This window comes from Oreochromis niloticus, linkage group LG10 (assembly GCF_001858045.2).
Source record: "Oreochromis niloticus isolate F11D_XX linkage group LG10, O_niloticus_UMD_NMBU, whole genome shotgun sequence".
Taxonomy (NCBI): Eukaryota; Metazoa; Chordata; class Actinopteri; order Cichliformes; family Cichlidae; genus Oreochromis; species Oreochromis niloticus.
In genome coordinates, this window is record NC_031975.2 from 6,519,579 (window position 1) to 6,583,258 (window position 63,680).

Genomic DNA, 63,680 nt, shown 5'->3' on the forward strand with positions numbered 1-63,680 from the left:
CTGAGTCTGTGAGCGGAGATGACGAGCAGCAGTGTATTTTATAAGAAGCTTGGATAAATAATCTGGGGCCTGGCCATTTAGTGCTCTGTATGTTAAAACAAGAATTTTAAAGTGAATTCTAAACTCTATTGGGAACCAATGTAAAGAATATAAGATGGGAGTGATGTGAACACGCTTGGTAGAACGAGTTAGTAGTCTGGCTGCTGCGTTTTGTATTGCCTGGAGGCGGGAGAGAGATGATTTATCCAAACTAGTAAACAGGGAATTACAGTAATCTAAGCGTGATGACACAAATGAATGAATGAGTTTTTCCAGTTCAGCTGAAGAGACCATATGTCGCAGTTTAGATATGTTTCTTAAATGATAGAAACAGGAACGAGACAAAGATTTTACATGAGAGTCAAGGCCCAGAGAAGAGTCAAATATTACTCCAAGATTCCGAATATTTGACTTGATAGATGGACAGAAGGAGGCAAGAACCTGACTAATTTTAGAATGTAGCTCAGGAGGAGCTATGATCATGGTCTCGGTCTTGTTAGTGTTTAGAACGAGGTAGTGGCTTGAAAGCCAATCAGAAACCTGGGTTAAGCACTGGACTAGGGTGGACAGCCTATCCAGCTGATGAGGCTTAAAGGACATATGGAGCTGAATGTCATCAGCATAAAAATGATAAGACAGGTCGCTAAAAGATTGAATGATACCAGCTAAAGGAAGCATATAAAAAGAAAATAGTAATGGACCTAAAACTGAACCCTGTGGGACCCCACAGGTCAGGGCAGCAATGTCAGAGGTGAACCTGTCAGTCCTAACAGAAAAGGTCCTGTCTGATAAGTAGGAAGAAAACCAGTCTAGGTCAGAGCCAGATACACCAGCTAAAACCTTGAGCCTGTTAAGTAGGATTTTGTGGTCGATGGTGTCAAAGGCTGCACTAAGATCAAGCAAAATGATCACAGAACAATTCCCTGCGTCAGAAGCCATTAACAGATCATTATAGACTCTTAAGAGAGCGGTCTCAGTAGAGTGCTGCTTTTGAAAGCCAGACTGAAAAGGGTCAAGAATGTGTAATTTACATAATAGAGACCTGAACTGATTTTGAACAATTTTTTCAAGTAATTTACTTAAAAATGGCAATTTTGAAATAGGTCGGTAATTACTAGCAGAGCTAGGATCAAGATTCTGTTTTTTTAAGAGAGGAGTTACCTCAGCATGTTTAAAATAAGACGGAACACAGCCTTGCCTCAGTGAACTATTAATGATGGATAGTAATGTGGGACCAATGCTGGTGATAGACCCAGACAGGACAGAGTGAGGTAATATATCTACAGAGCATGATGAGGATTTCATTTTACCTAAAACTATAATTAAGTCATTTAGTGTGATTGGAGAAAAGGAGGTAAATGATCCAAGACAGCATCATAAGGGGAGGCACTTGGGGAAATTTTGGATTTCAAGTCCATTACCTTATTTACAAAGTAATTAAGGAAAGTATTACAATCTTCATCAGAAAGTAACAGAGCATGCTGGGTTGGAGGAGAAACAATACTGTTGATAGTATCAAATAGAATTCTTGAATTATTTTTTATGACGATTTATAAGATTATTGAAGTAAGATGATCTGGCCTCTTTGACTGACTCATTAGATAGGTAAAGTAGTTCTTTAAAGTGCTCACGATGGACAGTCAGACCAGTGGACTTCCACAGACGCTCTGCTTTTCGATAGGAGCGTCGAAGACCACGAGTCTGATTATTTAACCATGGTGTGGGGGAACTAACAGAGCAATAACTGGTTTTGAAAGGAGCAACCTGATTTAGAATGGCAAGACAGTGTTCATTGAAAGAATTAGTTAAAAGCTCAAACTTGTTAGAGGAACTTTTAAAATTAAAAAGAGAGGAAAACTCAGAAATTATAGAGTCGTCAATAAAGCGCCTGCGCCTAGTAGAACCTTGAGGATGGGACTCTGAATTAACAGATACAGTAAAAGAGACTGACTTATGGTCACTAAAAACAACTTCATTTAAATTCATGTGGTCAAGGGAAACACCACAGGTGAAGACCAAGTCCAGAGTGTGCCCAGCCCTATGAGTCAGCCCTGCTATATGGCCTGCATTTGTATAGCGCTTTTCTAGTCCATAGGACCCCAAAGCGCTTTACATAGTCACACAGTCATTCACCCAGTCACACACACATTCACACACTGGCGATAGCAAGCTACATTGTAGCCACAGCTGCCCTGGGGCGCACTGACAGAGGCGAGGCTGCCGGACACAGGCGCCACCGGGCCCTCTGACCACCACCAGTAGGCAAACATGGGGTTAGTATCTTGCCCAAGGATATTTGGCATGCAGCCAGGATGCAGCCTGGGATCGAACCACCGACCTTCTGATTAGTGGCTGACCTGCTCTGCCACCTGAGCTACAGCCACCCATATGCTGAACAAAGTTGAAAGAGTCCATAATGCTCAGGAACTCCTTAGTGGTACTGTTTGTAGAGTCATCCACATGAATGTTGAAATCTCCAACAATGATGACCTTGCCCATTTTAATAGTGGAAGTTAAAAAGTCTTGTAGGTCTGACCAGTGGTGTGTCCAGCGGGGTGGCCTGGGGGGGCACAGGCCACCCCCCCAACCAGACTGGCCACCCCGAAGCTAAAACAATAAAATTCAATGAAATATCAAATGTACGATTATGTTTTCACAGTGAAGCTCAGATATCCGAGTGTAAGTGCACTATGAGCATCATGTTAGCAAAGGTAGGAGAGCTAAGCACGAAAGACGGCACCGCAGAAAACATTTTTTGACTTCTTTATTTATTTTGTAAGGGCATGAACAATGAGAGGTGGTGGATTGGCCAGATGCTGGCCGATGTGTAAAAATAACTCAGTTGTTTGGTGGTCGCTATGTCGGAGCTTCCACAGAGGCCAGCAGGTGGATGAGGGAAGGGGAGGCAGGAGGAGGAGAGACCCGAGGCGGCCGCCAGTCCGATTGTCAGGTGAACTGAACTTCAGGTAAGAAGTTATGACCTGCAGTCTATCTGGGTCAGATATAAACCAAGTTTAGGTGGAGTTTATTTTCGTTGTGCTGACTTTTTACAGTCAGTTACAATAACTCGTACTGCGTGCTAGCTAGCATGACGGAGTTTCTGTACAGCTGGGTGGGTGCTGTGATGTTACTGATGTTGAACTTTATTTTATTCTTAAGGTTAGTTAGTAGAGTTGCCAACCGTCCCATAAAAAACAGAATCGTCCCGCATTCAGAGAAAATATTACACGTTTCGTATTGAGCTGAGAAGGGACGCAGTTTGTCCCGTACTTTAAGTATAATGAAAAAAAGACACAGCTGGAGTTATTCTGTCTTTATGCTGCACAGCTGCCTCTTCTCCTCTCATTCTCTCCCCCTCCCTCTCCTGTTCCTACTTCAATCATGAAACTGATCAATGATCAGCTGATCGGCTTTTCTCTCTTTTTTTTTTTATCGCCCACTTTGCGCCAGAAAGAGGAAACCGGCGGATGTCGCGCTAAACAACAGCAGCACATTTAAGCTTGGTCAGGTGTTAGAATTTATTTAATAATAATTTCTAGTATCAGCTGATGTTTGCTGGAGCCACAGCTGTAAAAGCTGCTGGTCATGATATCGGTTTGGATATGTGGTGAGAGGGAAACATGAAGATGAAACCAGGAGATGTCCTTACTGAATCATCAGAGCTGAACAGGTGATGGAGAAACAGGTTTACCTTTTAGGTGACATGAATGAGTTGAAGGGAAGTTATGAACTGTTTCTGAGAGACAAATAACACCAGGATCCTTTTCTACGTAGCTGACAGCTGGTAACTGTGCAGGGGCGGGTCTAGCAAAGTTATGCCAGGGGGCCAGGTAGGGCATTAACAGGGAAAGGGGGGCACAAAGATATACTTTTCTTTCTTATTCTCATTTAAAATATCTAGCTTTTATTAAATAATTATCTGAATCTTGTGAACAAAGTTTTTATTTGACGTAAATTGTATAGAGATCATACATATACCAACAAGACAGTGTACATCACTGTCACAACAGCGTTTGTCTTCATTCAAAGGCTTTATGGCTTTAATACCTGGTGGGCCGGTCTCTGGTCAAAATGCCCGATTTTTTGTCCCAGTCCAGCCCTGCAGGTTAATACTGGCAGTGTCACCATGCCAGCTGACTGTATTTCATCATCAGCCAGTGTTGTTCTTTATACATCAGTATTACCAAAGTTTATCATAAGGCAGCATAGAAAGTATTTACTTGCTTTCAGGTTTCATTCAAAAGTTAGTCTTTTCATTTGTTTCCCCACTTTTTTCCTGTTTCAAAATCAAACACCAGTTTGTAAGAAGATTATCTTCTTTTTTTAATAGGCAGATAAAGTTTTGCATTGGCTAATTTGCCAATTGTATGTTAAAAATGTTCGTATTTTAATATTCAAAAATGTTTTTGCCCAAAACATATGTGCACTATATTTCCTTAAAAATACTATGCAAATATTGCTGTCCTTGAATGCTGAATAAACACTGACAAAGCACTGATTGTATCTCTTGTACATTATCAGCGCAGTATCTAAAAACTTTGCACCGTAGTGGTTAAAATCTCATTCTAATAAGAGTTAAAAGCGCATTCGGTTATTAGGTTTATAGGGTTATTGAATTATGGTTAACGGTTGGTGGAATCTTTTTTTTAACATTATCTGCCAATTACATCTGCCACCCTTCTCCAAATCTGTGCCCCTACCTGGCCCCCCCAACAAAAATTTTCTAGACATGCCACTGGGTCTGACAAAAAAGATGCAGCAGACCCAGGTGGACGATAAATTAAGATGCCGTATATGGGCTGTTCTCTTCCAATTTTTATCATAAGCATCTCAAAAGAGTTGTAGCAGCTTGAAGAAATCATCTGGCACAAAAAAGTCTTTTTAAAAATTACCGCTGTTCCACCTCCTCGTCCAGATATCCGAGCAGCACAGAGAAATGAGCAGTCAGCGAGACAAAGCTCTAAAAGATGTGAGACTTCATGCTCACGTTGCCACGTCTCAGAGATAAACATGAAGTCAAGCTTCTCAGAGCAAAACAAGTCATTTAAAATATAAGACTTATTGGCGATTGAGCGGGCATTAATTAACATCCATTTAAGGCTGCGACTCACCAGGACAGGGGTAGAGTTTCCAAGGACAGAGTCCGCGCTATGCGGTAAGCCGTGCAGCAAAACAGGGTTCCTGCCGCGATGAGGCTTGGCTTTCCATGCTTTCAGATGACAGCCTGGGTGGTAAACATAGTGGGTTGTGGGGATTAATCCAGTTCCGACAAGTTTCAGCCGAATCTTTTTGATATCGCTCTCTCTCTTAACCGATCAAATCTCGCTGTGGTAGCAGCTTTAAACTCGGTATGACCCAGGTTGATAGAGGGTGCCCAATCTGGATCACATTCCAGCATTTTGTAGGCTGGTTTTCCTACAAAACACAAGTATTAGCCCGCAAAGCCACAGTGAACAAAGCAGCATAGCGCAACGAATTCAATTCAAATCAATATAAGACTTATTTGTAACCTACATCAACAATTATGTTATGATAAATTACGTAATAACTACAACAGAAGACTTACCTTTGTGGAAATCCTTGGAGCAGACTAACATGTGAGCTGGTTATATTTGGTCTTCGAATGGCTGCAATCCAGGTCATCCGTCGGCTCTTTGTTACTTTGGAAACATGGCTTAAACAATTTCTCTTCCTTTACCTGTCGGCTTCCCGTGGCTGTCATGCGACCGGCTATTGCAGTTAATAATACAACAGCTTCTTGCCATTCTTTGCGTTTCTTTTTATTGCTGTGTGACTGTTTTCATGTTAAAGCCTGCGTGCGCTAGTACCGCTTGCCACTCATACCCCAAATCCTTTGCGCTTTTACCCCGGAATGACGTCACATTTCAATCTCTACAGAGAGCGTTTTAGCACCAGTCTCCTGATGGCATCTTCAACCACCATAACCAGCTGCTTCTTATACACGCATAGAAGTTTCTGTTAACCACGCTTCTAACATCTAGTTATCGTTTGTACACAGATGTTTGTACACAAAAGGAGTATGCGCTGTCCTAACTCCTCTACGCACCAGTCAGCAGGCGCTAGCTTCTTAACGTTTAATGGGCAAAACTGTTTCTCTGTGGGAAAAATATAAGTACATAAGTGTCGTTTTATGGTTAAAACTACCTAAAATAAAGAGGAACGCTGTAGCTTTTGTCTAAAAGCATGTGTAAACAATTATTTTATCAGTTTAGCTCACCTGACATCGATTTCATCAAATACTCTCTCGCTAGCGCCCTCTGCTGTGCTCCAGGGTTGAAGAAACAAGTAGACAATTTCATTGATAGGAAGTGGAATGGCTCTGCCTTGAGATGAGCGAGTCGTGTCTGCCTTTTATTATGGGTTTTTTTTTTGTTTCTGTTTCAATTTGTATGTTCCGCTCTCAAGTGACTGTTCGAGGACTATATATGAAAACTTTCGAATCTACTTGATTTTACGATTAAAAAAAAAAGTATGTATTGTTATTAACGCGCCGACATTAAAAGGCAGCTTAAGCGGGACATTATTATACAATAAGGTACCCTAAATTGGGCACCATTTTGAAATATGGGAGCCTAAGTAGAGCATGGGGATTCCTGTTTTACGGGCAATGCGCTGTATGTATTTCTAAAACAAATCTGCACAAAACACAACAAATACCGGTCTCCCCAGTACTCTTACATGTATTATTGTTAGAATAAAGTGCGGCACGTGGCCTGAATATCGTTTATTTGCTTGCTTCTTCTCTCCCAGAAATCCGCGCTCAGCATTTTCTGGGACGTTTTCCTCCTCGGCCCAGCGTCCCGCCCTGACGGTGTGGCACGTCGTGACGCTTTTCCACGTCGCAGTAGAGTCTCACAGGCGAGCTGGCTGCGTGTGAATGCGTGTCTCCAGCTAGGCCAGAGAGTGATGGCGGCGCCCGTCCTGAGAGTGTCCACCCCTCGGTGGGAAAGAATAGCCAGGCTTCTTGTTTGCCTGCTGGGCATACTGTTGTCTTTATATGCTTTTCACGTCGAGAGGGAAAAGGCGCGGGATGCGAGTTATAAGGCTCTGTGCGACGTCAGCAGCTCCATCAGCTGTTCAAAAGTGTTCAGCTCAAGGTAATTTGAATTCAGCAAAGAGCGCCGACAGTGGCGCTCAATGAAGCTGTCTGCTATTGTGACAATCTGGGAAGGGCTGCGCGGTTTAAACTGTCAAATGCACTCTGCTAACAGTTGACTACTAATCCCAGCCGTAAACGCTAATTACGACCCATGGCTGGTAGCTTTCTGTTATGCATGCATTAGTTAGAAAAAGTAACTTTACCATTGGAGGTGTTGGTTCTAAAGCGCCACATTAGCTTTGTAGCACCAAGAAGCTAATTTTGCTAACCGTTAGCAAACGAAACCCGTTGGTTAACATTTAAGCCAGTTTCACTTCTGAACCGACTGACAGCAGAATCATGAACGCTGTCAGAGTTTCAATGGGATCCTGTTCAGACTGACTGTCTTTTGCACGTCTTAAAGCTAAAACATATGTTAAAACCAACTATATAGCACTAAAGTTGCCGATAGCTTGTACGCAGCGCGGCTATTGTGAATGTGTGAGTGCTGCTGCTATGTGAAGTCAGTTACTCCGATGGCCAACTCTGGGACATTTGTTTGCTGGGTTAATGTTGGTGAATTTAGTCAGTTAACTTAAATGACCAACCTCCTACTTTGGCTGTCACACAGCTGTCGTTAGCTCTTGTGCTAACGTCACCAGTTATAAGTCCAGGGAGCTAAAACCCTACAGCCTGGTTACCTAAAGGAACACAGAGCTGGTCAGTGGTCAGTGGAGAGGACTGTAGCATCACGCATCTTTGCTAGACAGGAAGGTGCATCTCCACAGATTATTACTTTGATTATTTTTTCATGATTATTATACACTTTTTGTATGCACACTGTTAAGTTGCTTAACAGCTTTTGATGGCCATTCACTTGTAATAAACTACACTAACCCCATCTACTGGGTCTTTTTGAATGAGAGGCACTGCTGGCCCTGATTACACCTGGAATGCAACCTGTCTAGGACTTACTGCATATCTGTTGAATGAGTCGGTGACTTTTCTGTTTGAGAGTCTGTCTCAACTAACGTAAGCCTGCCCAAGTATAACATTTCTTTTAAAGAAGAGATCGAGCGGCTTACATTGGTCTGATCAGTGTTTGTTTCCAGCAGTGTAATCTGTGTCTGTTTTTCTCTGCTTATCAGTTAAAGAACTAGGCACAATGGTGCTCTCGTGAAATGAATGGAAAGAAGTACATTTTGTAATGTGGAAAACACAATTTATTATATACAGGGTGCACACACAATATACATTATACAAAAGGAAAATAAGCTTTCACAAAGTGAAATGTGATTGCAAAAACCAAGTCCAATCTAGGACATAACCTTTGTCTGGGTTAGGTTAGGTTAGGTTAGGGTGAGACACGGTGGATTGTGTTGTTACGTCAGACGATGTCAAACATGGAGAGTTATTGGAATGACATTTGCACATGCTTCTATCAAATTATATGCTTTACAATGATAAATAAGCAAGTGCATAGATCAATGTGGATTGGGGCTTTAAAAAATGAAGTTCTTCAGGGCCTCTCTCTCTCTCTCTCTCTCTCTCTCTCTATATATATATATATATATATATATATATATATATATATATATATATATATATATATATATATATATACAGTTAAGCCCAAAATTATTCATACCCCTGGCAAATTTTGACTTAAAGTTACTTTTATTCAACTAGCAAGTTATTTTTTGACTGGAAATGACACAGGCGTCTCACAAAAGATAATAAGATGCTGTACAAGACGCATCATTGTGGAAAAAAAATATTTCTCAGCTTTTATTTACATTTGAGCAAAAAGTATCATGTCCAGAATTATTCATACCCTTTACAAACTGTCACAGTCTCTGGGAAAATCCAAAGTTCCATACCATTCCAAATAGTCAAAGCTGTTCTAAAGCATCCCAATTACCCTGATTAATTGGAAATAGCTGTTTTGATCAACTCAACAGGTGAAAAACAGCAGCTCTCTGCAGGTGGTCTGTGGACAGTCATGGCTAAGACAAAGGAACTCAGTGAGGACCTGCAGCTGTGCATTGTGGCTGCTCACAAGTGAGGAATGGGCTACAAGGCCATATCCAAATGTTTTCAAGTTCCAGTGGCCACAGTGCAAAGTATTATTAAAAAATACAAGATGTTCCGCACTGTGGAAAATCTCAGAGGACGTTGTCGGAAGCCAAAAGTGACACCTGTGCTGGCCAGGAGAATAGTGAGAGAGGTGAAAAAGAATCCAAGGATCACCACCAAGGCCATTCTGGTGAATCTGGGCTCTGCTGGTGGCAATGTCTCAAGCCAGACAGTCCAACGGACACTGTTGGGTTCCACGGATGCAGACCAAGGAAAACACCACTTCTCCAGGCACTTCTAAGGCATGCCAAAGCTCATTTGGCCTTTGCAAATGCTCATCTGGACAAAGAAGAAGGTTTCTGGTCTTTAGTGTTATGGTCAGATGAAACAAAAATTGAATTATTTGGTCACAATGATGTTGGCATCATTGTGATCATTTGGCATAAAAATGGAGAAGCCTTCAACCCAAAGAACACCATCCCCACTGTCAAACATGGTGGTGGGAACCTAATGCTTTGGGGGTGTTTTTTAGCCAATGGACCAGGGAACCTAATCACAGTAAACAGCACCATGAAAAAAGAGCAATACATGAAGATTCTCAACAACAACATCAGGCAGTCTGCAGAAAAACTTGGCCTTGGGAACCAGTGGACATTTTAGCACGACAATGACCCAAAACATACAGCAAACGTGGTGAAGAAATGGTTAGCAGACAACACCAGTAACGTTTTGCAGTGGCCTAGCCAGAGTCCTGACTTGAATCCAATTGAGAATCTGTGGAGGGAGCTAAAGATCAGGGTGATGGCAAGAAGACCCTCCAACCTGAAAGATTTGGAGCTCATTGCTAAAGATGAATGGGCAAAAATGCCTGTGGAGACATGCAAAAAGCTGGTCTGCAATTATAGGAAGCGTTTGATTGCTGTAATAGCCAATAAAGGCTTTTTTCTATTGATTATTGAGAAGGGTATGAATAATTCTGGACATGATACTTTTTGCTAAAATATAAATAAAACCTGAGAAATATTTTTTTCCACAATGATGCCTCTTGTACATCGTCTTATTATCTTTAGGGAGACACCTGTGTCATTTCTGCTCAAAAAAGAACTTTCATATTGAACAAAAGTAACTTTAAGTCAATATTTGGCAGGGGTATGAATAATTATGGGCTTAACTGTATATGTGTGTGTGTATATATATATATATATATATATATATATATATATATATAATATATATATATATATATATATATATATATATATATATATATATATATATGTATATGTATATATATGTATATGTATATATATGTATATATATATATATATGTATGTGTATATATGTGTATGTGTATATATGTGTATGTGTATATATGTGTGTATGTATATATATATATATGTGTGTATGTATATATATATATATGTGTGTATATGTATATATGTGTGTATATGTATATATATATATATATATATATGTATATGTGTGTGTGTGTGTGTGTGTGTGTGTGTGTGTGTGTGTAGAGAGAGAGAGATTTCCCCCAAAGTAGTGCATATTTTCAAGATTTCATTCACTGCTTTGGATGTACGACTCGTGCATGCAATGAAAGGAGGAAACAAATTGCATAGCAGGAAGACAGTTTTGAGATTATGTTAACCAAATAGAGCAGAATGTTCACGCTTGAATGTCTTTTAACTCTCTGACCATGCTGGATGTTTGGAGGTGGGTGGGGCATCGAAAGTGCCTTTATACTTGAATGGGAGGAAGATGGCAGGGAATGACAGGAATCTCAAACTCGAAAGAAACTGAGTAAATGCTTTGGGTGTTTGAGAGCCTGAATGGGGGTCATGTCATTACAAAAAAGTGAAACTAAGTTTCACCGGATTAACCTTTGGCTTAGAAGTTGCCTCTTTCAGATCTGTCTCGTGGACTGAAGAATTTGGTTTATTTAATTTGTCATGTGTTTTGGTTTTGCAACAAAATTCTATTGAAAAAATGTAAAAAGAAACGGTGTGGTTCTAAGAGAGCACTTTTCTACCCTGCTAGGAGCACTCAGAGCACTTTATACTACAAGCCTCATTCACTCATTCACACACACATTAGGGCTGCCACAAACGATTATTTTGATAGTCGACTAGTCACCGATTATTTTTGCGTTTAGTCGACTAATCAGATCATGCATCCATTGGATGTAAAACGTACAGCTTATTTCACCAGCATGCATCTGCTCTTAAATAACTATCATTAGCTTACAGCTTTAAGTGTTTAAGGTATGTGCTAACTAAAATTAAAGACAAGATGATAGTTTATTAAATTTTAATGACATTTGTAGTTTGTTTGGTGGAGTTTAAAAAACTCAGCCGTCTGCTCCTTGCTATCTAAAATATAACAGGACACCGGAGTATATTCTCGAGCATCTCACACTTCTGATAATCAGTTGTCTGCTTGACGTTTATTCAGCTGTGTAAAAACTATAACTTTAATCTCAGCCAACCCGATTTACTCAGGAACAAATAAAATACTAAAAAAAGCCAAACAATATCATTTTTAAGTTATCTAAGTGACTAATATATCATGTTTAACTTGAGTAGCGAAAGACGGCGGTGGGTTTGAAAACGATTTGCTGGGAGTCCGGTGTTCTCACCGGCTCTAGTGAGCCGTCAACCCCAGCTAGCTATCGAGCTGGTGGGTAACAGACGTCTCCGAAAACGTCGGAGCACTTTTGAAAATATGTGATGTCTTGATAAACTGAGCAGATATTTGAGGTTTACACAGCTATATTCTCGCCTGAAAATATGTTAAACGTTTATTTTGTGACCCAGAAAGAATAATAAGAGTGATATTAAAACTAACTAGCTACCGCCATTGTTGAAAACTGAGCAGGGCCGCGCTATGAATTCTGGGACACAGCTTCTTCTTCTTCGGGGTTTAACGGCAGCTGGCATCCTTGTACATGCAGTGCTGCCATCTTCTGTTTCAGTCCGTCATTACACTCTTAAATCCTACTACTTACTCCTGCGTCTTTTGGGATCTTACAAAGTTTCAAACGACGCGTCGACTATTAAATTAGTCGTCGACAATTTTAATAGTCGACATAATCGTGACTAGTCGGCTAATCGTGGCAGCCACACACATTCATACCAGCACTTCTTTCTGTGCCTAAGTGCTGCCTATCGAGCATTCACACTCTGATGAACACATTCTGCATCCTGCATACTTTGGCATCCAGAAAATATAAACAATGATTCTGTATACAAAGAAACTCAGAAACTCAAGGAAGAAAGAAATTCCTCCTGTTTGAACTGCTTCATGTCAGGCGACGCATAAGTCAAGAGGTAGTGATTTGTCTTTGTGACATGCTGCCTTTCTACATGTTTTGGAATTGTTTTTTTGGATTTCAGGCCAACACTAAATGTTTTTTGTTACTGAAACAGACTTTTTTTTCCTTTTAAAAAAAAAAATGTTTAGTTTATTAAACAGTAAAATGCTCTTCTGAGAATAATAATTTGCCGTTATTTTACTCAAATGAACACCTCACTGCAGCATTTTAGGAAGCAAACACGTGGAAGTGTTGTTTGTTTTTTGTTTTTTTAATATTATCTTTTGACTTCAGTCTGCCTCGTTGCATGTTGTGCATGTTGATTTCTGTGAATAAACTCTATTTTATTCTATTGTGGTTTAGGTGGGGTCGAGGATTCGGACTCCTGGGCTCAATTTTTGGAAATGACAGTGCACTGAACCAACCCAACAGTGTCTATGGGATTGTCTTTTATGCCTTTCAGCTGCTTCTAGGTAAGCCTATACTCTGTTCCCAGTTGTGGGTTACTTTGTCATTACATTTTGGATTATATATGACAAATCTCTCTTTGCCTTTGGTCTAGAGGCAAGTGCTGACTCAAATTGTTGCTTTCCTGTAACACAGCTATTTTTGCCTAAACCTGACTCACATGACACTGACATCACATGGAGTGGCTGTTTATAAATGATAATATGCAGTTAAATGCGAAGTTTGTGTTGTAGGAAGCATTTCCTACTGACCTGTATTGAAATGTTTTTGGACCTCCCGTAGGACTGCAGAGATGCGTCTTTAGAAAACTTCTTATCCTTCTTCTGTTTGGTTTGATGCCTGATATTATTTTGTTTGTCACACTCTAATCTTGACACCGACAGATAACTCTGATTGTGAATATTTCTCTCTGTGTGTGTGTGACTTGTTTTAACTTTAACTTTTTTCCTCCCTCTGGTGTATGTGACTCATTCATGCTGGTTCGACATGTTAGCCTGCCGGAGGCCTATAGGGTTGCCCGGCCACCTGGCCCTGGCACTAAACAAGAGGTCCTTTTAGCTGCTGCAGTTAACACTCATTTGACTAGGACAATAGTATCCCAGTTTATCCAAACTGCTGCAGTGGGTAAAGATTTCCATATTAAAGACTGGTTGCATAGCCTTGGATTGGAAAATATTTGCACGTAGGCATTGCTCCAAAATTTGAACAACCAGGGCCATAATCTCTGGTCACTGCCAGTGAGCATGTTAGAACTGCCGTTGCTAAACACTGAATTATTGCTATAGTTGTGACATTTGGCGATGTCCCTGCAGAGGATCTTTAGCCTCTTTATTCTTCAACTGTAATGAAGAAACTATTGATTAGTTACGTGTTGCAAGGATGAAATAAATATACAGTAATATTTGTGTCGAGGTAATCAAGCAAAGGTTGAGATTCTGATTAATTTTTATCCATTTCAGCTCTATAAGTGAACACTTACTAAATCAAGCACATCTGTTAACACCCATCTGAGGTTCTTACTGCGTGTTGATCATAACAGTCCTCAGATGCAGGCTATTCACACATGAAGTCACCTATATGTGTGCAGATGTATCACAGTTAACTTTCACTGGTTCATCTGTTCTCACTCAGTCAGCGAGGGTTTAGTGTCTTTGAAGCATGAAGTTCACATCCACAGTCAGTGTTGTAGTTACAATAGATGGCAATGGGCACACCCAAAAGTACACACAATCTACATCTGTGTGTGTCTGTGGATACAGCCAGGAGCAACACACACTATAGCTGCTTGAAAGAGCGTGCTCAGGGAATTTTTGCTGCCTTTCCTGCCATCATTCAGCCCTTACACTCTTTTGACAAACGCGGTAACTTTACCAGTACATTTGTAAAAATCCTTGTTTTTATCACCACAGGCTGATGGAATTGAAAACAGCTTTTTTAACATGTTGTTTCCGGTTGTTAGTGATTGTTGGACCAAAGCTGCGTCCCCTCATTTGATCTAAATGATGATGATGATGTCTAAAACGATAACGGTAGCAAAACAGAATACCTGTGTGTTTAGTAGTGACTCCTATGAGTACAAACCAGGTGTAAAAGAAGTGCAGACACTGACGAAACAAGGACAGTGCACCTCAAGTGACAGCACGATGATACGAGCAGTGGCTGGCTCAGCGTGCGGGCTGAATGTCGTCACGAGGACTCGCAATATAAATGCAGAAGTGTCTGAGGCTGAAAGCTCTGTGACAGGAGCTCTCTCAGGAGATTGTGTGTGAAGGTGTAGTGTTTTTTTTCTTTAATGCTTACCTGCTTAAGCCTCAATTTGTGTCTCTTGCCTTAGGAATGACTGTCAGTGCAATGGCCGCCCTCATTCTCATGACGACATCCATTTTGTCGGTGGTTGGTTCCCTCTACCTGGGTTACATCCTCTACTTTGTCCTAAAGGACTTCTGCATCATCTGCATCACCACATACGCGCTGAACTTCATTCTCTTTATTCTCAACTACAAGCGATTGGTTTACTTGAACGAGGCCTGGAAGCAGCAGCTACAGGCCAAGCAGGACTGAGCTGCCAAGAACGGCAAGAAAAATCTGAGAAACAAACAGAGAAAAAAAAGAAATGTGACCTCTGAACATTTGACTTGCCACCAGGAGACCTTGCTTCCAAACAATGTTTATTCTGCTGTGTGTTCAAAAAAGAAAAAAAAAATGAAGAAATTTAACTTAAATGTTGGGCCTGACAACTCATTGTTTGCAAACACAGAAGGATTTGTAAGTGAAAGATGATTTTTCTTTTCTTTTTTCTCCTTTAATTTCTTTCTCCTTGTTTTAACATTTTAAACTCACTTAAGGAAGGGGCTGGCTCTGTGTGTGTGTGTGTGTGTGTGTGTGTGTGTGTGTGTGTGAGTGAGTGAGTGAGAGTGTGCGTACGTGTGTGTGTGTGCGCGCTCGGATTTGGGGGAGGTGAGGACACAACAACACAAACAACCAGAGGCAGAGGACGGCTCTCATTTGAACAACAATTGGAAAGTGGAAGAAAAACACAGGACTTTTTTTAGGGTGCTTGATTTGAAATGGTTGGAAAGCTCCTATTGCTGCACAGCTCATCTGCACTAAAACTCGGAGCCGAATATTGGGTTCCAAAATTAGAAGAAACACTTACTAGGTTATCATATAGTTGCAGATCAGGTTTTATGAGAAGGGGGCAACAGTTTATTATTATTTTTTTATGTTTACACTTTTTAGTACATTTCTTTTTGAAGAGGACCACTAAAAGTAAACACGGCACAGTGTGAGATATATTGTGTGTGTGTGTGCGCGTGTGTGTGTGTGTGTGTGTGTGGATCAGTCAGAATGTTTGTTTTGCAATTCTGTACATAGCTGCTGAGCAATATTCCAGACTAGATTGTGATTTAGTTGAATCACAAACCTTTAAGGAAAAATGGAAAAACTACCAACAAAGCAACAGAAAATCTGGATTAAAAAAAAATTACAAATAAGTGATCAGGATCTCAGTTTGGTGGGTCAGACTTCAGATGCGTTCGGGATGTCTTCTGTCCCGTCGTCCCGGTTGGGTGTGCAGTTCAGCTGTGTGTGAATTTCTTTGTTGTACGTGGTCGTTTCATCTGAAGCCACAGACATAAGTCTTTCAAAATGGAACTGCAGGTTCTTTTCGCCAGGTTTGAGTAAAGGCACCCTCACTTTTTTGTTGTTGTTGTTGTTGTTGTGTATAAAGCATTCCTGACCACCACACGAGTGGAAACCCATAAAGAATTATGTGCCTAAAGGAGTGTTACGGTAAATTACCTTTCCTTTTTGGGGGGGATGGGTGGGAGTGTGGGTGATGTCATGTTATTGCATCAATTTTTTTCCTCATTGTTTTATTGTTACAGGTCCAAGGCTTTATTTTTATGATCATAATTTTATAAATTAAGATACCAGTAAAGTGTTTCTCTCTCTCCCTAATATGCTCATAAAGGTAGCAAAGCCTGCTACACTGTGATTGTTCAAGGGCAGGAGCGGCCTAGTGGCAGAAGCAACTCTTTATTTTTCTGTCCCTGCTTCATTAATGTTCATTGGGCTTTTATATACATGTGATATCACTTGAACAGTGACAGTGATCTTGCCAAGCTGAGTTACAGTTCATTTGCAGGATGTGAACAAAACTTGGAAAATGTACTATTTTGTGATCGGAGGGAGATCTGTAAGAAAACCAAGCAGCATGTTAACCACACGGGTGGTTATTTGGGTTTTGTTCCAGTAGAGAAAGATAACCTGATCATTGTTGTTTGTTCTAACCCACCATTTGAAGGTCTAAGCAGACATGGAGAAAGCAAACGCAGCATGTAGTGAAACGAGGGAGTAGAACCATCATCTCCCTTCCATCCAGACTCCACTGATAAAAGTATCCTGTTTGTCACGTGCACGGTACACCATCTCCTGGCTTTTAGCATATGTTGGCCATCAGACAATCTTGCACCCACTGTCAAAGATCAGTAAGAGTCATAAAAAGTGTAATAATGTGATTCATCTGTGGTCATAAAGCAGCCTGTTGATAGTTTCATCCTTGATCCTCTCCATTCCTCTGTAGTAGAATTCAGGGTCTCGTACAAAGCTGTTCCATCGTTCTGAGGGTTTTCAAGTGTTGATAGCAACTGTCATAGAAGTCATTTTAGTGATTTACTACTCGTGATGTGATAAATCACAAAGTCATTGGTTGTGTATGAAAATGCAAATTCAGGTGATCCTTTTTTTTTTTTCTCGTGAAATTATTTCTGTTCTTGCATGTTGGGACTCATTTACTACGCCTCTGTTTTCCAAGGTACACTTTATAATAATTTCTTATAGTTTTTCCTGCATTCCAGGCAGACATTTGTTTCTTTGTGAGACGATGATCATTTAATCCTTTACAGTCATGTTAAGATTTGGTCTTTGGGTATGTCCAGTGTGGGCCTACTGGCTTAAAATGGACCTGTGATGCTAACACTGTTACAGTGGTGGATGCTTGTATTAAACGTGGCCAAAGTTTTAAATAATGAGGTCAATGTACAAGTAATCTCTGTGAGACAAAAGCTCAGTTTCAGGCTGCTCTAAAGAGCCGGTGTTGGGTCATTTTCCCCACTCTTGGCTCTTTATGGTATGAATGAGAGTGGATATCTCTAATGTGGCCGTCTCAGTCTAATGGTCCAGACGGTGAGTGCAGAAGATCCACACATTTGCTGGTCAAACCTTCTGTTCATGAGGGCAGAGGGATCTTGAACATATGGATGAACTAAGGGGCTAAGATAAATGAGGATTATTTTGAACTATAAGTCATACAAAGCTACTCTGATGGAGTCCAAGAGAAGAGCATATGGGCCCACTTTAATTAGACTTCACTTTGATTCTGATGGTATCTGATGATACTCTTAAAAGGTTTTTAAAGCAAGATTCAAAATGGATCAATTACCCAGAACCCAAATCACCTCTAGCCACTTGGGTCATGCTAATAATGGCATTTTAGGTTTCCCTTATGCCAGTATGAAAACTGGTGAAAATTGAATTTCCATGCTGCATAAAACAGAATGGAGATGAGTGGCTGCCTGGAATAGGAGACCTCATTCAAATATTGGTTTGCTTTGAAAAATGGTTGCCAGTTATGTAAATGTGATTGGTGGTAAAGTAGCAAAAAAAAAAAGCGAATACTATTCAAGTCCTTTAAATGTTAGTGTCTCATCATAGTACATCTTCGGTAAGAACTTCCTTATCTACAGTATTTCCTGGCTTATGCCACGTTGTTTTTCATCTCAGCACTGGACAAGGTTACCAACCACACTCTTTCATCCTTTTTCTGCACTCTCATAAGTCTTGTGCAAGTGAATCCACTGAAGTCTTTTTTTTTTCCAAATTTAAATAACTGACAGATTGCTAGTTAAAAAGTATGGTTACCTGTGAGTACTGATATAGAACTGACAAGCGTACAATAGGTAAGATTCCAGTCATGAAAGCCCATTACACTATTTGTGTAAAGTTACTTTAAAAATACAAGAAAGAAATTTGATGGATGTTTATTCAAAAGGTTGGGAAATCTTCGCCAGGTAAAAGGATCGCCATTTCCTTGATGATGTAACTCTAAAATCAAGGTCAAGGCATAATCTTTGCTACATTCTCACGAATCTTCATTTAGGCCCTGAGGTAAAACTGCCATGTTAGTTGCATCACCAATGCCAACGAAAGTGCCTTCTGTTTGATCACTAGGCCTTGAGCCAAAGACGAGCAACAGTAAATAGCCTTGTAAAATGAAGAACTGCAACAGGCACTTGTGCTTGCCTGCCTTAGGATGTAATTCGTTTAATTGGTGATTCCTAAAGATTTCATACCTGGTATCAGTACCAAACTCTATTCAGAAATTGCCAGAAATGGCCGTTCCTTTTTTCCTTACTCCACTATATAATTATCTTTATCTTGCTTAGTTAGATGTTTGTTAGCTGAAAACACACTCTGTTCCAATGATAAGATTGTAACGTTTTTTTCAGAATTAATTATGCCCTTTAGCTGTATAGACTGTTAACATTCTGGGTTGTTTTAGTAAAAAAAAAAAAAAAATGTTGGGGGGTTGGAGGGCTAGGATATCCACGTGTCAGCATAAAAAGTTTATTAAATTTCTTTGTGGAGGAAATCTTACTGGGTTTGCTTCTGTATTGCCAAATATGTTTTAAAATGCTGTATTTTCTTACATGGAAAAGTGTTACATGAATGGTAGGAAGGTGCAAAAAATAACCTGTTTAAATCCAGCTTACCTTAAGGGAAAACTGTGGAAAAAGGTTGACGTGAGAACATTTTTAATTGTGTCATTGTCATGTGGAAATGATCTACCATTAAAACATTCCCTCTGAAGCTGTTAGTTTAAGTTATTTGAATGAAATAATGTGTTTAATATACAGAAAGACAAAGACTTGCTTTTAAGTCTTTTAGGTTTTATTAGCTTAAATGTTTAGAATATTTGGACTAATAAAACCTAAAAGGCAATCTTATTACTTTGGCAACATTTTTGAGTCTTTAAACAATATTCAGTGGCTTTTATCTGAAAGAGAAATGAGTATGAAGTTGTATCACAGCTCAGCTGATAGTGGTAAGTTGCCAAAGCCATCATTGTGTTCACTTTTAAAGATAACTGACATTCTCTATAAAATATTATCCGTTCTGTATCTTCCTGGATCTTAAAAAAAAAAAAAGAAAAAAGAGAGAGATTTCATCAACCATCATTTCTTTCTTCCACTCATCCATCCATTCTCTCCTTGTCAGGGTCGCAGGGGGGCTGGAGCCTATCACAGCTACCACGGTAGAGGCAGGGTACACCCTGGACAGGTCACCAGTCTATTGCAGAGCTAACACATAGAGACAGACAACTATTCGCACTCACATTTACACCTATGGGCAATTTGGAGTCACCAATTAACCTAACCCCACTAACTGCATGTCTTTGGACTGTGGGAGGAAGCCGGAGTACCAGAGTTCTTTAATGTAGGATCCAGTGTGAATGTTTGCAGCAAGCAAACCTGTTTCAGTGTTTACATAAACACCTCAAGCTGGATTTATAGTTCTGTTTTACCATAGCACCCACGCTATGTGGGCCATGTCACCCACATGGCATTTACATTTCTACTTGTGTGCTGATGTGTCTGCCATCACGAGTACAACTGAGTAGATAAGTCTTGAAAAGTTACTTTTACTGAAGTGTACATAGTTGTCAGGGCAATGGAAAAGATAGGGGAAAAAAAACTAATTTCACTGTCTTTTAATTCTAAGGTTTTCCACATAGTGATGTAATAAATAATCACCTGGTCTTTATCAGGTCTTAAAAATGCAGAAGGACCATGTGACAAACTACACCTTTACTAGTTTCAAAGGAAGAAAAAGGCAAAATAGCAACCAGATTCTTCAAATAAAATTTCTTTATTTGAAACTTTTGCTCATGCACTTGATTACAAAGCACTGATCATCAGACAGTGTGAGCATCTCTGTAAAAGCAGAAGTTTGGGCACTTTTGCTGGTCTGGAGCATCTGTGGGTGTGTTTACAGAATGCCAAGGGGGAACGACATCAGCTGTGGTCTCAGATAAAAAATTGTTACTGCCCATCAGTCTGGTTAAGGTTATAAGGCTATTTCCAAAATGTTTCAAGTTCATCACTCTACAGTGGAAGATATTATTCACAGGTGGAAAACATCCAAGACAGTTGCCAGTCTTCCCAGGAGTGGACATGCCAGCAAATTCACCCCAAGGTCAGACTGCAACGCTTGGTAACTACAAAGCCCGCCAAGAGCTACACCTCAGGCTCAGTTAGCTTGCTTAAAGATAAAGTTGATGACAGAACACTTTGACAAAGATTGAACAAGTAAGACTTGTTTTAAGTCTTTTTTTCAGGTGAAAATTTTTACATTTCATTTGCAAATCAGGGTCCTCGAGTCTGGAGGAGAGGTGTAGTAACTCAGAATCTAAGGTATTTGTGAAGTTTCTGGTAAGTGAGTGGAGAAATCAGAGTCTGATGTGGAGCTGCTGCAGAGTCTGGAGTGTACTCTGATTACTTCAGAGCACAGTGGGAGAGAGGTGGTGCTCTAGGGACTGGGATTGTTTGACTCCTTGTGTCATTCACCACACTCACCGTGGAGTATTTGATTGCTGTTGATGTAAATGACCCAGATTATTTGTTCTATTTAAATTTTTTTTAGATACTTAAACCTCTGAACGAATTATATCTTATAATGTTTGTTAGACTCTTATTTTGAAATTCGGAACGGGCAACTTCCAGGAAAGAAGATTGCTTCTGTTTGCTCACCAGAAAAGGTGAATGAGAAAGTTATCGTTTTCCATCCATCTTTAAATTAGCATCTAGCTGGAAGGCGAACAGGTATGTTTGTGTATTGTACTTGTTGTTTACATTTCGGACAATTTGTAAATTTATTACTTGATTGTTAACAAGTTTCTGAGTGATCTAGCAGGCTGGTGCTAGCACCTCATGTGCCTTTTCTGTGAATTATTTAGCATAAGGGAAATGTAGTTATATCAAGTGAATGTTTATTTTGTTTTATGTTATGATTACAGCTCTTACGATGTGTCTATGGTAATTTGTGAATAAATAGGTTGGAATACCCCACCATGGTCCATCAGTTAAGATCATTGAGTGCATCGTCTGAATAAAGTCCGGCTGGAATGCTACAGTTGATGACCTATGAGATTTGAGTACCTATCCTACCCAAACCTGTTTATAGGCAGAACGTGAATGGAGACACTGAAGATTTAGAGAGATTTAGAGTGGAGTTTTCATGTTTGGTTGAGGTTGTTCAATGTCTGTAAGTGGCAAAAGAGGGTGGGTGGTGGAGACTGGACATGAGTCTAATGTCACAGTCAGGAATTCCTTATTCTAAACTTACCCTTGAGAATTAAACACAAGAGACACATTCAACGTTTTATTTATTTTTAATTTAGAATATTCTTTTGATGATCACAATGACTGAAAAAACAGCAGGTTTATGGGAAATGACTGATTACTTTAGATAAACAAGATTTCCAATACTGAGATTTCATGTAGAGAAAAGTTTATGAGTAAACTTTCAACTTTGTGTCTTCAGTAGCCTACATAGAACACAAAGGGTCACACAACAGCTCCTGGATGATGAACTAGTTCTGCCTCTAGAACGACATCTAGGACATGATATGCAAATTGTAATAAGGGAGTAAGAGGAGTAAAAATACACTGTAGCAAGATGCAGTAACATGTAAGGCTAGGATGTACATGATCTAAAAGAAACAGCTTATAAAACACAGATATTTCTTTGTAAACTACTACATGCCTGACCACTACTATTTTTTTCTTGTGTGGTTAGTGAATAGTGAATCGTTAATGCAGATGAAATAGACCTGCACAGAACATGACAGCATTAGTAACAGTATGTGAGAATCGAGTATCTCCAGTGTGTCTCAGTCACGCCAGCTGAATTTCATTAATAGCAGTGTTATCACCGATGCAGATTAGTGTTTAATGACATGTATCTAACCTGATAAGTAAACATCTCTTATAGTTGGACCAATTGAAAAAAAAAAAAGCCTTAAATGTTTGGAAATAAGGGCCTGAAATAAGTGAAAAGCAATCAAAACAGTTCTGTTTTATGAAAAGTACATTTTAATGGAAAATGTCTGCAGCACCAGACATTAACTCTGACAGGTAGGCTAGTGTAATGAGTTTAAATGTTTAATATTTGTCCTGCTGGAACTCAAAGGTCAACCACGTGATGAGGGTACACCCTGAGTCACTGATAGTGAACAGTCTGATTGCTGTCACGCCACCATCCATGATCGATACGTCACTTAACCTTTTAGGTGTATGTGGTCTTTTTTGAAAATGGTGACGGCAGCACCGTCCACTGCTGAACTGCACTGCATATGATCAGATACTGTTTGCATGTTGAGCAGATTGTCTTTAATAAATTCATTACAAAAGTGTCAAGTGTTTATTTTCATTTACACATACACATACACACTATTTCATCAACTAAATCACGCTTTTGAGTGCCTAAACGTGCTCAAACTCTTAACATTTTGTAACACAGAGTTTGAGTTATGCGTATGAAAATTAATCCCTGAACAGATCCATATGTACACATTAAATCACAACCATAGCGCCACCTAGTGGCAACAGAGAATGTCATGTTTTACACTTTGGCGGACGGGGTGGTTGACTTGAGCTATCTAAAATTTGGTTAGAAAAGCCTCAAGGAGTTGGTATTGCTTTATTTTGAAAAACCAGGGTGTGACCCTGGTGCAAATTTTGATATTTCGAATGAAACACAACGTTGCTTTAACTCAAAGACACATTGTCCAGTCCTGACCTGAACACATCAATAGCAAGCAATAGTGAGAGCGCCGCCTAGTGCCAACACAAAATGTCATGTTTTATACTCTGATGTACTGCTACACTCAGACTGACCACATCCACCTCAAAAGCAGTCTGAATAAACTTCAGACCTTCATGATGCTTTATCATGAACAGTGTGATTTCTCATTCAACAGTGAATCCTGATAACATGGGAATTCAGCATAAAGAAACAAGTTGCTGTTGAGGGGCTTGGAAAACTTAAAAAGTCATGAAAACTGGTACACACCTCCAAACTGATAAAGGCTTTCATGTTTTATGGGCCATAGTGCCACCTACAAAATAAAAATTGTAAAAAAAAAAAAAGTAGTGTTATGTGTAGTTAAATGTTACAAGCGTTTATACTGTAACATTTCATCTATGTGTCTGAAATTTAGCAGCCTCGTGGAATGTCCTGACAACTTCAAAAAACTCTCTTGGAACCATATCTTAAACCCAACAGGAAGTCAGCCACTTTAAATGTCAGGTGTAATTGTGGCATTTTCACAATTTTCAGGCTTTGTACTTTAACTCCTCCTGGATTGGATCAACATTATCTTTGGTGAGTTGAATCTAAGCCTTGGTGATGTTAAACTCTGAAGCTTTTGAGTTTTTGTGAAAGGGCTTGTTTGTAGCTGTGTGCCAGAATTTTGATCATTCCCCACTGGACATGAAATCTCAAATAAATCTTAAGTATCTTTTGTCCCATCTCACCCACACTTCACATGATTGATTAGAGTCCATGTCTGGAGACATCTATGTGCCAATATCAGGTCACCCTTATGGCACCTCCTATTGGCAATAGGTGATAATCATCCCATTTCTTTCCCCAGGACACTGACAAAGAACTGAAGCCTGCTATGTAAAAGAGTTTTGCTCTCTCTTTTCTTCCCATTCGGTTGAACAATTTTCTTGCATGTATGCTATAATTTACAAGCATCCATGCACCCGCTACACTACACTTGTTCTAAATCAGTCAGTTTAATTAAATATATTTTGGTCCTATAAACTCTGTGGTCTTTTTGGTCTCTCCTTTTGTCTGAATTCTAGGTTTGGCTCCTGACAAAATGAGGTCTTGTCCTGGTTAAAAACATACTGGTTTAGTGGGTTTTAGCCTGCTTTCCAGTGGCATTAATTTCTGACAGTGTAATTTATTTAGAGAGATTCATTGGTATCTTTGGGGGGGAGAGCTAAGTCACTTTAAACAGTAAATATGTTTTCTTTGTTCTTTTATGAATAAAATGCAGGCTTATGAGATTTGCAAATTATTGCAGTTAAAAAAAAAATCTGTTTTATGATATTATATTTTATAATTTGCGTCAGACTTTTTAAAATTGAGGCTTTAATTAGAAAAGGTGAACTTCACAATAGATAAGGCACAAGAGTCTATTTTCAATCATTGTAGACCTATAAAATGTTCCCTACAGCTGGAATAAATTATTATACAGTTCATTAGTTAAGATCAATATGTACACACACACACACACACACACACACACACACACAGATGTTGTTCAGACACAATATCACAGTATTGGTTTAGCATACTGCAACTACCATCACAGTTTCAGAGTGATCAGAGTTATTTAATCAGTCAGGAAGCAGTCTGCCCGTCTCATTAGCCAGCCTCCAGTACCTCTTCCTCAAGAGGAACGCTGCTGCCTTGGGCTGCCTTTGCCTGGTGAAAATACCCTTCTTGTTCCCCACCACACGATAGATTCCTGCAGACACAACACAGTTTGACAGGAACACTGTCACAGTGCAGAATATAATAAGCTGAATAAATAAAGGTCTGGTTTTTAACCTAATGGCTGCTTCCCCAGAGCTTCAGCTATTGTTGTCCCTCAGCGTGACTGGGTCAGAATCATAGATTGTATGTGATGTCTGGGGAGCACTAGCTCTTATTCGTTTCTGCTACACAGTGCAGATATCTTTGACCCTTTGTCATATCTGTTAAAGCTTCCCCCATTTTTTTTTAAAATATAGTCAACAGTTTCAAAATGTGCATCTTGCACCTTTTATTTTTAAGATGTGAAACAATGTATACATCAAGCATGGTGCAAGTAGTCAAACAGCCAAGAAGACTCTAAAACCAGTTTTCTGCTCTCAGGTAAACCTGGCCACAGCACACTGAAAGTCATGTTTTTTTGGCATACACAAATGTAAACCACAGTTTGCTGTCTTCCTGCAACCTTGTCATCTTTGCAATTTTGACACAGTTTAAGAGAGCCCGTCATAGGTGCAATCACTATACTACAAGCTAGGCTGGTGCTGAGGGTTAGTGTTAGGAATTGATAACCACAGCAACCTTCATGACAAGAGTTTACTAATCAAGGTGATTTTTTTAATCCAATTTACCCGCTGATGCAATGAATTGATATAAAATTAAATGAATATTAACTCTAAAAGGGTGGATAGCGTTTGTGGCAAAAGTATCAAACACAGATTAAATTGTGTTAGCTGGTAAACCAGGGCCCCATTGTAGGAAGCAGGTTAGACAACACACTACCACTACTAAGAGTGTGTTAGAGGCAATTTGACTAATATTCAGGTGAGTTTCCTGGTCCTCTGCTGATGTGGATCATCATTCAGAAAGAGATCTATTCTTCTGACAAGGAAATAAGCAGACTATCCTACCTCGGGGGGGGGGGGGGGTATGACAGCAGTTCTAGTTCTACAGATTGCTTTATTTTGAAGCTGCAGTACCTTGTGCAGTCATGAAGTCTGCAAAGTTCCAGATGAGTTCACCGATGAAATACTGATTCCTCTTCTGGTCGAACACATCATGGTAGCTCTGCAGGAGAGCATTCTGGTACTCCTCAGTGAACATCATGGGTGGATCCTAAAGAGTGACAGTAAGACTTGTTAAAGATGCGGAACTGACTTGTGAGTGAGTGGAGGGTTAGGGTTAGGGTCACTCAAAAGTTTGAGTGAGTGAGTGAGTGAGTGAGTGTATTCTCACCATGTGAAGCCCTGGAACTGCATCTGCTCCATATTCACTCTGGATGATGGGTCTCTGGTACTTTCTGTACCAGTTTTCAAAATGAGTGCTGAGCTGAAGAGGAACGATATCCAGTCGGCCTTGATCAAAATACCAGGCAAAGTAACTGTTTACACACACTACATCTACATAGGGACCCTACAGAAAAAAAATAACCCAGAAAAGGATTCAGAAGTATTCTTCAACATGGTTATGACATACAGTTATTTATTAAACATTTATCACACAATTTTCTTGCAATCATTCTTTAAATAATAAAATCTGTAAGATGCTTTTTATCAACCAGTTTCAAGTTGGGTAAATGAATGAATGCATCGTTTGTTTTAAAAATGGTAAATGGCCTGTATTTATATAGCGCTTTACTAGTCCCTAAGGACCCCAAAGCGCTTTACACATCCAGTCATCCACCCATTCACACACTGGTGATGGCAAGCTACGTTGTAGCCACAGAGGCGAGGCTGCCGGACACTGGCGCCACCGGGCCCTCTGACCACCACCAGTAGGCAACGGGTGAAGTGTCTTGCACAAGGACACAACGACCGAGACTGTCCCAGCCGGGGCTCGATCAATACAGACAAAACTGAGGAAACTGATGTAAACAATAATATTCCAAAGAGGGTGAAACATACTCATTTGACAAAATTTACTTACTATGACTTATTAGGACTTAAAAAGAAAAATTAACATGGGTTTTGTGAGCTGCTCATCTAGTGTTAATTAACTAACTTAGTTAAATTGCTATCTTGAGCAGGGCTCAGACCTGAAGCACTCAATGTGATTCATTCCACTTAGTACAAACTTCATCTTTTAACATGATTATAACAGAGGTGCTACTTAGCAAATTCTGTTACAATATTATCATTAACGATGTGTCAAATAAAAAGTCTGTAAACTGAAAAAAAAAGGGATGTGCAGACTTTGTTTAATATATGATGTTGACATTAGTGTGAAGGATGCAGAAACTCACCCCTTTGTCCATGTCAGCTTCAGCGATTGTGACGTAAGTGACAGGTCGGGTTTGGTCCAGAGCTTTGGTGTGCTCAATCAAAGTCCTGTAAGGGGGTAGAAAAAAAGGAAGTGATTTGATGTTGGGTTCAAATCAGCAAAAGATGTGTCTTGAAATCCAGCTGTAATAAATACAGGAAATGCTGTCTGGGACATACCAAGTGTTGCTACATTATGGGGAATTGGCTGGAATTATTTACTTTAAATGTTAAATTCCCTTCCTTAGTTGGACATTTAGCTGTCTCATTACTGTTTGGTTAAAATAAATGTTTGTTTCTTAATAATTACATTAGTGTTTGTCTCTAAGTTCCTCTTTGCTTGTTTTTTTTAGCTCAGTTGTTGGTTGTTTTATGCTCAATTTAGTTTGGTTTTAAATGTTAGTTTGTTATATTTTGTTGCCATTACAAATAGGGCCAGTAGGATACAGAATATTTAAGCTCAGCATGATATTTAGTAAATTAAAAAGTCGATATTCCAAAATATCAGCCAATTTTTATTTATTTGATCATTTTTTCCTCTCTCAGACATGACTTGTTTACACTACATTCTGCTTGGATCAGCTGGTTTTTGTGTTTGTGGGGTTCCAAACAGCAGGGACGTTGCAGAGTTGCACCTTCTGATGGCTAAACTATGCAAAATCAGCACTCTACTTTTTAAAAAAATTTATTCATCAGTTCAGCTCTTATTAGTTCTGTTCACTTAATTTCTTAAGGCTCCAGGATCACCTTTTGGGTTTTTTGTTTTTTGCTTTTTTTGTAAAACAAAATCCACTTTTTTAAAAACTACATTATGTTACTCATGCCTAACTAGCTTTGTCCCTCATACCAGTTATCAGATGGATATCAGATGCTACAGAAAAACTGATATTTTCTACCAGGATTTTAAGAGTTATTACTGTTACACCTTCAGTGTGATAAAGCACATATTTGAGAAGTAGAATAAACATCAGAATTCACATTTTCAAACAAACGGAATAATCCAACATCATGTTGCTTATCTGTGCAGTGATGACTATTTGAAGGGTGGCAATAATTGGAGCTTTACACCTCAAAAGAAAAATAATCTGTACTCACTTGAAATAAAATTCAGCAGGAGGCATCTCTGAGGCGGGCTCATTGGCTACCGACCACATGACCACAGAGGGATGGTTCTTGTCCCGGCGCACAAGCTCGTCCATGACAACCAAGTGGTGAGACAGAGAGGCGTTTCCAAAACTGCGACTATCAGTAAGGCACAAAAGATACATCTCAGCCTGAGCTGAAAGACTAACGACTCAGATCCATCCACACTGCAAGATGTGAAGACCTAACTCACAACTGTTCTGCTTTCCAGTAAAGTTCAGCTATTGTGAGTTAGTCTTTTACTCTAAAATGTAATATTATGAGTACTGTACACATTCAGGTCTGAAACATGTGGACAAACGTCAATAAAAAAAAATACGAAAAAAACACTCCAATTTAAACGTGTGTATGGCAGACAGTCATCTTATTGTCTGATACACTGTGTGACATAGCTGTAATTAACTTAGGAATGAAGTCAAGTTTGATATGCAGACTGAATCCTAATAGCCTATGACAATCACATGTCATTTCATGCAGTATTCCTATTGGTCACAATAGTGTGTAACATTTTTTGGCAATTCTAACTTGGACAGCATGAAGTTCATAAGTTCATAAAGAGTTTCAGCAGGGGTGGTGTTGGACAGCATGTGCAGTTTTCTCTATGTCTTCATATGCTGTGGCAAACAGAATTTTTCACTTTTGACCTTACTGAACCCTCAAACATATCCAAAGGTCACACAGATATGTGTGGTAACACTTACATGTCTTTGATGCCCACACCCGGGCACTCATCTATCAAGACAATCCCATGACGGTCACACATCTGCAGGATCTCCTCAGCATAGGGGTAGTGGCTGGTACGGAACGAGTTGACCCCTAACCACTTCATTAAATTAAAGTCCTTTACAATTAGGGGCCAGTCAAAGCCTCTACCACGAATCTACAACACATTAAAACCAGAAAAGTAAACATACGGAGCCTATTTTCTGCAAAATTTAAAGGAGTTTCATCCCTCTAGTGGTACTTACGTCAGCGTCCTCATGCTTATTGACCCCATGGAAATAAAATGGCTTGTTGTTAATGAGGAACTGGGTGTTGGTAACGTTTACTGTGCGGATGCCAAGTGGCAGAGTATACTCATCCTCATATGTTGATGTCTCACTGACTGCAATTAGGTGGACCTAGATGTTGAAGAGAAAATGTTAGAATAATAGAAACAACACAACCTCACAAATCGAGTGGCAATGCTCAGTCAAACCACATCACACTGCAGAAATACACGTACATGCCTGTGAGCATGTTGCCTTACCTTCATAGAATAAAGGTAACCTGGATTCTCGTGCATCAAGTACGGCCACCACAGCTTCACATCTACCACTCTAAGCACTCCAGATGATCCATTGGAGGAGGCCACAAAGTGGCCATCTTTGTCCATTAGAGTAATGTTCAGAGTGTTGCTGAAGCCACCTTGAACAGATACTTTGTATCTGATAAGACCTACAATCCAGAGGAAACAATATCCAGAGAAGCAATATCTAATGAATAGACAGAAACTGCACATTTAAAGTCTGATGTATATGATGCGGATGCTAATCTTTCACTCTGAGTTTTTGTACATCAGTTTACCTGCTTACAAATTATTTTGTGCTAGTAAGGATTTTAAATCACTGTGCATCACTGTATTAATTAATTTAATTTACCAGTGTTATCCATGAAGTTGGTCTCCACTGTGATGTCATCCACATACACCTTAGGAGTAGTATACAACAGTACAGGACGATGAATCCCAGCATAGTTGAAGAAATCAAAGTCCATGTTTTGCACAAAAAACCCATCAGGATACCTGCAGACCAAACACAGTTTCTCATCATTTACATTATACTGATGCATCAGCTTAAAGTTTTGAAGTGTGGCAAGGAAGTCAAAAAGAACCCAGTATCACAGCAAAATGAGTAATAGACGCTAGTAGTTGCATTACTAGCAGGGGAAGATAATATATGTAAAAGCAAGCAAAAAACATATGACGTACATTCCAGGTTCCTTACTACAACTTACTGTAACTTCTGTTTGCGTGTACATTTCATGTTTTGGAGAGGCAAAGTGTGAAATGGACCAGCGTGTCTATTACTCGCTTTGCCATAATATCAGGTTGGACAAACACATGAACCAAAGAATGAGCCTACCTGCTGCTGTCATTCATGTACTGGATGGTGCCTGGAGGAAGAGTCTCCAAAGTTAGGGTGTTGTTTACCGCGATGGTGATTCTGCATGGCTTCATTGGTTCCCTGCGGATTAAACTACTAATCTCTGCCTCAAAAGGAAGATGGCCACCTTCATGCTCTGTCACTTTCTCTCCATTCACCCACTGCAACAGAGAATGATCACCTTTTTACATGAGCTGCAATTTAGTGACACGCAATCTCATTGCGTGTCACTTCCTTATTTAGCAAAATGATGGCAAACCACAGTCTGCATGTATTACAACAGCGTGAATCCACAGGTTTAATGAGTTTAAGTTCTAGACAGTCCAGACTTTTTACCCACTGAAAACACTCATTGCAACACAAACTATTAAGCAAACTCTTAAGTCGGTGAGATCTTATATCAAGAAATTCATCTGCTGCTGTACCAGATTTTTTGTAAAGAAAGCATATTTTTTCAAGAAAACATGTGTTTCGTTACATGATGTGTTTTTCTGTAATATTTTCAAATAAACAACATGATTTTTAAAATGATTTTTGTGGCGGATGATAACTTTTTATATCTGAATTTATTCAAACTCTGAGTGAATGGCTCAGAAAGATGCAGGTGATACTCACCACTATTGAGTAATAGTGAGCACTTCCCACTCTAAGAACTACTCTTGTTCCCTGATCGGAGATCCAGCGGGCAGGCACGGCCACCTCTCGGTCATACCACACCCAGCCAATGAAATCTCTCAGTGTGGGGTCCTGTGTGATGTCATTGTAGCTGGCAGGAACTGGCATTTCAATCACTGGGCCTGTCTAAAGAATACAAAACAACAATGAGAAGACAGGACTTTAGCCCCATGTTTATTATATTATATTATTTATTATTAATTTTAAAGTAGACATAGTCATCTAATTGAGGTCATTTTGTTTCTCTGAGGTCATGGTAAGCTCCCTTCCTGGGAGTCTGGCCCTGACAAGATGAGACTTATTAATATAAAATTTCAACGTTTGTTCTCATTTTTTAAATTTTTCCATCTATTTTTTTTTTCTAAAATTGTGAATATCTTCAGCTCTAAATGCCTCTAGAGACCTCAAAAGGAGGCACAGTCTGACAGGAATGTATCCTATTGTGTGGCATTCAAAGGGCTGAAAAGCCAAAAATATTTAGTTACCACTGTGAGTCAAACTGATAAGTTTATGCATGCCTTACTGCTGTGTTGTTTACATAGTTATTTTGTTTTTGTTTTGGGGATTTTTCTGATTTTTTGTTTTTAATTCAGTTTAGTTTCAGTTTCAAAACTTAAAACAAAAATTAACAAACACCAAAATCAAGGATATTTCCTCAAATATTCAATTCATAGCATTCTAACTTTTATTTTAGATTTTTTGGGGGGGGTATAACTCTACATAATTGCAAGATGTTTAAAAGTTCTTGTTTACAGAGAGTACATCACTGTATGCGACCGTTGTATCCCTGTCAACAGTAGGCTGATTTCTTTCATCTGACCTGCTATCACCTCCGTTCCCGCTCACCTCTGCCAGCTGACGTTTGTGCCAAGCCTTCTCGAAGCCCTCGTTCCTGTTGGGGGACCCGTCAGCCCTGAAATCCCACAGCCCGTTCAGCTCCTTCACCTCTCTGAAGGAGGACTCACGGGGAAAGAGCATGCCACCGTCCAGTGGGAGCACCGTGCCAAACACTGATAGCAGCCACAACAGACGGAGCACCGCGAAGCTTCCAGGTACAGACATCCTGAAGCCCTCTCCTACTGCCCTCTCAAAGACGAACACAGTTTTTTATCGCCTGTTCTGAGGTCACGTGGCAGCAGCCGTTACGTTACATCGGTGATGAGATTTTCCGACTTTGGTCCGAGATTACAAAGGGCAGATGTTTCGAAACAGGTGAAGTCTGGATAAAACGGGGACACCGCAAACTCACAGAAAGTTCTAAAAAAAAGTCATCTTAACTTGCATGCAGCAGGACGGACAGCAGCAACCACAGCGAAAGGCACTGAGAACTGTTTCACAGTCGAGCAAAGTAAATTTATTTAGGGCTTTTCACAGACAGTCACAGAGCCCTGTACACAAGAAGGGCAAATATGAACATTAAGTACCACAAAAATAAATAAATAAATAAATATTTAAATAACAATTCTCAACAGAACTTCTAAACAAAAAAAGTGTTTAGAACTGTAAAACCAATACTAAAATCTGTTGGGAGCCAAAGTCATATCGTTTTTAAAATGCAGTCGTTTCTTAAATTTAAATTATATTTAGTGACAAGAAAGGAGACAAGGCAGAGAAAAATTTCCAGCAACGTTTCCTGCACTGTCATCATCATATAGAAACAAGTAAATTATGGAAAAGAACGTCCCTGGGTGGGCTCGAACCACCAACCTTTCGGTTAACAGCCGAACGCGCTAACCGATTGCGCCACAGAGACTCGATGAAGTTAAGGGACACTTCTGGAAATATAGAAATACAGAACTATGACAACGGCGAAACAAGTTTATTTGTCTTTGTCTTTTTTAACCAAACCAAAACGAGGAAAATGACTTTATTTAATTTATAACAAATATGAGCGAGCTTCACCAAAATGTGAAAAATTAAGGTAAAATGAGTTAAATGTATGATTTTTGGATTTACTCAGCAAGCACAACAAATAACATTCACTGGAAGTTCGAGGCTTTCATTAAATTTTCTGGGCTATAAAATATGCTATTTGGATAACTGTTCAATCGGTGACAAGGGAAGAAAGTAAACAGCAGAAAGTCATTCTAGTAGACTGAACATCTTTCCAGGAATTGTGAAAATTACAAGACTACATTATGACAGATATTTTGACCCAGTAATTTGTGCTGTTCTAAGGTGAACTGGGCAAAAACTGGGACATTTAGGGTTTAAACATTAACAGTCAGTTACTGTAAATAACTGTAATCTCAAAGCTTTGTAACAGTATTGGACATTTAGCATTTGATTTTATTGCTCTGAGGTCGCAAAGGAGGGCAAGATAATACCTCATGTTGCGTCTGCCACAGAAAACTGCACAATGAGTCGCCTGACATGGCAAATCTTACTTATCTAGGGTGACCAACCGTCCTCTTTTTTTTGCACTTGTAGACTTGTAAAAGCCTATGTGACACTTTTTATTTCACCATTCATTAACCGCACAGAGAAGGCATCATTTAAATATGTTAAAGTTTTCTCCTAGGAACTGGCGTCCACATATGTGGACATCACATTTTGGGTAGTCTGGACCAAAATACAAAATTTACCTATACAGCTATGTTATCTGGATTTACAGCTGTATAGGTATGGAGGTGTATGCATGAGGGCTGGAGAAGTGCACTGGTATAGATTTTAAAGAACCATGATGACATGTAGAACTGCTGTAAATACAGAGGAATAAAGTTGATGAGCTATGCCATAAAGATATGGGAAATTGCTGATGGAGCTATGTAAGAAAAGAGGAATAAAATTGTTGAGCTATACCATAAAGATATGAGAAAGAGCTGATGAAGCTAGACAAGAAGAGAGGTGACAATCAGTTAGTAACAGTATGGCTTCATGTTGCTGAACAGCCCTACAGATCTTTGCTTTGAGAGGGCTGATGGAGATGGAGTTGCACTGTCTTTGTTGATCTAGAGAAAGCGTGATAGAGTACAAAGACAAGAATTGTGGTACTCAATGAGGAAGTGAGAAGAGGCATAGAAGTACATGAAGCTGGTGCAGAAAATGTGTGAGGACAATGAGGGAGTGGTGAGCCGTCTGTGACAGCTCTGTGTCACCGTTTGTTTGGTAGAGGACTCACTCGCAGAAGCTTAGAGAAAAGGTGAAGGGTTTATATATATAATTTTGCACCAGGTGAAGATATATACATATATACAATGGAATAGGAAAACACAGGGCTCTGGGGGGTCCAAGGGTGAGGGAAAGGTCCAGGGCAGGCACACACACATGTTTTTCTTTTACTCTGTCCATGGCTCACTCAAGCAGTCTGATCCGAAACCCTCACCCTCATTCAGACACATCCACAGAGATCCAAGCAGCAGGGGAAACAGGCAGGAGACCCGGGAAGCCTGTATACAGAGGAAAAAGACGTTAGGGAGAAACTCTGAGAAATCACAAGGAAAAAGATGCTCAACAGGCTGGGCTACACTGACACTAGTTAGAACAACGATCCAGCGAGGAAGCAGAGTCTCCTGCCATCTTAAGGAGTCTGCCAGGGTAGTCACTCATGATTAGAAGCCAGAGTAGGATTAGAGTGAATGAGCAACAGGTGTGCATTGAAGGCGGGTTTCACACATTCTCCGGATCCTGAGAACCATGACACTCTGAGCCCTTTTTTGTTTGCAGTGATGATGAATAGGCTGACAGATGATGTCAAGCAGGCGTCACCATAGACTATGATGTTTGCAGATGACATTCTAATCTGTAGTAAGAGAAAGGAGTCGGTGAAAGAGAGCCTAGAGAAGCGAAGGTATGCTCTGGAGAGAAAAGGGAAGGAAAGTCAGCAGAAACAAGGCAGAATACGTGTTTGAATGAGAGAGAGACAGGTTGACAGGTCAACATGCAAGCTGTAGAGGCAGTGAAGATAAATGCCTGGGGTCAACCATCCAAAGGAACGGAGGGTGAACAAGACAGGTGAAGAAGAGAGTGCAGGCAGGGTGGAGTGGGTAGAAATCTGTAAGCAGCAAAATTAAAAGGGAAGGTTTACAAGATGCAGTGAAACCTGCTATGATGTATGATTTGGAGACAGTGGGCGTTACAGAAGGACAGGAGCCTGAGATACAGGTGGCTGGAGAGTTGAAAATCAGATTTTCATTGGGTGTGACCAGATTAGAAATGAGTACATCAGAGGGTCAGCTCAGCTCAAATTCTGTCAGACAAAGTTACTGTAGAGAGGCAAGGCTGAGATTGTTTTGACATGTACCTGGGAGGGATAGATTTAGAGCTTGGGGACATGAGGAAGACCATTGAGAAGGTTTTTGCCATGGATGATCCGCTTTGGCAAACCCTAAAGAGAGCAGCTGAAAGAAGAATTCCAAACTTAAAACATTATAATAAAAACTAAAAATGCAGTGATTTGCAAATCTCATAAACCCATATTCCATTCACAGTAGAACATAGAAAATATATCAGATGTCTAAGCTGAGACATTTTACTACAGAGAAGGATTTTCAACCTGAGCAAACATACTCCCACGCATTGCTCTAAAATGCCAACAGTGTGTAGCTTGGCTGTGTGTAGGCTGAAAAGTTGACAGGTGGGCCAAAACAGAGAAGGGTGGCACAGACCAACAACAGCACACACAGAACATTTTTTTTTATTAAAAAATGCCTTTCTTTTGACTGGGTAATCAGTCCCACTTTTATCTGCCACTACAGCGTACATGCTTGCACAGTGGAAACATTTGTTCTGACTGGGAACAGGAAGCCTGATACAAAAACCAAACATACTCCCTTTGGAACAGTACACACAGATCTTAGCAGAATAAGTTGACTCATAGACTGGACAGGTGCGGGCTTATAGTTCACTGATTACTATTCCATTATAGTGTTTGTGTATGTTATGAAAGATAAGTGTGATGGAGTGTAAGCTTGTGGGAACCAATGTAAGCACTCCAGCCACAGTGTGGTCAGACATTCAGACTTCAGCACATCAGAACGGTACTGCTCAGCAAAACTGGTGTACACAGTTTGACATGTAAAGGTGTATGCTAATAGAGAATGAGTTACCTACGAAGTTATGGAGGTATGTAGTACAGACAGCAGCTGTAGTTAGGATTTAGGAACAAAACACAAAACAGGCACTTTACTTAATCCTGACAGGAGGAAGGCCAAACCTTTGCAGGATTCAAAAGTTTTGAAAAGCAACAGCGACAAGAACACATGAGCTTGATGCTGAAATGAGGATAAGCAAACATGAAACCAGAAACATGTTTCTGGTCCTTAGTGTTATGGTTCTGGGTCATTTTGACCCAGTGTTTTTGAGTTTCTTGTGTTTTAGTGTTGTAGTGATATTTTGTATTATGGTATATATTCAGGTTCATTAGTAGTCTTAGTTATGGTTTTTTGAGTTTCTTATATTCAGTGTTTAGTTCCTTGATTATTAGATTTCCCCTTGTGTTTCTGTCCTTCTGTGTCCCTCTCTGTGTGTTTGTGTTTTGTGGGTTGTGTGTGTCTTTGTGTCTGGTTTCCCTCCCTTGTGTTTCATTCCATGTCTCCCCGCCTATCATGTTTATCCTTGTTCCGCAGCCTGTCTTGTCTCTCCCGCTCGTGCTCTCTCTTGTTCTCTCGCTCCCTCCTTCGTCTGCTTTTCCTCTACTCCTGTGTCAAGCTCATTTCATCGTTTCCTGTTTTTATTATGAAAGTCTTGCGTACCCTGTTCAGTGTGTTTAGTTTTTGCTTTCTCTGTCTTGTCATATTTAATTTGTCTCATCTGTGTTCCCCATGTGATTCCAGTTTCCTCATCATTCCTTGTGTATTTAAGCCCTCTGTTTCCCTCTGTTGAGTGTCGCATTCTTCCTCATTCCCCACCATGTGTTCTGCCTCCCTGCATGTTTAGTTTCATGTCTATCCCAAGTTTGGTTAGTTTTGTATTTCTGCTGTCCAGCAATAAAGCTGTGTTTTTGAGTTCATTTTCGCCCCGTGAGTCTGGTCGTGTAAAGCAGGCAGGATAGGATCGCTCATGACACTTAGTTACTTGTTCCTTTGGTCTGTTCCCTTTTGTGTCCTGGTGTGTTTCCTTGTCTTCCATGTTCCCTCGTTTATTCCTAGTCGTAAATTCCCAGTTTCAAGAGTCCTAGTTTCTAGTTTATTTCTGTTTGATTTTATTAGAGATTTTTAACATATATTTTTTATTTCCGAGTACCATTTTACAGCAAATAAAGCTGCCTTCTTTAGTTCACTCCCTTTGTTTCTGAGTCCTGCATTTGGGTCCTTCATCTGCCTGCCAGATAGCCAGACATGACAGCTGCTCCAAAACACTGCTCAAGAAAAACTGATTTTCTAGTGATTGTCAATACTGCCTACACACATGCACTAGTAGATTATGAGATACTGTATAGGCTGAACCAGAGGAAGGGCCTTAAAGTTAGGGGTGCTGAAGTGTGTGCGTGGTGGCAGGGAGTATATTTATTCTAAGGTATAAAATGTAATAATGATAATAATAATAATTAGTAGTCATATTATTATTGTCACATATGGGCAGCGCAGTGGAACGGTGGTTTCCTCACAGCAAGAAGGTCCTGAGTTTGACCCTACCATCTGGCCAGTGTGGAGTTTGGATATTCTTCCCGTGTTTGCTTTGGTGGCTGCACCCTGCCTTATGGCAGCCCATAGTAGCTGGGATAGGCTCCAGCCCCCACAACCCTGATAAGGATAATCGGAAGTGAATGTGGATTTGCTGCAGCACCTCCACTTCCAATGGGGTTGAAGGGAACAGCCAGGCAGCTGTGATGTGGAATCTAACATAAATTACAAACAAAAGTTGTTGTATACGCTTGAAAAGTCTCTATATGAAAGAAAGCAGAAATCTGAAGAAATGTCACATCTGAATGAAAACCACTGTGCAAAATCCTGATGAATCCCTTGAAAATCTTAATTATAAGGGTAGATAAAATTGCTGACAGTGAAAATGCATTAATTGTTGTAAAGAAGAATTACAGGTTCACACACTGGAAGAACTCCTATTTTCCTTAGTAATTGCGATTGCTTTTCATCAGACAATGAAACACAAGGTGGCACCACCTTAAATCATCTGTGATAGGTCACATGACCATGACAAATAACGGCAGCATCCAGTCGGGATAAAAATCAGTGTCTTTTTACAGAATATTTTGAGATGACAGACTTGGGGAAGCAGAAGCATTTCCTTGGTACTGAGTTTGGCAGACTACCTATCTGAAAAATCACAGAAAGAAAACACGTAGAAGGATGCTAGGAATGTTTGAATGTGAGCAAAAGCTACACTGATGATGCAAACATGATGAGTGATTGCAGAAAATACAGTATAAAGCATAATTTGTGAACGTTCAACCTCATAGTTCATTGTTTTGAACAGTAGGTGGCAGTGCTGAATAAAAAAATGACCACATGGTTTCAAGCGCTTAAAATCCACTCCAAATACACTACAGCATATGAATCGGCACTAGCCAAGTCAGATCTGCAAAATATTAAGTAACTTAAGCTTTAACATAAATTGCATGGAGTACAATGTACAACATTTGCATCCAGGTTGTAGTTGAGTAGAGGTAAAAAAAAAAAAAAAAAAGCAGTACAAAATAGATATACTTAGATAAAGTACAACAATAAAGGAAAACTAGTACATTAAATAGATGATTCGGCACTGCCGTAAAATTTCAGGTGTATCCCACCACTCCTCCCATCCCATTATTCAGTTGTGGAGGGTACTGGAAGATTAACACGCTGGGCTAATCATAGTTTGGTGGCAGGTGAATTGTGGCGCCTTTGTCTCTTCATCGCCAGCCAGAATGGCCTCAGAATGAGTTTTCTTTCGGACCACCTGCAATTAAACTAATACAAATACTGTTTATATCAAACCAAGACGCAATCTTCCGCCAATTTTTGTCTTAGTTTTCAAATCAGTATAGATCATGAGGATCATTAATACCGTCACATTAATATCTCTTTCCCTTTTTGTTGGTTTTCAGTGATCACTCAGCTTCATCACAAAGTCAGTGACACAAGATGGCGCCAGACACTTTTGCATCAAAGTAAGATCATCACTTCAGTTACTTTCTGAAGCGCAGTTTCAATCTAGTCTCTGAGTAATGTCTCTGTATACTTTCAAGAGGCTTCACCACATTAAATGATGTTCCAAATCAGCTTTAAGTAGAAATGAATCATAAAGCCCTCCATCACCAGGTATGTGCTGATGCAGCCAACACAAACAACATTCAGTGAAGGTGGAGTACCTGTTTTGTGTCTATGGTGGGCCTGGATTTTAGGATGTGGAACGTTACCTAACTGGTAGGGAAATAACCTGAGCTAGAGCAGGAGGTAAAACCATACTGACTAGATGATTGAGCTCGCCTTCATAGCAAGGGTTCTAGAACAAAATGCCTGAAAAAGAGCTGATACTATGTGATTGGGAGTTGCAGTAGCACTATCTATTGTTTTTGTTTATGCACCAAAGAGCAGTTTAGAATATTTCTTGGGGTCTTTGGGTTTAACTGGGAATGTGTCATGGGTTCTTAACTCTTATGTCCAGAAGAATTTCTCTTGAGTCCCAAGTTTGGAGACATGGAGGCTGAATGGGACATGTTTTAAACCTCCATTGGTGGGAGCTGTGCTAATAAGGTCATCAGTGCCTGTCATGGTGTCAGTCGATGGACTTCATCAGAGCCTGACCTACAGATGGTCTTTGAAGAAGCCGTGAAGCTGAAAAAAGAAGATTACAGGTTTTAGCTTCTGAACCTGCAGATGTGCATCGTTGGGCTAAAAGGAAAAAAGCCTGGATAGGGGAGAAGGGGAGGCCACAGAGGAGGACTTTTGCCTGGTATAAGCGAAGTACTCGCGACACTTTGATTGATGTCCAGAAATGCTTACCAGGACTGGGGATAGGTGGTTGAAATTTCCTATGTGGAGGAGCCAATCTGCCAGACTGAAAGGAAAAGACTTATCAGCTACACTGGCAGATGTTGCTGTGGTAGTTTAGAATCTCCCCAGTGACAAGTTGCCAGGTTTGGATGAGATTTGACTACATCAGGGTTCACCCTTGTCTTCAATGCTGTTTGTGATATTCATGGGAAAGCTCAGAAAAACATCTCTCTTGCTTCCGAATTATGTGGTTATGTTGGCTTCACTGAAGTGTGACCTTAAGCATGTGCTGGAGCAGTTGGGAGAAGAGTTTGAAATGGCTGGGGTGAGAGTTGACACCTCCAAGTCTGAGGCCTTCGTTCTCTGCCAGAAAACTTAAGTGGAATTTATAATCGAACAGAACGAGCGCATTCGCTCCGCACCAGGGCCTGTCCATCTGCCTGCAGTGAGCTCTGTTGTCAGATGGAGCTAGTGTACAAAGTATGTTCTCCAACCAGTCTTTGGGCCACTCTTACTCATGTTGTTTTTGGTCCATGAACCAGCCGCAAAGGAGAGCGAAGTTCTAACATACAAAGAGCTGAAGTGAAACCAGACGTTTAAAACAATGAAAGGTGCCATTGCACCCACTGTCTGTGCTTTTCATGCTTTATTTTGTTTTACCAGTGCATTTGTGTTCCTACCCTCACTTATGGTCATATGATCTGCATATCAACGACTAAAAGAGTAAGGTCTTAAAAAGAAGTGACTGAAAAGATTTTGCTCTATAGGGTGGCTGGGCTTAGCCTTAGAGACAGTGTGAGGATCTGGTACATCCCGAGGAAGCTAGGAGGATATTCCTGTTAGGTCATGTTAAAAGTAACCAGGAGGTGGTTGTAGTGGCATCTGGCTTGGCTGCACTTATCTCACCTTATGTTGGAGGTTTTCCAGACATGCCCAACGGGGAGAAGACCCCAGGAAAGACCCAGAACTCACTGGGAAGATTTTATATATTGTATATAATGTGGCCAGGGAAAGCATCGAGTTCCAACATGAGGAAATGAAAAGTGTTGCTAGGGAGAAGGATTTCTGGAATACCGTGTTTAGTCTGCTGCCACTGTGACCTGGTTTTGGATAAGTGGAAAATTGATTTTAATGAACAAAATGAAATTTCTATTAAAGTAAGTTTCAAGTCATGACTGTTGAAAATTTGTTTTCTTTCCCCAAATTGTTTCTTGTTTCCAAATAAACTACTTCAACAGACTCATGCAGATGGAAAATACATGGTCTTAAATTAATATTTAAGAAAATATATATTATGCTGATCATAATATTATACTGTTGATTTATGCCACTTTTGACCCAGTGATTTATGTGATTTGGAAAGTTTTGCTATCCAGCATCAAAAAAGTCAAATTTACTGTGCATTGAAATAAACAAGACAGATTTATAATAAAGGGCTGCTCAGAGAGACCAGCTCATCCAAACAGTCCATAACTCTGCCATCTGCCTAAAATGAATGTGAGGTTAATGTTGAGTTCAGTGTTGATTTTCTGTGTGAAATTCACCCTATTCAATTTTCCCACTGATTCATTTGGGATGTTTCAAAACTAAAAGGACTTTTGATCTATTTTTAGAGCTATCAATCTTTTGGTTCCCAAGTCTTCTTCACTGTATCTGTCCTTGGATTAAACATTTTTGTGAAGCAGCAGAAAAAGCTTATCATCACAATAAGATATGAGAGAAACAACTGCAACTGTCGTGACTTAATTTTTGTTTTGCCAAACACTAAACATTTCATTTTTGAAAATCCCTGTTCAGTAAGGTGAAACTAAACCACCAAGTATCTTAAAGAAACTCTTGCACATTTCCTTCGGTCGTGATGGTTTTAGAATGAACAGAATGACAAAAGGCTGGAGTTTTAGCAGCAATTTGACAATCAGTTCATGTCACACTTCTTGTTTCACACTGCCACTTTAAAGCTAGTACATATTTTAAAAATGTCACAATTGAGTAGACTCCAGAGTCTGATTTAGGGTATCAACCGATTCTGTTACAAATCATTTTTGCTGTATGAGTAAAAACCTTTCATAAATAAAGCCCCACAGAACTCAAGAAAAAAAAAAGGAAAAGAAAAGACATGCCTTGATTTGCTGTATCATGTATTTATTTCATTCAAACACGGTGTAAAAAAAAGTTCCTCTGGGTGTGTGTTCCTTTTTTATAGTCTTGCAGCCTTTATGAGACAGAACTATGTAACTAAAAATACCCACATGCTGTGGATTACAAAAGAAGTCATAACCTTGACCCATTAAAAGAAGAAACCGGCTGGGATCAAGGCCACATCAGACTGCAATGAACCATGGAGGGCTTCGCTTCTGGCAAACATGTCAATCCACATGACCAGTTTATTGTCAAAAATCCTCTCCGTCCTTTCCAGTCTTTTTTATTTTATTTGTTTTTTATTATCACTTGCATGTCACACGTAACTGAGTCATTAATGATTTCTCTGTTATTGCTGTGATCATAAATAGAAATTTAGAGATGCTACACATGAGAGAGGAGCTCTTGAGGCTTTATCTTTTTCATACCTGACATTCAAGCTATTAAAATACTGTTGCAGCTCATCATGTTTATCTGTGTGTAAATGTACTTATTTATTTATAGCATTTTTATAGTTGACCTGCTATTAAACTTGGTCTTACATATATATATATATATATATATATATATATATATATATATCTATATATATATATATATATATATATATGTATATATACATATACATATATATATGTAATTTTATAAATAAATGTGTTGGTCTGCAAAAACATAAAGCAGTCTGCAGTAAAAACACTTTTGAAAGAGTGTTCATTCATGCATTATTGATAACTAAGCATTATGTAAAATATACAGGGCAAGAAGCAGAGAATAAAGGAGGGCAAGAATCCCCAAAGCCAGAGTTTTTGCTGATATGCTTTCCTCAGTCTCACTGTGCCCATGTTACACTAAATCAGTGGCGCAAGAAAACACTGACATGTTGGGGAGAATAGTAACAGCCTCGGTTCTGACGTGCCCACATAAACCAGCTGTCATCCACCAAAGCATGTCTAAAATGCAGCCACTACTTCCCAGTCTGCACCAAAGATATTACAATAGTTTAAAACCCATCTGTTTTCTCTGCAGACACAGTTAATGATCAGAAATGAAATTCTCTGATAGCGAGAAAATTAAACATCAGCTGAATTTATTCAGTGATTGCTTGCATTCAGTCATTTCATTCAGATGTGAATGGACTAACTTTAGAACATGATTATAAATCTTATCACCTTTTTATCTGCTAGAAGATTCACAATATTCTGAATAGAGCCCGATGTCATTTTTAAAAAAAAAGGCATGATCTACTGTGGTGGTGAAGGACTTGTACTGTAGTCATTTGTTTGTCCTGTTTATTTAAAACATATCTAATAATAGTAATCCAGTCATTACCAGAAACAGACTGCTAATTAACTGGCTCCAGTGCATTGTGGATGAAATTGTGTGTTTCCTATAGGGCAGTCAGGATCCTGTTCCTTTTCATAGTCTATATTGTTCTGCACTTCTTGGATAAAACATTTGCTGCTTGGTGACGCATCTGATAAACATCCTGAAATGTTAGGCATCATTCAGGCAGAAATCCCAAACACCACGGATGGGAAGATATTGCTTCGGTTAATATTTTTAGAGCGACATTACAATAAATAAAATGAAAATTAATAAGAAGATTAGAAAACCTTTTCTTTAGAAATTTCACTCACTAATGTCACTAAGAACAGACGTAAGAGAGTTGTCTTTGGCTCTCTGCTTCTTCTACAACTTGTGCCAAGTGTGCATGTGTTACAGGATGAAACAGGGTTTTGTGCTTTCCTCCTCACTTCCTATCATCTGTCCTGGGCAGTACAGGCATGTAGTGTCGCCAGCACCTGAAATATTTTCATCAACTCCTCGTTAGTGTGCCGAGATTTTTGAATGTGATATAACGCTATTCTACTCAACTTGAGCACTCAAAGCACTTTGTAGTACAAGTCCCATTCACTTGATCACACACACACATAGAGCTCTTTTTTTTCCATGCCTAAATGCTTTATCTGACATTGACACTCACACACTGACAGATACATCTTGGGGTTCAGTAGCTTGCCTGAGAAAACTTTGATACATGGACTGGAGGAACTGGAGAATCACTGACCTACCAGTTGGTAGGCAACATGCTCTTCCACCTGCTCCATTGCCTGAGCACCAGCTCCAGGACAATAAAACTCAATGAAAGAATGAAGTTTCCGGGTAGCAGAGTACTGATAGCAATATTCAAAGAACTGATTGGCTGGCAGCCTAATGACACAGTGTGTCTAATGTCAGTTACTAATGGATTATGAAGTGAGTTAAACATAAATAGGTATGTGAATGTGTCCCTAAAAATTGTAGACTGGACATGTGGAGGACAAAGAAAGTGGCAGGCCCAAAAAACTACAGCAGTTGAACAGTATCTCTACAGACATGATGTCAGTAAGAAAGAGGGGAAAAAATCCAGCAAGACCTGACACAGGACCTAAGAGATGCATCGGGCCCTTCAGTTAATCCAGTATTTACCAAAGCCTCATTGGAAATGTCAGTGGCCATCAAAAAGCCATGCCTAAGGAAGGAAAATCAGGAGAAAAGGCTGAGGTATGCCAAGTTACGCAAGAGCTGGACTGAAAATCAGTGGGAACAGGTCTCAGGGAGTGATGAATACAAATTTGAAACTTGTGATTCAAACCACATTGGAGGCTCTGTCATGGTTTGTGCTGCTTGTCAGTCGTTGGTGTTGAGGATTGTGTCATAATTGATGTATTTATGAATGCAGAAAAGTTCTGCAGATTTTGATGCACCATGCAATACCATTTGGAAAGTGGCCGATTGGCGACAATTTCCTTTTTCAATGATCCAAAATGCACTGCAAAAGCAGTTAAACCTTATCTGGATAGTAAAGCACAATGAAAGACATTGAATATCAGTCAGGCACTGACCTCCAGAGCCTAAAGACTACTTACAAGAAAGCTTTTCTATGAGAGTTCAGGCTGTGTTGAAGGCTTAAGGTGGTCCTGCCAAACGCTAACTTCCAAGCTCATTAGAAGTGTACAAACCTTATATTTCCATGTATTGCATGTTTCATTAAATCACTGTAAATTTTTAACATTTTCTTGGTAAAATATTAAAAAAATTAGTGTTGACAGAAGACTTTTACACAGTACTGTACATACATACAGTTCAGTTACCTTTCAGTTATACTATTAAGTGATTTTTTTTTAAATGACCCCATGTAGCACCATTTTCCCTTGAGATATAAATGTTGGGCAGATAAAGGAAGCTCAAATAAGGGTGTAGCTGTGCCGAAGGTCCAGGGAGGCTCAGTCAGATAGCAGTAGTAGCAGATTGGCTGTGTGGGCGCACGGATGACAGAGTAGGAAGTCATCTCTTAAATCCCACTGTGTCTCCCTCTGTGCCATGGCTTTATTCTGCCAAAGCCCTGGCTGTGACTGGGAGCCTGCAGATCCACCACAACCTCAGCAGAGATCCGTTCTATCTCCCACGCTACGTTACTGCTATTTTTCCTGAGTTTGAGGTAACATCCTGGTTATTTCTGCTGCAGCTGTCCACAACAGGCTTTCAGCTTGTACAGAGGGTTGAAATCTATAATATGTCAGGTGTGGTAGTTTTAGTGGAACCCAAGATTTATGTCCTCTATTGTGAATAAGAATAATAAGAATAAATATACACACGGCATAGAGGCTGGTTGGTGCAACCTGCTCCCAATGGAAGCAGTAAAAACAAAACAAAACAAAAAAAACCATCATAAAGTGTGAGATGTGAGAGTTTCAGCTCCACAGGCACACAGACCCCTTTGATCGGTTTTAAATCATATTTCCAACTGACTGCAGAGGAGTGCTCAGCAAGCTAATTTTGTACATGTGCACACTGTTTTGTGCCCTATTTAGAAATGAATGAAATTATCAGACATGTCACTGAAAATAACCTTAAGAACCATATCAGATCATGAGTAAAATTGCTTTTTTTCCCACAAATGTGGTAGTCTGAGATGAATACCTTTCATTCATCTTTCTCATTGTCCCTAATGTGCCAGAATGACAGCACTGCATGGGAGAGGGGGACTGAGCTAAAGAGGCAGGGGGAGAGGAGGAAGAGGAGAGAGAGCAAGACAGACCAAGGACAGGAATCAGGCAATCCTTGTGTCTTCTCACTGTTCTCATGTGGAAATGAGTGTTGCATAATTCATAGCCAGTGGGAGGTGAATAATGAAAATGTGTGAGTAATTAAAGGATGCATGCTGATAAGCTAGAGAGAGCGAGAGTTAAGGGTTTCCCCCGCTGAGTGATCTTTCACCTGCTTCACCGATACACAAAGAACAAAAAAAAAATGTTCCTGAAAATTGCAGATACAGCATGCATTGCACAACATAAAATACCAGCTACCCACATTCTCTGCTTGATGAATTTTTTTCCCCTCTGATTGAATAAAACTGTGTAAATGGAGTGAAAAGGAGAATCCATGTTTCAGGAAGATTAATAAAACATCACTGCAGCATCACGCAGAAGTGCCAGCATGCTGGGGTTTCCTAAGAAGGGAGGGGATGCATGTGGGGTTTTTCTCCCGCATGCTCTCTTTTGTATGTGTGAGGATGTAAATGAGTCTTTGTAAGGCTGAGCCTCTGCAATGACACCATCTGAAAAGCCATGCATGTGTGGTTGCTTATGCGAAACATGCGTGGTTAACTCCACTCATCCACCCACACAAGACCCACTGTTACACACATGCATTCTAACTTTGTCTGTATGAGAAGAAAAAAGACAGCTCCTGGCAAAACAATCAATACACGCTGCACTTTTACTTAATAAAGAGATGTAGGAGGGACGTACATGTGCACTGAAGGTTAAAACCTGAAAGGCTCCTTGAGGAGGTGGAGGCTGGTGTGTGATATGTGCAATTCGCTTGTAAGTGATCGTTACAGAAGCATGTATTATGACAAAAAGGAAGGCGAATGTTGAGTAGTGAAGTGAAATATCTTGCTTATTTCAGTGCAGCACTCAGGATTTCCCCTTCTAAATGACAAAAAGCAGCTGGGTGTCCATTGAGCATGTGCTTCAGGAATAATTTATACTGACAACAAACATAATAGAAACAATGTTGGTATAAAGGCTGTCAGCCCTGCAAAAAAGGCTGATCAGTTAATCTACCACATCTCAGGATGAATAGAAGTGGAACAAAAATAACTGGAGTATATAAAAATGGAACTTCAAGATATCCTTGCCGCACTAGGAAACAGCTGTTTGATTTAGACAAGGATTGGATCTTTTTCTTAGTAAGGTTAGCCAATCACAGGGCTCAGAAGATTGAAGGGCTTTGTCAGAAGAGAGTTTAATTTGCTCAAAAGTATTTTTCCACGGATTTAGATCCATCGGATAATAACAAATTACAGGGGGGTTATAATGACAAAAACACCCCTGCATTAAATAATGGAACAATCCATATTTCTAGAATGCATTGAAGTATATGGTGTGATTTAAATGGTAATTTAACCTGGCTGCTAATATCAAAATGCCAAAAGATACAACTAAAAAAAATTGTAGACACAACACTGGTTAATTTTTTTGTTTGGTGCTTTCTCTCACATGAGGTCAGTGTTTAGTGGCTTAACAAACATAGAAAACATCCCTCTGAAAAGGCTCAGGTCCAAGGCATGAGTGAAAAAACAGCCAATGTCCAAAGAAAGACTTTGAAATAGCTTCAGCAAACCTCGAGAACTGTTGCTGAAGCCTGCTTTAAATAGTTAAAAGAGAAGTAAAAAGAAAGTCTGACAATTTAGAAGCAAAATATTAAAAAGTTTCCACATGCTATGGTTAGACTGGACAACACAGTGGTTGGGCCAATATCATTGCAACATGTGCATGTGTAAGCTTGCAGTGACTTTGAATTGGTTGTTTCGAACACGTGTAGGTCAGTTGCCATTTCCAAAGGGCTTTTATTTGTGAGGATACCAAAAAGACAGTCTGCTATCAGTTTGGAGTTGAATGGTGTTGAATTGGTGCAATCTGTTTGTGGTAACACGACAAATCTTTTTCCGTCTGCATACACAGAAACTCACATTAACTTCTTACGTTCTGTTCCAGTTATAACCTCATAGTTCTGAAAGATAATTCAGAAATTTGTAAACAAATCAATCCTATGTGCAAGTTCAATAAGGAAGATCTGTAATCACTCATCTGCCTGCTTTCCTGAGTGTTAGGCTGCTTCCTGTTCTTTACATCAATACCACTTTCCCACGCTGTCAATGTCAATACTGACATCAGTACTCTTGTCCAATCATCTTCTTGGCCACCTTCTTTAAACCAATCACCCTCCGCTTTGCATGGTTTAAGTCTGTGCTCTCCATCATTCTCCTTTTCAGACTTTTATTCATGCAGCCAACCTCCTCCCCATCTCCACCTCACAGACACCTCAGTCAGAGCTCCATCCAAGCCTCAGCCTTCATCCTCACCACTACCAGCCTCTGGACTTTGGAGGGTCCTGCCCTAAATCCTATCACCGCTATGATTCCTTTCTGCCATGATGGCTCATCAGAGTCTAAATACATGAATTTTTATATCTCAGTAATTCATGTTCAATTCCAAGTGATCTCTTCTTATTGAAATAGTGACATGGTTGTTGCACGATGGCGATTTAACAGCAGAATGTCATAGGCAGGAGGCAGTTTTACTTTTACATATAAACATAATCAGATTACAACCACCAGGCAACTCTTACATTGATGATTGCAAACAGATGCACTTACAGGTCAGGCTGATGATGATTGCAACATTCTGGCAATCTGTCAGTGGTCATCAATCAGCCATTATTTGCAAACCTTCTTTGTGTGAGAGTAGTCAGACAGTAGTCAGTCGGACTGCAATTGTTCAGAGACAGGCTGCCTCCCAGCATTTGACCTTGTGATTGAAAGTGGCCACAAAGAGCCACAACGAACTCTAAACTATGAACTATTACACTATGTTACTAAAAGCATTAAAAGATATTTTATTCTAACCCAGTAATGAAGTGGTATTTTCAACTACCTCTCTACATTTAGAGTATGTGTCAAAGATGTGGACGTTAGTAGTTTTTCTTCAGTACATGCTGAGGTTGTATTTTTGCCATTGCTTTACCTCCTCATCCAGAGGATTTTCTCCAAGCTGTAATGCAGTTTTATTCTCCTCTCCTTTCTGTTTACGTCTGGACACACATCCCCACAGTACATGAACTGTCATTTGATATGTGAGAATAGGTGTGCTACTACTGAAACTCTGCTAAAATGCATGTCTCCATGGACATAATCTTGAAATGAATAATATGTTATGTGGAGACTTGGGAAGTCTCAATTCTTTGTGGATTCATCAGTGCAGGTGGTCAGCTGATGAAGTATTCATGTGAAAATATTGATAAGTGCAGCTTTAAGGTCATAGCTAAAAGCCCCAGTTGGGGTTATTTTCCATTAGGAGTACAGGCTGTTTATATTTGCTCTCTCTATACAGAGTAGACAGCCTTGTTCCCGGTTTGGGTCAGTGTTGCTTGGTGTGGACTAGCACCCTGGGGTCTTCAGCTGAGAAAATAAATCAATGATCTCTCTCTGCCTGGCTTCAAAGCTGTCCAGCATAGCTCTGGTGACAGTCTTTAAAATGACCTGATGGAAAAGTACAGCTCCTAGGTGAATAGCACTGTTGTGCCATTTGTCACATATTTCTATGCTCATGACTTAATTTGTTATTAGGGGAGTGGTAATCCGGGGGGAGGTCTGATCACTGTTTGGTCCCAACGCACAATCAAACAATCAGCTTCCTTTTCCTGCTTCAGAGGAGACTGAATAAGAGGCATGCTCTGTGGGAGACCGTACACAGAGAGACAGACACAGAGGATGTCTGGGGTGGAGGAGTGGAAGTATGTCTTGTAAAAGTACACACACACAAACACACGCTCCACTGCATGGAAAAAATATGTGTCATAAACTGGAGCTCTCAGTATTGAGGGGATCATATGAGATGGATGGTCCATTGTTTGAGTCAAGACTGAAATATTTCAACAGTTATAAATATGATAAGAACTACTTTTGGTGCAGGTGTATATTGTCCCCAAAGGATACATCTTAATTGATTTTTTAAAATTAATTGCTATAAGCTTGTCTGACTGTCCACTTGGCATCTCCATTGAAATCAAAATTTTATTTTCCCTATTACTGTACAAATGAAATGATCTTCCTGGCACCCTGGACTTTGTTTATGAGTTAATAATGATTTATTGTAAAATAAGATGGTAACTCCAGCATGTTAGTATGACAACGTTAGCATTTTTCTCTCTCTAACTTAACATAATTTCAGCCTCTCTGAGCTGCTAGCCTGGCCGCAGGCTCATATAGTGATTACACACTGTAAAATTTTACAGACAACAGGATACTTCAAAAGACCAATGAATTTCAACCATGGAGAGAAAAGAATGCCACTATTTGACATATGATGGGGTGAGAAACACACACAGGCCAGTGGGAGCCTGGAAAAAAGGCTTTTGAGGGAAGCAGACCTTGTATCAAAGAGCTTGTCTCAACAGAGTTTCAGTCTTGGTAAATCTGAGATAAGATAGCAGAACATTTGTGCTGGGAAATTAGTATTATTACAGCAGCAATATTAAGGGAAGGAAAGTCAACAAGTATACAAGGTAGAAAGACACAAGAAATAGAAGGGGATATGGTATAATTACATTAAGTTGATGAAAAAAAAATTACAGGTGCTAAGTGGATTTTTTTAAACTTTATATATATCCTTTTCCACTTTCAAGTGTTTATTGATGATTTTGATAAACACTTTTGCTTCTTTTTATTCTATACATTTTTTTTAAACATGTGAGACTGGGTTCCCATACATGTCACCTAGTAACCCAGTCTCATAGTGGTTTCATTTTCTGTCTTCATGTACCACAGCCCACGGGTTTGTTTCTGTTATATCAGTAGAAAAAACTATTTTCCTGCTCTTTTCTTGTGCTCACAACAACAGCCTTAATCGCATCAACACAGAGGGGTTGGTCTTTAGATGTTAGGGCCAGCACACTGCAGGGACACCAGTTAGTTTAAGTAGAGTTGCAAAAGTCATGTACAGCAGGGCAACGTGTCACAGACAAACCCACTGACTTCATGCCTGTCATGCGCCATGACGTGACACAGTTTTGCTGTCTATTGTCCCAGGGTGGACAAGGTGTCTCTACCTTTTCCCTTTGGGAACTTTCTTAGGCTGTGTTGCACAAATTGTGCTTCACACTTTCCTGTGTTTTTCAAGTAGGCATCCCACAGCCCTCAGATCAGGTCTGAACACAGAATGTGGAGCATGTAGCTGCCAATTCACCACACGTGCCATCTAAAATCACTCTGGGAAAGTGAAGTGACAAGGACAGTTTCCCATTGTGCTTAGGTTTGCACCAGGTGAATGTGTGATGATGTGTCCAGGTTTCCAACTTCTTGGCACCTCTTGATGGATATTAGAAGAGAAGCTAAAGTGATGTTTTCAGAAAAAATGTCTCTGTGCCAACTCAGCACCTCAGTAAAGTCAGCTCCATTAAAACAGTTTGGACAAAGTTGGCAGAAGTCCCATGCAGTCCTGCAGGGAGGTGCACAAAACATGCTTGTGTAAGGCGAATTTGGATAAAAAAAATTTTTTTTTTAATTTACATGGGTAATAAGCTACTGACATTCAGCCATAACTCGTTTTAAACAATACATTGTGTATTCAGTGACAATGATCAAAATCACCATTAAAGGTGATCACTTGTGATCACTGTATGTGATAAAATACTGAATCTATGAAAATCTAATCAAATCAAGATTGTTAGGAGTGTCACTTTATGTATAACAATTTAAAATTCTTATGTTTGTTTTAAAATGCTTTCACAATCTTGCCCTGCCTTACATCTCTGAGCTTATTCATCCCTACACAGGGGCCTTTTCTATCGTGGCTCCTAAATTATGGAATAACTTACCCTTGCATGTTAGAGAGGCCCCCTTCACTGTTCACTTTTAAAACAGGTCTTAAAACCCATTTTTATTCTTGGCTTTTGGCCTCAGTGAGACTTAATTTCTCTTGTAATTAAATTAGTTATTAACTATAATTATTGTACTTTTTTCCCCAGGTAATGGCTCTTAAAATCTGTCTTGGATATCATCATCATTATAATCTTTACTTATAAAGCACTTTAAAACAACCACAGCTGACGCAAAGTGTTGTACATTGAAACTAAATAATAAAATTATATAAAATATAAATAAAAGCCAAATAAAAGAAAAAAAGTAATGTGGTGTTAAGCTTGATGTTGTGATAAGCTTGTCTGCTGTCTGCGTTTGTTTTTGTTTTATTCTTTTTTATACATGTCATTTTATCATCATGGTTAGCACTTTATATTATGGGCTGTGACTTGGTTCCCCTAGAATAAAATAAAATTTCAATGCGTCTTATCTAAAACTATAGCGCTATACTGCTGCTATACTGCTACACCAACTTTTAGTCATTTTAGCCAGTTTGTGACTTTAGATACTTTATAGGAAAGAAGAAATAATTATACACATTGTAACTTTACGTAGTATGTAAGTAATTTTGAGTAGTGCATGACTTCCCGGTAATTTAGTAGAAAAACAAACAAAATCTCCCCGTCTTACTCTGTAAATATGTTACACTTTAGTGGCATGACTTATATTGTGTAGTAGCTTAACCTTACCCTTTTACATTTTTATTTTATTGGTGTTTGACTTGGTTTGATCATTGTAAGAGCACATGAACCTATGGCATGCAATGTGTGTTGGTGTTTACTGCTTCTCGGAAGCAGCAAAGGGAGGACAGTCCTCATGATATCTTTATGTGTAATATAAAAGGACAACTGAAACATTTATGATACACACTAATATAATGCATAATAAACATGTAAAAAGGCAAGGTTAAGCGAGTACACTTCTAACAGTACAGCAAATTTGGAGTGTGGAATGGAGGCAAGTTTGTTTGTTTTCTGCTAAATTACCCAGAAGTTACACACTACTTGAAATTACTTAGAGTATAATCATTTCTTCATTCCTGTAAAAACTTGAATTGTTACTCCCTCATTCCAGTCTATTTACAAGTATTTGCAGGTAAATATAGTTACATCATAATTTCAGACAAAATACACGGAAATTACAGTTTAACTCTGGGAGATTTACATTCTAAGCTGTAGTCTGTATTATAAAGTGCGGCATAATCTTTTTTGGGGGGAGGAAGGAAACAAACAAAAACATAGCAGAACAAAACTGACCTGTTTTATTGTGTGACCGTGGGTAGCATAATAAAACACATCATAGAAAAAAGAGAGGTCAACTCAGACACCTGTGGATGGTCATCAAGAGAACAACCAGCAGAAGTCCAAACTAGTCAATCAAATTCATTCACATCACCAGTGAAACCATAGTCCTTAGTGCCATTTGGCATACCTCTGACATGCACACATAAAAATCCAGTATGAATAGTACCCTGTGTTCAGTTATCCTATCTAAAACTACCATTTAATACCATAAAACGGCCACTTTAAACCTGAGCACGAACCCAGTGTTGGGTTTCATACTCTATATCTGTACTTATGACTTATGACCAAATATGTAGTGAAACTGGTGGGAAGAGGAAAAAAGTTCAAACCTATGCAAGAGCCCACCCACAATAAACAATAGAGGGTGAAACATCTGTAACTGCCTGTAACATCAGAAACATTTTAGACTATAATTTTAGTTGATTATTGGTTGACCCTGTGAAGAATCTCATCAGAAAAAAAAAATCCAAAAAACAGACATACAGTGACATAAATTGTATAAGACTGCCTGTCAGGTGTCAGTTTCTCACAAATGCAATGACTTAATGGATGAAATCAGTGCAGTTCTCCACCTTCCCTCTGGGTATCTATCACACATCCTCCCTCTGGGTTGGGTTGGTGTAATGTCCCTATCCTTCAGCTGGGGCCCTTACAGAGACTCATCACCTATGTGGTTTGAGCCATTCTGAGGCCCTTCTTGCACAGTGTCTCTGAGACCTGTGGGTCAGTATTAACAGCTCTGACATATTCCATACAACTCAAACTAAACAAGCATAGCAATGGAAAATCTCACCTTGGTGTCAAACTCCATAGCATGATAAGCCTGTAATTTTTCTCAGTAATGAGAAATCATATTAAATGAAAAATTTATCATTATTGTTATTATTGCTATACCACACTTTTAAATGAGTTTTTCGGTATGCTGTTAATACTTCAAAAATGAATTATGTTGGGTATCCAACATAACTGGTAATGAAGCTCCAGGGGAGCAGAATGCACTCGCTCACTGTATTCACCAGATTAATTACCTGTGTTGTAATCACATCAGAATAACTGGACATTTGACAGGCTTTGTAGTAGGTGGGGTAATGACCGTTTAATATCATAGCCAAATGAGTAGGACATTTGTGCTGCCAACAAAGAGCTCCACTAGGAAATCTCAAAAGAAATTAAGAGCGGTGGTGCATGTGTAAAAACAGCATATGGTTTGGGTTTCCAGACTTCAGGCATTCAACATTTATTTTTGATATTTCATATTGATTAATAGCTGTACCCCGTAAGTGAAAAACCTGAGCACTCGAAGGTGATCTGATTCCAAAGTCTTTCTTTACCATCTTTTACGTTATGAGTGAGAGACCTACAACCGTCTGACACGCTGCAGAATGGACCTGAATGTACAGCAACCAATCTGAGGCCTCTCCTTGCCTGGGCTTTGATCTAAACTAACATGCTGGAACAAGTTAATTTTAGCATACATGAAATTATTTGATTATTTAGAATTTTAATAATAGCAAAGGATTTGGATGAGGTCATGAAGTCTCAACCTATGACTGTCGGAAATGTCAGGTTTTCAAAATCATTTCTATCCTCAGTTTATCAGAACAGAATGTGCAACAATTTCAAAGGAATTCAAGATCTGCACAAAAGAGCTGTTGAGAAATATTTCCACGGTAGCCTCACTGACATTAATCATGACTCTATGTTTCTAGCTAAAGCTGGCTTGCATAAATCATTGCTACATGACTGACTGCCCATCAGTAAAGCCATTAGTAATAATGGCTTTATGGTACCGTACCTGGGTGTAACATTAAAGAAACGCGAAATGCTGTAAATTATTATAGAAAGCTGCTTTTTTCAATGGTTCATTAAATTGTGTCTGAAAGTACACCCAAGTACACTGTTTGTCGCAGACTATTCCTGCACACCGAATGATCATGTGATTGAATTCTTCAACCTTGCTCCAATGCGGCTCCTGATAAAATTAAGCGAGGTACCAGAAACTGCGGGGCAGGTTGACACACTTGCTGCAGTGGGAATAGATCCAGGCTAGAGGAGGAAAGCGGGTAAGTATAAATGTTCGTTGTCTCACAGCTCAACTAATTAAGAATTTCATCTTTAGTGAAAATAACATTTTAATGAGATGCTTAAGATGCCTCAGGCCTGTCTGCGTGACCTGCTTTGCATCGCTGTCAGCAAAGTTATTTCTCCATTTCATCAGTTGCACAACTCGCAGCCCCACCAAAGTGACAACGATTCCCGTTTGCTTATATGATCCGTGACATCATCTTCGGGATTCAGGGTCATGGCGAGGGCGTGTGAGACACAAATAATGTCTCCCACAGAGGCGCCCCCGTTTTTATAAATAAACAAGATCTCATTTTTCCAGCTAGTGACAAAATCTCATCCCATTCTTGACAATAATTCAGTGCAGGATGTGTGAATGATAAATATTAATAATCCAGGGGGCCGGTGTTTTGAGAGCCGCTCATCTGGGCGAAAACTCAAGACCAGAAAAACCCAAACACGCTGCAGTGGTTGTCGGCACTACTGTGGGAAAAGGCTGGATATGACAGATTCAGGAAAACTTTGTATGTGTAAACATCATTTCTGACTGCAGATGGTCACGAAATGGTCTTAATCTGAGCATAGACAGTTTTTAATAACTGCGCTATTGCTAATACATGTAACATTCAAATATACTTGCAAATGTTTTTCAGTACTGTTATTTCTTATTACACTAAGTCTTGCATGTGCACTATTCTCATCTGTGATTGTAAATTGTAGGAATTGCAACAAGAAGCTTCGCTTATGAGGGGCTATAGCACAGAGTATCTTTTTGTTGTTGTTGTTTTTTTTAGAAATATCTGTCATCTGAATAAATCATGGAAAATATAAAAATACCCCATCTGTATCCTGTTTTCCATCTTTTTTGTCTGTGTAATCTGTTTGAGAATAAAGATAGAAACTGCAGATTGATCCTGGTACATCAGGAGGGAACACTTGTCAAGTCAAGAAAAGCTGCTCTCTCTTTTGAGAGCAGGTCTCCTGTAAAATCACTGCTTTTAAGTCTTCCAGAAAGAGCAGTTTTTCTTCCACCCGTACAGATGTATCATACAGTCAGTGTTTTTTTGTTTGTTTTTTTTAACAGAAACTGATGCTAGAGGCTTTGGTGTCTTATTGGGTTTATGTGAGCGGTGAAATCCCCCGATCAACAGCCACACAGCTATCTGATGCTGACAAAAGTTGTCATCTGCACAACATCATCTGGGGCAGAATGAGGACACCCACTTTGCAGCTGATCACACAGGCAAACAAATAAACAAATGCGGCTTGGGGTGTATGTGGAAGAGGGTGGGGGTAAATACAATGAAATAAACTCAGAGGGGCAGTCCCCCTGCAGGATTTGCACTCAGACACCGCTGAAAAGTTCTTTATTTCTCCTTCCAAATCAGCACAAAGTCAGCAGAAGCGAGGGAAAGAGAATCCCCAGTCCCCTTCAGGCCAGCGGGGAAAAGGCTGAATGGACCTAAAGCAGACATCTGAGAGGCTCACAGTGTCCCAAACTGCACAGCAGAGGAATCAGCTGCCAGGCTATTGGACTGGCAGGAGGACAGAGTGTGTGTGATTAACATACAATGTCAAGTCATTTGATATGTTACAACACAACAATATTATGCAAACTGTTTAAATATTCACAGAGTCTTGTAATATTTATTCCTGCAATGATTCACTTGACTGTGTCTGAAACCCCACAAAGGCCATCCTTGCTGGCTTCTCGTATGCACAGCCATGGTGTGCCCTTGTACGTATGTGTGTGTGGACTTGACCACAGAAACCTCTCACTAATGCTGCTTTCTAAATCCTGCCGATGCATTCTCTTTGAAACCAGAGCGCTTGTCTAATTCAGCGTAAAATTGAAGGGCTGCAGACACCCCCAAACCTCATTCAGCTATGAATTTAATGCCTGATGAGGAAACAGTCTCTTATTTTAATAGTTTACAGCAGCACTAATGATGACCTTCTGAAGTAACTGAACAGGAAAGAAAAGAGAGGGAAATCTTTGATCTTTCCTCTGTTTTAAAGTTGTTGGAGGTGAGGGTTTGCTCAGTCTGCCTAATGTGCTGTTTTAGCGAACACTACGGCTAACTTGCGAAAGGGGGTGAGGTGGTTGTAACAATATATGAAAGCTATTTCATCAGCTTCTGGAAAGGTTGAGCACTTGGACACAATTGCTTCATTTGACCTTTAACCACTTATTAATTAAAGCTGTTAATTGCTTCAGATATCCATGGGCTGATGTTTTTAATCTGTGCAACTGCTGCACACATCCGTGGTCCTTAGAAGATGAAACATAACAACTTGATCTCCTGACCTTGACTGAGGACCATCACCACTGGTGGCTCTAAAGGAGTAGCCTTTTAGATCCAGTTGCACAGTTTTGCAGGCTATTCCCTACATTCACAGTATGTCCCATTTTGTGCTAAGCACATGAGGACACAAATAATAAATGTATTTATGAAATGATTTGGAAATGATCTGGATATACAATGTCGGCTGTTCCAGGTGGCATTACAATACCTGGCACAGCAAATTAAAGAACTGTGTTTTTTTTCCAGTTTTAACACAGTGTAGCACACCACATTGCTACATGAGAAACGTTTTAGCAATGTGATGCTGCAATGCAGTGACAAAAACAAAAGGGAAGTGAAGCAACATGTCACTTGCAATTTCAATGATGCTGACATCCTTTAAAAAAACGTCTCTTAAATGGTCTTCCTGTGCCAGTCAATCTGAATTAGGCCTGTCTGTCAAAATCTGAGGAACTTCTTTAACTGCCTATCAGTAAGTGTGAGCACTTCTATAAAAAGCAGAAGCTTTGACAGTTTGATGGTCTGAAGCATTTAGGGGAGTTAACAATATGCCACAATCTTCCAATGAATGGACATCCCAGCAAATTAATGCGAAAGTCAGATTGTGTAATGTTCCAAGAAAAGCAGACACTAAAGGCCTCTGTTAGCACGCTAAATGTTACAATTAATGACAGTACACAGCTTAGCTTTGCAAAGTTGTATATAAAAAAACCACAAGACTTCTGGATTCATGTCCTGTGGACAGATGAGTCCAAAGTTGAGATTGTTAGACTATAATGCACAGTGCCAGGTTTGGAGCAAACCAAACACAGTGTGTCAGGACAAACACTTACACTAAACCATGATAGTGATGGAAGGAGGATGATTTATCTTTGTTTTACACACACAGCACTTAGGTATGGATGATTGAGCATGCATCAAGACGAAGCACTTAGGTACCTTGCAGTCATTGAGTCGACCATGAACTCTGTATACCAAAGTATTCAGGATTCAGATGTCAGGACATCTGTCCGGCAGCTAATGCTTGGCCCGAATTGGCTCATGAAACAGATCAATGATATAAAATACAATGAAAAAAATCTAAAGAAAAATCTAAAGCAGAAAGACTGAAAAAAAGAAGAAGTCAAAGTCCCAAGACCTCAACCCAAATGAAATGCTGTGGTGGGACTGTAAGAGAGCTGTGCATAAACACATGCCCGCTAACCTCAATGAACTAAAGCAACGCTGTAAAGAAAGAGTGAGCCAAAAACAAGTCCTACAGAAAATGATTACTTCAAGTTATTGCTGTTAAAAGCAGTTCTACAAGGTCTTGAATCATGGTGAAATTAGTATTTCACAGAAGTGCAGTGTACTGCGAAAACTTTCTTTGTCACATAACTCTAATAGAGCTAACTCTAACTTCATGCGCAAGTGCTGTCCAATTAATAACTAATTCACTTGTCTCCTTGAAAGGTTACTTCAGTGTTACATTTCACATGTGCCGTGTAGGGGAAAGGCAGGAATAAATCAGAGAAATCACACTCTTTACCATGCATCAATTTTCATTATACAGCAAGGTAACAACAAAAAAGCAGCTGGCTCTGTCTCCCTGTGTGGCATCATCACATATACACATGCATACTGTAGGTTATTACGTAACACCTAAAGTCATGCTTATTCACGTTACACCTGACAACTGAACAGAGCTCTTCACAACAAAAGGCCACGGGCATTTCTGGCTAATTGTGATATAGCAGCAGGCATCAGCCTTTTAACACTCATTGTGACTGGTCACAACCCCCCCCCCCCCCGGTACTCACATGAACAGCCAGACAAAACATAAATAAATAAATAAATAAATAAATAAATGTGGCACCACTACACCACCAGAAGATGGGAGGATGGATTGTGTTTACTCAAATATAGGTACAATACATAACAGACCATGGGTGTTGTCACATCCTCAAGTGAGGATATGGAATTGGTGACTATTAGTAAGAGTAGTCTTTGTTCAGGATGTGTGAGTGTGCACTGTGTCCCACAGTCCCACCTTTGGAAGGAATTCTGCGTCCTTTGGCACATTTTTGCACATCATTTCCCTCAAATTACTCTCCAAGCCACAGAGAAAGAAAACTTGAAAACAATACCTATGATACTACATGGTCAAAATATTATGATACTATATGGTCAAAATATATACATCTATTCAATTTTTTCCCCATCCTTTTAAAAATCAAGTTATTCCAGGAATGCGGGGTCATCTTGAATCTTCTCATGTATTTCCAAAAGCCCCCCTCACCCTGTGACTGGGCTGTGCCCTGAGAACAATGCAGTCAAATAGCACTGTTGGCAGAAATAGAACAACTTCTCCATGTCTCCGGCTCTTTGTGAATGCTGGTACTCAAGGTACCTTTGTTTCTGATAGTGGGGTCTGTTCTCCCTGCCTAAGTTAGCTTCCTGTTGATTGACATCACCTTAGTCAAAGTCTACTTTCAGGTCACCATGAAGTGCCTTTTTACAACAAAAGTGCCAACAAAAGTGTCTTTCTGAAGATAACCTAGTGCATATAATTAGATTTCTATCTCTTCAGTTTCTCACAAGGACAGTCTAGTGTTGGTTTTGTGAGTAAATTTACACTGATAAGGTTTGTTTGACTAAACTTAACATAGCCTTTTCTTCCAGGCAAAGTCTACACTTATGTCATAGGCCTGTGGACAGCGTGTTACCTTCTTAGTAAATGGTTTGCAATACAAAAAATAAAAAAAGAAGGAAAAGCAGGGTAAAATTCTTTCTTTCAATCCTGTACACTCTGAGACTTTAAGGCACCAAGAATGAATTACATCTGGTTCATATTGTGTAATAATATTTAATCAGTATACACAGATATCCTGGAACTAGAAACTGCAGGGGAATCTGTACTGCCATGCCACTATTGTCACTTAATGGCCAGAGGGGCCGATGGCGCGATATGGCGGCCTCGCTTCTGTCAGTCTGCCCCAGGGCAGCTGTGGCTACAACTGTAGCTTGCCTCCACCAGTGTGTGAATGTGAGAGTGAATGAATAGTGGAATTGTAAAGCGCTTTTAGGGTCTCGAAAAGCGCTATATAAATGCAATCCATTATTATTATTATTATCATTAATCTGTAGCAAATATGTGATGGAAGCTTTTTCAAAGAAACAAGATTCATATTAATACTGCCCCTTTAAATGTTTTCTTTCAGGCAGTTTTGTTGAAAGCACATTCAAGTTCATATCATCTTAAAGGATACATTCACATAGTTTCTTCACGACTTATACTCACATTCCTCCATGCATAATAATGAGCCAAACCAATCAGCAAAACCACTTAGGCAAATAATAAGTTTAGAGGGGAATGCATCAAGTGATGAGTGGACCATCAGTTCTTGCAGTCATCTGACCTTTAAAACTGATGCTATTTGTGGGATGCTGAGATTTTTGGGGTGTTCCTGGTAAACAGTGATGACAGATAAATCATGCACCTGCAACAATATATTACTCACAGCCCAACTCAGCTGAATTTTAGTCACAGTAACTCTTTCAGTTTACATGCAGACATCTTAACACTATTCAAATCTCAACCAGAAGGCATATTTGTTGGATTGAGGTTCTAATACTAGTGTGCACCTCTCTCTTATCTCTCAATGAAGTGTTGTGCATGGTTGGCCAAACTAGCCCAGATCACTTGGCAAAAGCTGCTGCTTCTAAAAAGGATTACAGTGGTTCACTTGCTGCTTTAGCTGACTCTGTCAGAGCAGCCTCAGGTCTGTCTGCTTTACTGACTCAGACTGACTGTAGCAGCTGATTTCACTGCGTCCTAACAAGATGGCACATTCAAGCACCTCAGAGCTCAGCCACATGTGCACACAAGGCATACAATTAAGACATTCAAACTCCTTGTATTGTGTAAAGTTAGACCACAACGACCTCTGACCCCTGTGTAATTGAAGAGCAACCCTCACTGAAACAGAGAATGATTGCATTACACTGAGATCAAAAGGCTTTTAAACTCTTCACATTCAGTCATCATCAGTGACAGGAATGCATGTAAACTGATGTCAACCCTTGCATGTAAATGGCAGCATATTGTCCCCAGTGATGGGGATTGTATGCTAATGGCTGTATCAATATCCGCACAGTGAAAAGGAGGCTCCTAAAAGAAATTAGCTGTTAATCTTCCCTTGCTGTGTTTTTGTCCTTTCACAAGAATGAAAGCCATTTTGCATACTCTGGGTACAAAACTTCATTCGGCCCATCTACTCTTATTTTAATTTAAAAAGAATTGAATGTTTGCTCCCCTTTCATTGCTTATTCCAAATTCCTATCCCAGTAATATCAAGAGTGTGTTATATGGCTTCATGGATAGATTAATTTGGGTGTCATCTGCATAGTAGTGAAAATGTATGTTATGCCTTCTAATGATACTGACTTAGGGAAGCATGTATAATGTAAACACAACTGGTCCTAACACGGAACCCTGTGGTACTCCATAATTAACCTTAATGTGTGTTACAGAAACAAACTGGAGTCTAGTAAGTAAATCAGGAAATCAGGAAAGTGCAGGAGGGACAGGTGAAGAGGCCATGCTGCTAGCAAATTGGCTTCAAGCTAAGCTAAGCTAGTGAATCCCTAAAGACACAGTAAATGAATACTGCGAATATAATTAGCGGGTGAACCAAGAGAGAGTGTGCTTTGGATAAAGTACGTTAAGATTACACTGTGAAATAAGACGATTTCTATAAGTTTTTTAATTAAATTGGCTACTGAGATAAGCTACATATAAACACCACTGTGCACTGTAACAGGAACAGGAAGTGATACTCTACCACAGAGAGAGCACTCACAACATCAAGTGAGTGCTTAGTGATAGCCTATTAGATATCACCTCTGTGAGCTATATCATTGACAACACAATAAAAAATTTATCAGGCTGAATTAGAATAAAGTTAATTGGGTGTAACTTTGCATAGAGACACACACTGTTTGCAGTACTGATTCGTGGGACTGATTTTCAACAGTGAGATGCAGAAGGCAGGAAGAGGAGTGGCAGTATAGGTCAAGCTGTGTGTTGTTCTTCTGACCTCATGCACAAAGACCACCCCAGTGACCTTTAATTGCACCTGGCTATCTGGTAAGATTCAAAATGAGGATGCCTCTGGTTTCTTCCTGAGAAAACAGTGCCCTTTGTTACAGAAACCCCAGAGACTCGGGGCATTTGAGGTGAGATTAAGGAGATGGTGTGGTTGTATTGGTGCTGTCCTGTTGACTAGAAAACAGCAAGATGCCAGATATTAAGCATCCACCCCTTGATCCCTTGATCCACAAGCCCTCCAACTCCTCCTCCTCCTTAACTGAAAAACCTATTGGAAGCCTGTGGAGGGGAATGAAGGCACCTCTTTCATTCAAGCTTTTGTGTATACTCTCTCACAGCCTCTGTGCATGCCTCAGTGAGAGGTCTTCCTAAGTCTTTAACAAGAAGTCTTTTGATTCTTTAATGACAAGGGATTGGAGGAGGTGGGTGGGGTGTTAAATAACTTGCAACTAGTGTCTGCAAACTGTCTCAGAGATCAATTTAAAAACATTTTTAGTAGATTTTAATGTGTTTGTGTACCTCTGATACCTTTGATAGTGAGCTGTGTAAGATAAAACAACCTCTTATTCGAACCTCTTGAAGATCAAGAACAAGTCAATTAGAAAAGGATTA

The 63,680-nt window shown here is 39.7% G+C and overlaps 2 protein-coding genes and 1 non-coding gene across 3 annotated transcripts; 1 reads left to right on the forward strand and 2 right to left on the reverse strand.

Annotated features, from left to right (window-relative positions):
* The first annotated feature begins 6,820 nt into the window (after positions 1 to 6,820).
* On the forward strand, positions 6,821 to 19,367 carry vkorc1l1 (vitamin K epoxide reductase complex, subunit 1-like 1). The gene is made up of 3 exons (XM_019354381.2): positions 6,821 to 7,157; positions 12,894 to 13,003; positions 14,833 to 19,367. Exons 1-3 carry the CDS (start codon positions 6,967 to 6,969, stop codon positions 15,057 to 15,059), a joined length of 528 nt encoding a protein of 175 aa, XP_019209926.1. The 5' UTR covers positions 6,821 to 6,966; the 3' UTR covers positions 15,060 to 19,367.
* Positions 19,368 to 22,315: 2,948 nt separating this feature from the next.
* Positions 22,316 to 32,618, reverse strand: gusb (glucuronidase, beta). Its single transcript, XM_003456127.5, has 12 exons — positions 32,173 to 32,618; positions 31,267 to 31,452; positions 30,631 to 30,812; positions 30,148 to 30,290; positions 29,757 to 29,944; positions 29,476 to 29,628; positions 29,209 to 29,387; positions 28,460 to 28,606; positions 27,349 to 27,433; positions 26,343 to 26,519; positions 26,087 to 26,222; positions 22,316 to 25,101 (listed from the first exon to the last, which is right to left on the reverse strand). The coding sequence occupies exons 1-12, from the start codon at positions 32,386 to 32,388 to the stop codon at positions 24,971 to 24,973; spliced, it is 1,923 nt and encodes a 640-aa protein (XP_003456175.3). The 5' UTR covers positions 32,389 to 32,618; the 3' UTR covers positions 22,316 to 24,970.
* A 387-nt stretch (positions 32,619 to 33,005) lies between these two features.
* trnan-guu (transfer RNA asparagine (anticodon GUU)) lies at positions 33,006 to 33,079 on the reverse strand. The gene has a single exon. It is a non-coding gene; the product is annotated as a tRNA-Asn (tRNA).
* Between the last annotated feature and the right edge of the window lie 30,601 nt (positions 33,080 to 63,680).

Bases quoted from the DNA above. Each gene is read 5' to 3' on its own strand.
- vkorc1l1 (XM_019354381.2), top strand. From the start codon at position 6,967: ATGGCGGCGCCCGTCCTGAGAGTGTCCACCCCTCGGTGGGAAAGAATA. The intron at 7,158-12,893 runs GTAATTTGAATT...ATTGTGGTTTAG, and splicing joins TCAAAAGTGTTCAGCTCAAG to GTGGGGTCGAGGATTCGGAC. The intron at 13,004-14,832 runs GTAAGCCTATAC...CTCTTGCCTTAG, and splicing joins TGCCTTTCAGCTGCTTCTAG to GAATGACTGTCAGTGCAATG.
- gusb (XM_003456127.5), bottom strand. From the start codon at position 32,388: ATGTCTGTACCTGGAAGCTTCGCGGTGCTCCGTCTGTTGTGGCTGCTA. The intron at 29,629-29,756 runs GTAAGGCAACAT...TTCAACATCTAG, and splicing joins GTTACCTTTATTCTATGAAG to GTCCACCTAATTGCAGTCAG. The intron at 27,434-28,459 runs GTGAGTACAGAT...ACCCCCTTACAG, and splicing joins CCTGCTGAATTTTATTTCAA to GACTTTGATTGAGCACACCA.